This window comes from Nipponia nippon, unplaced genomic scaffold (assembly GCF_047370975.1).
Source record: "Nipponia nippon isolate SJK-2023a ecotype South Korea unplaced genomic scaffold, ASM4737097v1 scaffold_19, whole genome shotgun sequence".
Lineage (NCBI taxonomy): Eukaryota > Metazoa > Chordata > Aves > Pelecaniformes > Threskiornithidae > Nipponia > Nipponia nippon.
Window position 1 is genome coordinate 1926541 of NW_028262335.1, and position 70180 is coordinate 1996720.

Below are 70180 nucleotides of genomic sequence, written 5' to 3' on the forward strand. Positions count from 1 at the left end.
GAAAAGCTTCCTCCAGCCCCCTAAGCTCTTCGCTGGCCGCGGCTGTCTGCCAGCCCCAGGCCATCCCGCTCCCTGCCCGGGCTCTTCATAAATAATACTCGCCTCTTCCCCTGCGTCCAGGCGCTACTTAAATCTGGGGAGCTGGAGGAAAGCAAGGCCGCCTGCGGAGCAGGGCCGTGGAGGGGTGTGCGCCCCGCCGGTGTGTGGTTCGGGGGGACCGGGCAGCTCCGGGGCCGCATCCTGCTGCTGGGGGCTGCAGGGAGAGGGGGATTGCTGAAGGAAGGGGGGAGATGGAAACTGCTGCCCCGGGGCTCCCCTGGCTGCCTGCACCCCACATCCCTGCCTGCATCCCTCCCCCTGCCTGCACCCCACATCCCTGCCTGCACCCAGCACCCTTCCTACGCCCCCCCTCGGACCGCGCCCCCTCCCCAAATCGCCCTTCCCCTCCTGCACCCTCCAACACCCCTCGCATCCCTTTCTGCACCCCCCCGCGCCCCCCATACAACGCCCCCAATACACCGCGCACCCCCTCCATATACCGCTTCGCCCCCCCATACACCGCACAACGCCTCCTGCCCCCCCCATCCCCTTCTCCCCCCTGCCCCCCCCCCATACCGCGCCCTCCCTCCCGCCCCCCCATACAGCGCTCCCGCCCCTCCCAGCGCCTCCCGGGGGCCGGGCCGGGGCGGGCTCAGCCGCGGGGAGGGGGGGACCGGGGGCGGGCGGCCGCCAGCTTCGCTTCGCTCCCGCTGCAATAAATCGGCTTAGGGCGGCAGCGCGGAGGGATCAGCGGTGGGTGAGGGCTGAGGGGCTGCGGGGGGCGGGGGGGGACAGGGAGCCGGGTTGAGCCCCCCCACCGCCATGCCCGCCTGCCCCCCGGGCAGGGGGCTGGGGCACCGGTGAGCCCCATGGGGCTGCCCCCCCCGCGGGCATCATGCGGACGATGAGCCCCCTGCTCCTCTGCCTGCTGCTCTGGGACCTCCTCGACCTGGCGCTGGGTGAGTGGCATCCCCCCCCGGGGACAAGGGACCCCCCTTAGGGACAAGGGACCCCCCCCCCACGGCCGCTAAAATAACGGGGTGCCCACCTGCACCCCGCTAAGCATGCGGAGGCTCTGGCTTCCGCACCCCCCCAATGCTCAGGGGGTGATGGGGGGTGCTCCGGAGGGTGCAGGCACCCAGTTTGGACCCGGTAATAGGGCACCCGTTAAGAGGATACTGGTTTTGGAGTCGGTAATAGGGTACTTGCTAATGGAGCACCTGGTTTGGACCCGTTAATGGAGCACCCCCTAACAGGGGGCTGGTTTTGAACCCGTTAAGAGGGTGCTGGTGTTAATGGGGCAGCCGTTAACGGGGAACCCGTTAATATGGCAGCCATAATAGGACCCGGTAATTGGGTACTGGTGTTGGGGGACAGAGCGAGAAGCGGGGGGATGCTCATCCGTCGCCCCTGAGCCAGCATCACTGGGGGGGCACCCGTGTCCCCCTTCCCTGCTGCTCCGTACCGGGGCTCCGGCTGCGAGTCCCAGCCCTGCTCACTCCCTACAGCTCGCTCCATGAGCTACAGCTTTTTTGGGGGGGGTCACAGCACCCAAGGGGCACCTTGGGCATGCAGGGGGTGCCCCAAACCCCCTAGGTGGAGGGAGGGGTACCCAGTAGAGAGAAGCAGCCCCCCAAATCCCTGCCGTCCCAGGGGTTTGCAGCTGGCTGAGCTCCTAAACGAACATCTTGACTCCCTGCTTCGCTCTGCAGCCGTTTTAATAATAGCCCCCCCAACCCTGTCCCCAAAAGCGGGGCTCTCGGGGGTGCAAATTAACGGGGCAGGAAACTTTCCGCTCCTCGCATCGTGGAGGCTGAGGGGTAGCCGTGCAATTTAATTTCTCGTGCATTTGAAGGCAATCTCCCTCTTCTTTCCTCCTTTTCCCTGCGCGTCCCCCTCCCCACGCCCCCCCAAATCATCCGCTGCGGGGTCTCAGGTGGCCGCTCTTTAATGAGCACAGCCAGACCCAGCTGCTCTCCGGGGGCCGAGAGGCTTTGCCGAGCGCTGGGTGACAGAGGAACGAGCAGAGCTTGCTCGAGATCTCCTTTTTTTTTTAATTTATTTATAATGTACTTTTTCCTCGCCGGAAAGCCGCCGTCAGCTGCTGCAGGGTGCGGGGAGGGGGAGCGGCGGCCGCGCTCTGCGGGGTTGAGACAGGAGAGGTTGACACAAAGGAGTCGATTCTTCCCCGGCATCGTGAGCAGCTCCAAAATCATCCCTTGGGGAGCGGGGACCGCTGAGGTTAGCCAGAGCCCGGCTTGGATTTCCTGAACCAGGGGTGGGAAGGCATCGTGCATCTCCTGCATCCCTCTTTGCTGGCCCCCGATGGGTTTTATGTGCTGCCAGGCTGCGGCTCCTGCTCTTTTCCCCCTTCCCTGGTTTGCTCCGTGCATCCCGAGCATCCCGCCGGCATCGTGCCGCCGAACAGCACGCCGTCAATAACAAAATCTGTGGTGCTCAGGGCAGGGGGGAACTTGTGCCAAATCCAGTCCTGCCTCCCACCTGGATCTCCTCTCCACCTCTACTGTGGTTCTAAGGTCACGGGTAGATAATTTTCAAGGAACAATGCATCCCCCCGGCTTTTCCCCAGCGGCAAGCTGTCCATCACCGGCCAATGAATCATTTTTCCTTCCTTTCTCTTATTTTTTATCGCTGCAAATTGGACGATTGCTCTTCTGCTGCTGATTTGTGAGAGTGGGCGAGCAGTATGGAGAAATCTGTGTCTAACGTGTATTTTAGAAGGGAAAAAAAAAGAAGTAAAAGTTGTTTTGCGGTGGGTCTAGAGGGAGCCGGCAGCGCCAGAGGGGTTGCGGGTTATAAAGCGATGGCGGGAGGAGGATCCCGGCGTTCGGCAGGGTCTCGCGGGCAGGTTCGATGGGCAGCGCTTGGGTTTGGACATCCACAAGCTGGGTTTTGGCTCTTAAAACCACGCTGGGACTTTGCTGCTTTCCTATATCCTGAGGATCAGCTGTGTTAAGTATCTCCTAGCCCTCGGTGGAGAAATGCTGTCCCAAAAAAGCCAGTTTGCGCTCTGCTTTTTCAGCAAACGGCTAAAAATGGTTGCAAAAAGCCTGGGTTTGGGATGGGTGCGCCCAGCCTGACGCCTCCCTTTGCTCCGAGCAGCGGGAAGCTGCGGAGGCCAGGTGCTGCTCCCGAAATTCGGCGGGCAGATGGCTTTGCCGTGGCTGACGGCATCCTTGGCTGGAGCTGCCGGCGTTGTGGCGGCGAGGGAGGACGTGCCCGCAGAGGTCTGTCCCCTCCCCATCCCGGCGCTTCGCTTGCAAGGGATCGAGCAGGATCCGGCCCCGTCACCTGGGAAGATGCAGGGGGGCACGTGCCCAAGACACGAACCCCCACTGCTCTTCCCTACAAGCATATTTGCCCTCGGCGTCTGCCATATGCCGCCGAAGCCATTTTTTTGGGAATCTCACCTATTTTTATTGTCACTTTATATATCACATGGTGCTGGCTTGGCGGGCAGCTGCCCCCATCGCTGCCGCATCCAGGAGGAGCAACAAGGTCCCACTGCCGGCACGGAGGAGAGCACCGGGGATCCATCAGAAGCGCTTCCCATCCTGCAAAACATCTGTGCCTTTGTGGGAGCATTTTGGGGGTTTCCATCCATCACCTCGTAATGAAAAGCCCTTTTATTCACCCGAACGAAGCTGCTTGCTTGCTTCCCCGCTGCGTGGTAGGTCGGCTGGATCCTTCCCGATGCATTATACATCCCTCCGGGGAGCATCACCCCTTGTAATACGGCTTTTTTCCTTATAACAAGCTCAATCTCTCCCCTTGGCCAGAAAAAGCTGCCTAGGGCCGGGCTAAGTGGGTTAAGGAGCCGTCAAGATGAAAAAACGAGGGCACGCGGAGGAGGCGAGCGGCTGGACCACGGATAATGATGGAGCTGTAGCCCCAGGGCCCCTCCGGTTTTGGAAAGCCCCATCTGCAAGCAGGGCGATGGCTTCTTGGCATCGCCAAAATCCGAGCTGGCTGATTAGCCGGCACTCAGCTTGTCGCCTGAAATATGTTCCCGTAAAATGTTCATCGGGGTTTGTTTTACAGCCGTGTAAAATCAGAGCTGTGTTTTGCAAACATGAAAGGGAGGGCTAAATATGTCGAGTTTTGTTCTCAGTGAGATATTTATATAGTCCTTATCTGAGTGGTTTGCTTTAGCTTCTGTATTCTCTCTCGTGGCACCTCCTGCGATGGGAAAAAGGGGGAAAATTCAAGTGTAGCTCCTTATTTGAATCTGCTTATGGGTTTTCTGGGCTTTGCCCCAAAAGGGGTTTGCTGGGGCTGGGGTTTGCAGGGACCTGTCCTTAGGGATATGCCTATGCTGCTTCTGAAGCCAAAAAACAGCTTGGAAAAATCTCTTTACAGTTATCATTTTTATCAGCAAGCTGAATTTCTCCCCCCTCTCCTTTCCCAGGGACCCCCCGAGGCTTTTCCTCGCAGGGATTTTCCCAGCTTGCATGCAACCTCTGGGGCAGCTCCTCCTTGCAAGACTGGAAAAGCTCATTTTGCTCCTTTCCGTAGGAAAATAACAGCGTGCGGCTTTTGCCGGGGCGATGGGAGCCACCTGCTCGCGTCTCTGCTGAGCTTATTTAAAGAAAAGAAGTGTTGGGTGGGAGTTTGCGTGCTGGGGGGGCGCGGGGAAAGGAGGAGCATCCTCTGCGCCACGTGGGACCAAAACCTGCTCTAATTCACCTGCAAATGCACGGCACTGACCTGGAAAGCCATCCCACTCTCCCTCCGTCCTTTTCTACTCATGCTTTTCCCCAGCAAATCTTGCATTCAGCTCAGGGTCATCTCTTTTTAAATCCTTTCCTGCTATTTCTATGAAGTCTGCGTTTCCACGAAGCCTGTGCTTTGCTCTCTGGGTAAATCCAGGCCACGCAGGCGGCTGAAGCCCCTTCTGAAAATCCTCCTAACCATGCTAATTGCCCTTCCCCAATTAGCCCAATTTTTCTCTTCCCACCAGCTGCGTTTTGTAGCAGTTTAGAGCTGCCAGTTTGAATCCAGAGCTCTTTCAAAAGCTTTAACACAGGCAAGGATCTTCCCTTCGCCTTGTACCTTTCCTGGCTAATAAGCATCTTCGGGGTGCGGAGATATTCCAGGCTTCATTTGTCTTGCAGAAACCCTCATGCATTAAATCGTGGCTGGTCCCTGCCTGCCCCTGAGCATTTCTGAAACTCCTCCATATGTCAGAGCTCAGTTTTGGGGGTATTTACCTCCCAAATTCCTTTGGTATTAGTAGCACCCCTTAAAAAAGCCTAGGGATGCTGTAGGGTTTGCGTTGGGGATGTTGGTCCCTTCTCTGCTGAAATAAGGACTTGGGTTACAGGTCCTGGTTTGGCTTCTAAGAGCCTGGAGCTAAGCAGCCCCCACTAAACGCAAGGTGCTATATGCTGCGTCCTAAATGCAAGGTGCTATGTGCTAAATGCGATGTGCTAAACGCAAGATGCTCCGTACTATACGCTAAATGCTATATGCAGCGGGCTAAATGCTGTATGCATCGCAGCCCTCGCGTACGCCCTGTGGCCTCTCTGGTGCCTCCAAGCGCTTCCAGGCAAGGTCTGCCCTGCCGTTGGTTGCATCCAGGCTTGAGCAACGTGGAAACGCAGCTCAGCTCCTGCATCGATGGGTTTTAACGGAGCGTCCAGACGTGGCCTTAACCACGCTCTCGCAAGCCTCCCCTTCCCGTGGAGGCGTTTCAGGGCTTCACGTGCCCCACCTGCCTTTGATTTTTTTCCAGTTGTCACTGCAGAAATAGTCTTTTCTGTCAGAAAATCCTTGACTGGCAATGCTTGACCGGTGCTCGCCTGGCTCCTTTTGCCAAGTGCTTTAAGATCTGTCGATGAAAAGCTCTCCACGGCATCGGGACAAGAGCAGGTTTTATTTAATCCAGATGCGCTAATGGCTTGGGAATTAGGCTGAGGCAGGGGCAAGGATCATGCTAAGGCTCCTGCAGCACTTGCTAAGGAAAAAGCCTTCCAGGGAGGTGGGGATGGAGCCGAAACCTCTCCCCAGCAAGGATGGCGGTGCCCGGGACCTGCCTGGGACCACGTACAGGGAGGACGAAGCATCACCCCCTTGGTACCTGCCGGTGATGGGATATCCTCAGTGCTTTGGGTTTTTTTCCCTTATTTTCAAAGAGAAAACCTTGATTTCAGGTTGTGGAGTCAGTCAGACATTGGCGGAGAGGAAAATCAAGGGGAGGAGCCCTCAAATCCCTATTTTTTGGAGGCAGGAGGTGCAGCTCTCACCTTCCAAACTTCCCGGCTCGTAAATCCCGCTGCAAAGAGCCGAGCGGGAGGATGCAGCTGATGTGGTTGGGTTTGTTCCCTTGCCAAGCTGCTCTCTTTGCCCTTTTGTTTGCTTTCTGCTGAGGCACTTGGAGTACTGATGGGCTTGTTTTTAACTAATGACTGGCGCTCACATTATCTCTCCCCCGCATTATCTCCTTCCCACTTTTCCGTCTCCTTCCTAAAATAAACCGTCAATCACGGGCTTGTTTTCAGCGCTGTTGGGGATGGGATTTGCCGTGTGAGGGCCAAGGGCAGGAGGGCTCATAGCAAAGTGCAGGGACGATAACCCACCGCTGTGGTTCCCTCTATGGATTTATTATATAAAATTAGGTTTTTAGGGTCTGCAGAGCCATTTGGACCGGGGAAACGCGCGTGCTCTGCTTGTTTTCACTCTCGGCTGGCTGAGAAATGGGGTTCATCCCCCTAAACACTGCATCAGAGCCCTCTCCGATGTTCTCATCTAGTGGGGTGACCCCGAGCCCTTTTGGGGTGACCCGCCTTGCTGCGTCCCTGTGATCTCGCAGGGTTAACACCTGGGGTACGCGTGTGTTAGCAGCAGAAACCAGTGCTGGAGCTGGTCCTTTGAAATGCAATTAGTGCTTGTATTAGCTAGAGGCAAAACTATCATTAATAGGGTCCTGACAGCCCCAGCGAGGGAGGTTTGTAGCAGGGAAGGAGGTTTTTCCAGCACTGGGCTGAATCCACAGCAAAGCCCTGATTGCTGGAGCCTGCCCGGAGGGGAGTTTGGCTGCTGGCTTCGCAGGGCTTTTAGCCTTTGACTCCAAGGAGGTTTGGGGAACATCAGGAAGAACCACATTTCCCAGCAGAGGGGTGTTGCAACCCAATGGAAAGGCGATGTGGTGGTGGAAACGTAGCATTGCCAAGCCCTTCCCCACCTCCAGACCACACATTTCATCTCTTCTGGTGCCAGGAGCGCATCTCCATCTGTAAAACCCTTCTTGGCTGAAAGACTGGGTGTCTTGGATGGCATTGCAATGTAGGGGAGGCAGGGATTTAATTCCTCTCCTGCCCAAACCTCTGTATAATTCCCCATTTATATAATGCCTTCAACAATGTTCTTCGGAGGGGAGGGCGAAGGGGATTAGCAGCGGTTATTCCAGCCCTGCTCCTCCTCCCTGTGCTTGTAGATAAATCCTGATGCTGCATCCTATCTACGCAGGACAGGGAAAACGGGAGCTGGAGACCCCTCTGCCGGGATGCGCCTGCTTTGCACGTGTATTTCTACCTATTTGTTTCCTTGCAACGGGATCTGCAGCGACGGGGATGGGCTGGAGCGATGCAGAGATGCTCCGTGATGGGGGTTTGGTTCTCCCCAAGGGAGCAAAGTGATGGGTGGGAGGCAGGGTGATGGGGGGGACATGGTGAGTGGCACACGGGTTCGCTCCTAGGTGGTCTGCTATCCATGGAAATGCTTTTTTCGGGGATGGGTTTCATGGATAACCCTGGATTTGCTGGTAGCAATGCTGCTTTTGATGGTGCTCGTGCTGGGGAGGATGCCTGGCTGGTGTGTTTTGCTCCTGGTGCTGGTAATACTTGAAAAGAGGAAGATGATGAAAGGGGTGCTTTTGGCTGGCAGTTGTCATCATCACGGGTGCTAAGCGATGGCTTTGGCAGCCGCTGGCTCCTCGCAGCAGGGCTGAGATGGACCATAACAGCAGGAGGGGAGGAAAAAGGCTCCAGCTGAGCAGGTATCACCAAAAGCACCAGGATCACCCCAATTTTGAGGTGGGGGGGATATGGGTGAGCTGAGCTCCCTGTGCTCTGGTGAGCCCTCTTGTAGAGATGAGCACCTTCTTCATCACAAGTTGTCTGTTGGCTGCATCTTTCCTTCTGAAAAAAAAAAAAAAAAAAAAAAATCCTTGGTTTGGTTGGAAATGGTCTGGAAGGGGATTTTAATGGCCAAGTGATTTAGGTTTCCATCCCAGCTTTGCATCTCCAGAGAGCAGGGTTCAAAGCTTGGCTCTAAGGCGCATTTAGGAAGATTTCCAGCCTGAATTCAGGCAGTCCCTTGATGTACCATGATCTAAGATACTTTTTCTGCTCCATCAAGCATCTTTCTCGTATTGTAATTCCATAAAAGCCTCATTCCCTGCAAATTTAGCTTCTTCACAAGCTGTTAGAAGAAGGGGACCACACGTACAGGCTTTGCCATCCTACCCCCATGCCCCGCTTGCAGCACCGAGAGCATCCCAAGAGCCGGTGGTTGAATTTGGCTGGTTTTCTTGCTTTTCTCCTAAAGATATACCTTGCATTGCAGAAAGATGTGGTGACTCAGAGTGGGGTGGGAGGATTTGGGCAACTTTGCCTTGCCCGGCACCCCAAAATATATACAGCAAGCTGCTGGGGAGCGGGGTTTTTTCCTTGTAGGATGAATAACAGGCTAGATGTGCTGATGGAGAAGCACCATATAATGGGTAGATATTGCTCCAGATGGGATGCAAAAGATGTATCACCACCAGGAATAAGCTGGGTGATAACGCTGCTGGTTCGGCTTCCAGACAGACCATCACTCATGGAGAAAATCCTCCAGCGCTTCGTCTCTGCTCGGACCATCTTCCCCTTGCAATTTGATAATGAGATATTTTCCATAAGTGCTGGCCGAGGTGGCTCTTTTTAAGCTATATTTGCATCTTGTTGCGTTATTCTGGCTTTTTTTTTTTTTTTTGCTTCTCTAAGGAAGTTCTTTGCAAGCAGTTGATGTATGCAAACTGGCTGGAGATAGTTGGGTTTCCTCCTGACGGAGAGTGAATTTACGCCGCTGTAATTATAGCAGCGGCGTGGGAGCGCAGGCGAGCCTAGTTTCCAAATTAAACCCTTCTAGTCCTAGAACTGTGTCTTTAATATTTCATTTTAGAGCGGGAAACCACATCTGGGTGACTTCACGGTGGGAAATGATTTGGAGGGGAGAGGATTTGGGCACTTGGATGTGAGGGATGCTTGTGCCTCTGGGTTTGTTTGCATGGACCACCCTCCTCTGCCTCCTGATCTGCTAAAAGCTCGCTGCCACGAGAAAACAACCCGACTCTTTAAAATTGAAAGGGCTTATTTAAACAATGTTATCTCTCTGGCGAAGGGAGAGAGCATATTGAATGGTTATATTTAGTGCCGGGTGTAGGACAAAGCAGATGCAGAGAGATTTTTAACGCGAGAATGTTAATCACTTATGCCACACCGCCTCGGAGGCGTATATACATATATATATTTTTATATATACGCAACACACGTGCTCAGACACCTGTGTACTCACTGAGGATGAGGATGGGAGTTGAACATCCCTCGATTTGCTTTTTGACCTTTCTCCACCCCGGAAAGCCCGTGCTGGTGGGGCGAAGCAATGCGGCTCTGGGAGCTGGGGATCCCCCAAAATACACGGCAGGAGGGATGTGCTTTGGCTGTATGGGGGTGTGTACAGCCCCTCACCTTTCTGTCCCCCAAAATGGGATAAGGATGGAAAGGAGAACACTTACAGGTTTGCAAATGGGCTGTTTAACCACCCCAGCAGTGCTCTCCACCCCGGCAAGCTGCGAGGAAAGCCTACCGCATTATCCAGCCTCTATTACCCACCCTCGCGGGAGCACTGAATTAAAGGAAATATTTTATGATCCTACGCTTCGTTATGTTTTATTAAAAGCAGAGCATCAGCCTCCCCTGCCACATTCATCAGATCAGAGGCTCTGCTGGTTTTTTTTTTCCCTCCCTGCCAAGCTCTTGCTGCTGTTGCTGTTGTTCCCAAAGCATCCGACTGCTTGGGTTGGCTGTAGGGCCAGGCCAGGGTCTCCTGGCAGAGGAGGAAAATATGCAACGGGGTGAAAAATGGAGCTGTTTGGTTTATCTGAGGATGCTTCATACCCAAACAGGCTTCGGGATGTGAAGTCACGATGCAGGAACAGGGTTGGATGCAGGAAAGGAGTCACAGGCAGATGTCACCCCATGGAGGGATTTGAGTCATGGATGGAGATGAGCACATCTGTATGAAAACATGCTTGGAAAAGCCTTCCCTCGTTTTTCATCTTTGCTCCATCTCAGGGCGATCAAGCCCAGGATGGGAGGACCTCCGGGATGTCACCATTTTGGGGGAAAAGACCCCAAAAAATGCCAGCATCCCCTCTGCAGAGGTAAAGTAGTGAGCAGGGCTGGGAGTTTGCTATGTCAACCTTTGAGATCAGCAGCAAAAAGCCAGACAAATATTGATAGCTGGGCATATCTGGAAGCATTTGGGAGACAGAAAGGTATTAATTAGCAGTTATTTCTCAATGGTGTGGAGATGGATAGGGATTAAGGTAACAGCCATGTGCATCCTCTCTGTGAGAGCGGAGAAGTAACGGTAAATCAGCGTTATGAATCGGTGCTGTAAGAGGGAGATATGTTTTAATCTTATTAGCGGCGCAGCATTACTGAGAGAGCAAAGGGATTATTAATCACGGAGCGTAAATCGGGGAGAAGAGGGTAGATTCAAATTAGCAATCTTGCTTTGTAGAGCAAGTGCTGAGGGGGATAGTGGAGATGGAGGAGAAAAGGCAGTGGCTGGAGGCTGAGTCTGAGGGGAGGTACCGAGGGAAAGGGCAAAAAGCCCGTGCCAGGGGGTGAGGGTGAGGTTGGAATGCGGCCGCCCCTCGCCTTGGCCAAATTGGTGCCTGGGAGAGGTGTCTCTGGGCCAGTGCCAAAGCCGGTAGCTGGAAATCCCTGTAGGTTGTGTCTGTTATAATGTAGGGTATGCAGGTGTCTGTCCCATCAACCCAACCGTCTGTCTCTCCCTCCCTCCATCCCTCTGTTGCTCCCTCCCTCCATCCTTGTATTCTTCCCTCCATCCCTTCCATCATCCCTCCATCCATCCCTTCCCTCATCCCTCTATCCCTCTATTCTTCGGTCTATCCCTTCCTTCATCCCTCCCTCTATCCCTCTAATCCTCCCTCCCTCCCTCCCTCCCTCCCTCCATCTCTCCCTCCATCTCTCCATCCCCTTCCCCCACATACAACCAGTAGAAGACACCGGCTGCCTCTGGAGCGCTCCCCGTGCAAGCACAGAGGGTTTTGCAGCAGTGGAGGAAAGGAGCAGGGTGGCTTTGACTGCTTTTTAGCACCCAACTCAGCTAACGGCGGTGCTGATCTGGCTGCCCCAGGCTCCCCCAAGGTCGTTTTGGGGGTAAAAAGCTACACATCATTCCCTAAGTTGCAAAAAAAAAAGTGGATTTTGTAGCACTTGGGACTTCTGTCTAGCACCAGGCTTTATTTTCCCCCTTCCTCTGCCTGAGGTTGTGCCTTTGGAGAAGTTGTTCAGAAGGAAAATGGCAAAAAAAAAAATTAATAATAATAATAATCCCTTTCCAGTTACTTGGTGCAGGAATCGATGGCACAGGCAGAGATTGCTCACGGCAGACACCCAGGGAGGGAGGGGGAGAATTGATGGCTGCCTGTTTGTCACCAATCAGAAATATGGACTAATCGGATTTCCTGCAAATAGAGAAATAAATAAGCAAATTCATCATCTGGGTCATGGTCACCTACTTCTCCTGGGCTACCTTGGCCACCTTGGCACAGCAAAATCCCACCGGCGCCTTGCTGGGACTCTTAACTTGGTGGGCAACTCGATGGCAGCATCTAAACCTAAATCCTTATACTTGTTCTTTGGTGAGATTAATTATTTTTCCCCCTTCTGCCCACCCCAAGCCTATGTATCTCCCACTAAAGCTGGAAGAAGAGAAGGTTTAGGGGACGATTGTGGAATTTCAGATGGGAAAATTCAAAACTGCGCTTATTTTTCTGAGGAGTAGCATCTCTAATAACCCCTCACTGCTACTCCGTAATGGGAATTTTGCTGGATCTCAGATGGGTTTGTAAAGGGTCTTGCTTTCCCCCTTGCAAGTGGGGAAACTGAGGCACAGAGCGGGACTCGCTCCAAAAGGCATCCTTCAAGCAGCCTCCTGCTGCTTCCAGCTCTGCTCATTAGCTCTGGCTGGGATTATGCTCCAGCCTAGATTAACGCCACGAGCCGTGGTTTCAAATAATTAATTCCCGGTGTCGTAATCCTCACCCCGATGGAGCAGCGGCAAAGCCATCGGCTGCTGCCGGCAGGTCCCTCCCCAGTTTGCCCAAGAATTGGATCGGGCTCTGCCAGGACCACAGCATCTTTTTTCCCAGGTTTCAACATCTGTATCTAATCCATCAGCTTTGGTTTGGGGCTCTAACAAACAAGGCTGGGTACAAATAATTTGCTTTCTTACCCCTGAATTGCATGTCCGGGATGGTTTTTGCTCCGCGGCGCTTTCGGCGCTGGGTGGAAACGAGACCCTTGATCCCAGGTGAGGTTTTCCATAATCCTTTATGCTTGGGGGCAGCATCCAGATGTTGTATCTTCCTGATGCCAACACAGGGAGAGATGCCAGAAGGGATCTGGCTGATGGGGAACAGGACACACAGAGAAAACTTCCTACCCTGGTACGGCCCTCGGATTACTATCCTTTATTGATTTTTCAGGTAGACAGCAATGAAGTTGCAACGAGGAGTCCGAGGGCAATCAAGAGGCACTTCGGGGCCTTGGGACGACCGGTTAAGGGATCGGGAGCACAAGTAGTGTTCTCTTCTGTCCTTCTAATCGCAGGGAACGATGAGGGAAGGCAGAGGGAGAGCCAGCAGATCAATACCTGGCTCCGAGCCTGGTGTCACCAGCAGAATTTTGGGTTTTTTGATCATGGGTCGGTCTACACGACACCAGGCCGGCTGGTGACAGACTGGGTATACCTATCTCAAAGTGGGAAAAGGAGCTTTGCACAGGAGTTAGCAGGGCTCATTGAAAGAGCTTTAAACTAGATTTGAAGGGGGAAAGGGATAACACCAGGCTTACTAGACATAAGCCTGTGGACAGCATGCTGATGTTTGAGGGATGGTGTGCTAGCAAGGTCCTTCGGTCTGCCGTCTCAGTGGAGGTAGGGGATGGAGATCCACGCGGCAGCAAAGACACAAGGGTTATGGATGTGTTAGAAACCACAGAAGCACCTGAGAATGGTCATGTAGGAATCAAGGTTTCTCCCTCCAAAAAGGCGGCAGGATTAACAGCCCAACTGAAGTGCATCTACACCAATGCACACAGCGTGGGCAACAAACAGGAGGAGCTGGAAGCCATTGTGCAGCTGGAAAACTATGATATAGTTGCCATCATGGTGGTAGTCTGTTATAGACCACCCAACCAGGATGAAGAGGCAGAAGAAATATTCTGTAAGCAGCTGGGAGAACTCACGATCACTAACCCTTGTTCTCGTGGGGGACTTCAACTTACCAGATGTCTGCTGGAAATACAATACAGTGGAGAGGAAGCAGTCCAGGAGGTCCCTGGAGCATGTGGACGAGACCTTCTTGACACAGCTGGTGAGGAAGCCAACTAGGGAAGGCGCCCGCTGGACCTGTTTGCGAACAGAGAAGGCCTGGTGGGTGATGTGATGGTTGGAGGCTGTCTCGGGCATAGCGATCGTGAAATGATAGAGTTTTTGATTCTTGGAGAAGTAAGGAGCAGGGTCAGCAGAACTGCTACCCTGGACTTCTGGAGGGCAGACTTTGGCCTGTTCAGGACCCTGGTTGACAGAGTCCCTTGGGAGGCAGTCCTGAAGGGCAGAGGAGTCCAAGAAGGCTGGACGTCCCTCAAGAAGGAAATCTTGCAGGCGCAGGAGCAGGCCATCCCCATGTGCCGAAAGACAAGCCAGTGGGGGAGAAGACCGGCCTAGCTGAACAGAGAGTTTTGGCTGGAACTCAGGAAAAAAAGGAGAGTTTATGATCTTTGGAAGAAAGGGCAGGCAACTCAGGCAGGAGCAAGTGATAGGACGAGAGGAAACGGCCTCAAGCTGCACCAGGAGAGGTTTAGCTTGGATATTAGGAAAAACTTCTTCATTAAAAGGGTTGTCAGGCCCTGGCACAGGCTGCCCAGGGCAGGGGCTGAGTCCCCATCCCTGGAGGGATTTAAAAGACGGGTAGATGGTTTAGTGGTGGACTTGGCAGTGCTGGGTTAACGGTTGGACTTGATGGTCTTAAAGGTCTTTTCCAGCCTAAGCGATTCTATGAATCTCTTCTGTGTCAGGATGGAAAGCTGAGCCTGTTGATGGAAAAGAGGGTCTGGGCATTTGCTGATGGGGGGAAAAAACCCCGTTTCCAATCCTTTGCAGCACAGGATTACAGTATGGTATCTCCTTCTCCTGCCACACTTAATTCCAGATTAAACCCCACATCTGCACTGGAGGGGGGGGGGTTGCTGGAGATTAGCAGATCCCGCCGCCCTCACCATGATGCTGCTTGATTAAAAATAATGAAAAAGCAGAGTAGGTGTGAATTTTTAGCATCCACAAGCCCTGGGGTGGCTGCTAAGGTTGCAGGGTACCTGGGCAACCTGGCTCCAAGCATTAACCCACATCGTGCCCAGGCGCTGGGGACGTATCATGCTCTATTGCAAGGTTTTTGGGGGGATGCTGCACCGTCCGTTGAATTGAATTCGATGGCTGGCGATCACTCCTGCTCTGCAACGGTGGGATTGTAGGAAAATTTCTCATCCAGCGAGCTTGGGATTTGCTGGGGAAAGACAAGACCCCGCTGCAACTCTCCATGGAAATACCTGCAATTACTGTGCTTGGAGGAGTGGTCCATAGTGCAGCATGGGGGAGAGCTGGTAAAGTGATAACAGGGTAAAATAAGAAAGAATTGGGGGGTTTTAGCAGGTCTCAAGGTTAATTAGGATCTGCAATGAGGAGCTATTAGAAAAAGGAGAAAGCAAATCTCTCCTGGGAGTTATTAGCAGAAGTGGTGTGCAGGAGGGAATTATTCCTCTGCAGTTGAGGCTGGAGGGTGGCAGCAGTTTTGGGTGGAAAGCTTTAAGGAAAATCCAGCTGCCATGGAGGAAATCTGCAGGAGAGCGAGAAATCCTGCGGGAACTGGGTTTGCTTAATTGGGGAAGGGAAAATTTGAGGCAAGAGGGGAGGGCTGAGTACTTAGAGCCGGTGCAACGCCACGTGCATGGGGATGGGTGGCATCTCCCACCCGTTGCACCTTGGTTTTGCCAAAATCTGTTGGCTTTAGCTCGTGGGATGGGAATAAAATTGGGGTGCAAGCAAGCCTGGGTTTAGAGGAATCTGCCTTAAATAGGTGGTGCGGGGGTTTTCAAGCAGCACGAATGGCAGGTTGTGCTGCAGGCAATCAGCCCCTATTTGCATATATGCATACATGCAAATGAAGAGCACGATCTCCATTTAAAAAACAGAGCATCTCAGGTTGACCTGGTTGACCCAGGTGTGTTCTGGGCTTCATTTTGGCACCAGCAGCTGCTTGCACAGCTGGGGAGAGGCCAAGAGGTGCTGGCAAAGCCATTGCTCCAAATCAGTGATGCCACTGGGTTTTTGGGGGAATTTGGCTCTGACGGACTCAGTTCCCTACTCCTCTGGCACAAGCCATCATTTAGGTCTCTGAAAACCCCCAAAATACCCACTCAGAATGGCCAAATCCTTAAATAACCCCTAAATGGGGATAAAGGAACAAGACTGATGAGCAACGTAATGATGACAAACATCCTTCCCTTCCAAAAAACCAAACCCAACGACCCATCACAGGTCATGGCCACCAATTTTAGCAGCTATAAACTGCAGCTGGGTGCTTCAGCACTGCGCTAAAGCATTATATTTTAATGGCAATATCAGTACTGTGAAGATGCAGTAGTAAAATATACTCCTTCCTCCCCCCCAGCATCGTTAGGAGATGGAGGCATGCGTCGTAAGCTGTTGGCTTTACGGTGATGCGCTGAGCATGCCGGCAGTCTAGGGGGGAGAAATTATAAATAAAGCTTTACTGCGCTAGAGTAAATGCTGCTAAACATACTTCACATCTGCGCGGCAGCGGGAGATAAATATTCAATCTATAATTTATGTACGTGGCTCCCCAGCCTGTGCAGGGGGGTCTGGTAGCAGCTAATGAAATACGATATATCAAGAAGACTTATCAATGCAGCAAGCACAGCCCTACTGATAATCTGCGTGAGGTGCTGAGACCCATCTTCTTCATGTTGACTGCTCTTTTTGGGGGTTGATTTATGGGGTTTTGGGGTTGGGTGGGTGTTTCTCAAGTGGCTGTTGGTTTTGGTTGGATCTCTGGTCTTTCTCCATGTGTGTGCATGTAGAGAAATGCTCATCTAGAGGTAACGTCAGTCTTCAGCCGTGGGGGTGTTGAAATATTACCCAAATGGAAGATAATTCCCATTCATCCCAGTAAGGTATCCCCAAAATCCTACTGCTCCCAGTTGTCCAGTGACTGTTGCTTCCCTCCAAACCTCCTTTTTCTTGCATTCACCCTCAAACGGGCACTTCTCCACCATCTGGAGCATCTCTTGTTTTGTAGTTGGTGGCTTTGGCTTCCCAGTGGCTCACATCTCTCGGGGTGGGTAGGATGCGGACCTTGGCTTCGTGACTTCGGGATTTATGCCGCCAGTGTTGTGTCTCTGAGTTTCTCTCTGGGAAATTGCTTGATTTTTAGGTTGAGGGATCCATTGAGCAACCAAATGATGCATCCAAGGTCATCCTGGGTGTTTGTAGCAGAGCATGAGCTTGCTCCAGCCGAATACTCTGGCCGTTTTGCCTCTAAACTTCCATCTTTTTACTGGAACGACCGATTTCCTGAGGATTTCAGGCAAACGCCTTGACGGAGATGTAGTACAAGCACTAACTTGGCGCCGTGAGTAAAAGGAGCTGAGCTAGAAATGGGCTTTCTCATCTTGTGCTCCGATGAGCTGGAACAGCCTTGCCGATGAGCCTTCGCTTAGAAAAGGCGTGATGAAGACGTTAAAGCGGGTTTTGTTTCGGTCCGTGCCCAAGCCGCGTAGCTGATATGGATGGCTCTATCTGCCACGGATTTGTTTGTCGGGAGACACGCACCAAAGGTGGCAACAGGCTTGTATAAAGCTGGTGTTTACATCTATTTTATTAGCTGGCGCTTGGTGATGGATAGAGCTGGTGCTTGAATAGTTGATAGAAGGAAATGGGAGAGGGAAGGGTGAAAATGCTGGAAGGAAGAGATGGAGAAGGGGCAGGAGATGGATGTTGGAGAGGGAGAAGGAGACGCCGCAGCATCACAAGGCTCCCATGACCCAAATCACCCATTGCATTTGCATGCCCAAAGTGGCCCAAACTCTCCCATTCTGTGGCCGAGGTTGTTTACTGTGCCAAGGTTGTGCTGTTGTGCATGAAAACCCCACTGAGCCAAAGTATTTGTAACATGTTTTTAGCCCAGCGTGATCCATTTTGAGCCTCACTTTTCGTTTCTCTGCAGCCTGTGGTGGTGCTGCACCATACCAAGGCTTAGCCATAGGCGCTGCTATATAAGATGCAATCTCTGCCCTTAACAATGTAAAAATGGCTGTAGTGTTCATAATGAGGACAAAACCAGTCTAAAAATTGATTTTTCTTAAGATATATTGACATAACTCTTTGGGAAGCCCTTACATGATTGCACAGTGTTGAAGATGCTCTCCGTGATGCTAAGATGGCTGCAAACAAGTGATATTGGGTACCATGGCATGGCACAAAATTAGGCTTTATTTCTTTTTGGCTAGGGTATTTTTTTCCAGGAGAAATCCAGGATTTAAGGAAAAAAGGAAAGCTGTGAACAGTGTTCAAAAGTCCCATCGCAACTGGATTTTGTCACCAGCATTGAAATTGTTGGAAGTTGGTTCTGGTTTTCTCATTATACACCCTGAAACAAAGCAGAGAGCTTTGGATTGGGACATGGTGATAAATTTTGACCAGTAAAGCTTAAAAACCTCATCATTTTGTAGAGTTTTGACAGATTTTGATCGTTAAATCCTAACTGCAGCAGACCCTTTAGGGTCTCTCTGTTCCCAGCAGACCCAATGAAGTGGTTTTCTCAGTTAATCTTGATTTAAAAGGGGTCAAAAGGCCAAACCGGCCGTGCTCAATCAATGTATTGATTAAAATTATTGATTTACATTACAAAGAGCTAACAAGACACAAGACACGTCCACAGGAACTCTCAGGTTCAACATCCCCATTGCATCCTATTTAGTTAGAGAAAAGCGTACCAAAGCATATTCTATACATATCCCATGTGTATTCTGTACGTCTGCTCCCTGGCTTTGCAATACCTAAGGATTTAGGGGCCGGTGTGGTCCAGCAACCCCCATAAAGAATAATCAGAGGTACAGCTGCAAAGTGTTTCCTCCCACTTATGCAAATGGGTGAGGTAAGAGGCATCTAATTAAATGTTTGTACTTTAATACACTGCGATGTGAAGGAAGATGAATTTTAATTACCAGCTCTTAATTGTTTGGTCGGCCTGTTAATATCCTATTTACACAGTATTAATACAATTTGCTCTCTGCCAGCAGGGCTTTTCCTCACGGCGGGTGGTGCTGGGTTTCGTGTCTTTATTTCACAAAACAGCCCCGTTTTGCAAAAGCCAGTCCAATTTTTGGGTGGGCAGTGGTGGATTTGGGGATGCCTAGCCCTGCTGGAGCTCAGCTTTTGGTTTTCTGGAAGGAAAGGCTGGAAATTCAAGCAAAACTCAAGCAGTTCATGCCTTTAGAAACACAAATGGGCTCCCCCCAACCCATTTTTTCCCTTGCAAAAGGACTGTCTCCTTTGGAAGTGCGATGCTGACTCCATCTGTCACATCCCATTCCACTCGCTGTTAAACCTGTGTTAAAACACTTATTCCTCCAGTTAAAAAAAAAAAAAACAAAACAGTGCAGCACTTTTCCAGGAGGAAAAGCTCAAGATTCAGCAAAATTTGGCCACTCCGAATTGGGACAGATGCGAATCCTTTGCCAGTTCTTGCCCCTTGCAGCCCTCCCGGGTTAGCAAGGAGAGGCAGCAACACATTATAATTGTAAATCGTCCTGCAATATCATAAATAAGGCATCGACGGAGCTGGGGAGGGAGGGAGGGAGAAGGTATTTGCTGTGCTTACAGGAATGGGAGCAACTGCTGGCGTTTAATCTTTAATGAACAAGATGTTGCAAAGTGCTGCAAGTCAAAGCGTGTTTGCTTAATGCTCCTCAGCCCTAGTGCACGGCGGGTGACATCCATGTCCCCGGGGCTTCACGCATGGCCGTGAACCCTTGTACACCGGTGATCTCCCCTTGTGCCAACCATTATCTTCCTCCAGTGGAGAACAGGGAGCAGGACGAGTCCCCATTTTTTGGGGGGGTGATTTGCAATCCTTTAGCATCCCAGCTGGCTCTTCTGCAAGGGGCAAAGTGCCTCCTCAAGCAGCAAATACCTTAAATCCTGGAAAATTATCAAAATCAGCTTTGTGCTGATTAGAGGGGGGGGGGGCTGGTCCCTTTCCCCCCCTCCTCCTTGTATTTGCACCCCAAAATACCATCCTGGCCCCTGCTTGGAAAAGTGAGTGCCGGAAGGCGGTGGAGGAATTGGTGTGAATTATGTATGAGCCCCGCTAATCATGGGCTGATTAAAATGATGATGTGTTAATATTATCTCTCCCTGTCACCTCTGCCGAGAGGGACGTGTCGGCACCTGAAGGATGGGGAGGATGTGGCGGGAGCAGATGGGGCAGCTGCGTCCCCACGTGTCCTCTCCTCTGGCTCAATCCCAAGGCATCGCTCGGCTCTGATCCCTGGAAACGCCACTTGATCGTCCCCTAATGCAAGGGTGGGGACAGGTTGAACCTTGGGGATGTATGCCGAAGGGGCAAAGCCCAGCCTCAGTTTGAGGTTAGCTTTTTGAAAAGCGCTGGGAGGTGAGAAATCGGGGAACAGCAGCACCGGTCGATATTAATAGATTAATATTTAATTTAGATTTAGCTTAAAAAATATCAGGCATGCAGGGAAGACATGGAGGGGTTGCTTTGCAGTGCTGGGACATGCTGAAAGGCTCCATCACCCCGAGGTTTTCAAGGGCACCCGGGTGCTGCAGTGGGTTGCCTTTGGGTGTCTGCCAGCTGCCCACCCAGCTGCTCTCTCGCTTCCTCTCCTCAACAGGACAGGGGGGACCTCAGCCTTTCTGGAGGGTTCAGTCACACATGCTGCATCCCGAGAGATTTCCATGGAGTGATTCGCTGCTCTCACGTGCAAAAATCCCCGATGGGATGCTCAAACGGGGCAGAAACGGGGCTTTCTGCCAGCACCTCGGTGGAAGCATCCGGCCGCATCCTCCGCTTGCACCGCCGGGGTGAAACCTGCCTCCTCCCTCGCAGCTATTTTGTAATTGAAAGCACTGAGCATGTTACAATGTGCTCCTTTTATTAATGTGTCACTCCTGATTTAAAAGGACATTTCATTTCTCTCTCCCTTCCCCCTCCTTTTTTTTTTTTTTCTTCTTCCTTAAACTGGATGTCACAAGAATTCCCACCGCTCGCTAGCAAAAATACTCTTTTCTCTCCAGGGATGCAATCTAATCAGAGGGCTGAATTTCCATAGGTCAGAATCTAATCAGAGGGTGGCCCGGCACAGCTTTCGCTATGAAATATGTCTTATTTAAAAAGAGCAAAGGGGAAGGAGAGGAGCCGTGGGATTCAGAGCTGCCTTTGGGATACTGCTAACATGGAGGATGATGGAGATGTTGGGTTGGGCTCCTCCTCTGGAGATGCAAATCTGATGCTCAGCCCTGTTTAAATAGTCCTTAAAATTCAGCAATACCTGTCACCGCTGGTTTCTTCTCCTCAGTAAATCCAAAAAAGGGACCAAACTGGGGATTTTGAGGACTGGTGACACTTCGCCATCCTCCACTGTCGGAAAGCAAAGGGAAGGGGGGGATGAGGGAGGAGAGTTGCATGTCAGCCACAGCAAAACAGCAGGTTTTGGATGGCTCCATCTGGATTCCTGCTTTATTTTCAGTGCCTGGCTATATTTTCCTTGCTTTTCCCCCTCCCCTACACACATCCTTAGCATTTTGGGGGCTGGCTCCTCCAGGAACCATGCATCTGCTTCTCTCTGCTCTTCATCTCACTCATGCTCTTTCCCTCCTCCTCTTCCCCATCTTCTGGGGTGATTTTGCTCTGAATTTGGGCAGCTGATGCTCTTCGAGCGAGTGGGGTTTTGCTTTCCCTCCCCTTCCAGGCATCACTGGGGCTCCGGCATCAGCCCTCTGCCGGGTCCCCATTCCCCCCGGCACCGGTGCAATAAATCACGGAGCTCCAGAGTTTTGACTTTGCTGTGCAGGAACTGCTCTGGAGGAGAAGAGCAGAAGCATCCCGTGGTTCTACTCCACTGTTTCTAAGGACCAGATGTCCTCCCAGCACAGCCGAGCCCGAATTACTGGGTGTAGAGGTGGGAGCTGGTGGGCTGCAGCCCCGTTGCCATCTCAAAGTGGTTTTGCAGCACGTGGAGGGAGCAGAGCAAAAATAAAACCCCTAATTTGGCTTTTTTGAGCTGTCTGGAAGAGGCAGGTTGGGGATGTGTTTGCAGGGGGATTTGCTCAGGTAAATGCTTGTGCCAATGCATTTGCTGCACGTGAGCGGAGGTGGGTGGCTGGGGCCAGCCCAAGCTTGGCTGTTTTTGACTTTAAAAAGCCACCAACCATCCGGAGATGGTCTAAGCACCACCAGAATGCCTAGCTGGACTGGGATGGGGATGCTCCGGCTTCCCATTGCCATGCACAGGGTCTGAAATGCAACGTTACAGGCAGAGGGATGGAAAACCATCCGGAGATGCTGCGGTTACAAGCCGGGAACTCCTGTATCTCAATAATTCACGGGCGCGAGGGAAAATGCAATCTTAGCTCTGTCTTTGTCACCCGTTGGTTCTGCCGCCGGCTTTATTTAATCGCCCTGTTGATCTGCGCCGGGGGCAGGAGGGAGATGTAATCTCGCCCGGCGGCTCCCAACGCTGGTTGATGAAGAGGCAGAGCTTTTCCACACATATGGAGCCTCCGTCCCCGGCGCGGATCCATCCCCAATTTCCTCTGGGCAGATGACACTGTGCTGCAAAATGTTCGCTCATCCCCCTCCCTTTGCTTTCGTGCCTGTTGCTCATCTTGCTTTTGGAAATGTCAAAAGCAAAGCAAGGGGAATCGGGGCACCCGCTGCGAGACCTCGCCTGACCTTCCTCGCATCCCTCCTCCTCCCTCTCCCATCGCCTCTTTACATCTGCAAAGCCCTGAATTCGAGGGGACCGCGTGCTGCGTTGGCAGCCGCAAGGAATTAATCCCCGCTTTAGCGTGCTAAAATAAACCTCGTCCAGGCGAGGAGAGAGGCTGGAAAGAAGCCGGCCCCGAATGAGCGTGGCTGCTGGCCGGGATTTGGGTCGCTGGACCCCAGCAAGGAGGGAGGCGTCGCACTGGGGTTGCAAAGGTGCAATATTAAACCCCATCTGGCTGTGCACCATTTCAGGGCTGAAAACAGCCTTTAATTTAGCCCCCATCCCTGCTCGGCGTTGCTGGCTCCCATGCACCCGCTGTGCAATGCTGCAAAGCACTCTCCAGCACTCACCGCCACCAAAAAAAATCCACTTTTTTCCAAATTTCCTTGCATCCAGTTGATTGCAGCAGCAAACCTGCTTTTGCAGCCCCTCCAAAAAAGCAGCGCAAAGTGGGTTTCTTGAATTTTACAGCCCTGTGCTCAATATGCCGGGCCACGCTGCCTTGCTCTTGCAGCAGGCACGTGTGCGTGCAGCGTGCTCTCCCACAGGTTGTGGTTGAGATTTATTGCAAAAACACCGGCAACTTGTTTTACAAGTGATGCGAGCCTCGAATCGCTGGCTGCGGGACACAGAAAATCACCTTTCCCTCTTTTGGGGGATCTTCTGCAAAGGAGCCTCAGTTTCTGTAGCCCCATTTCCAAACCTGCTCCCATTTTCCAGGTGCTCTGGGGTTTTTCAGCATTGCTTTTCCACCTGATGCAAGCAGTAATTAAAAAAAAAAGGATTTTTGCAGTGGGTTAAGGGCTGTTTTGGGGTGCCCTGGTTGCAGACGGTGTCAAACAGTGTGGTCAGGGCAAGGATGCTAAAGAAAGGCTTGCATCTTCTGGGCTGTCAATCTGGTATCTTCCAGCAGCAGGAGGAAATAGAGGAAAATAAAATAGAAATGCAATTGCTTGCCCTCCTGACCCTGGCTGCTCCATGCTCCTGCAATAGTTTTGCAGCAAATCGAGGGGAAACAGGGAGAAAACGGCCAGATGGAGCCGCCCGTGCTCTGCTTTTCCCTCTGCTACGAGGACAAATCCTGCATCCAGCTATGGGGGAGATGGGGAAGAAGCAGGCTGTCGGCCAAGGCTGGGCTGTAAAACCTCAGGCTGGGCATTGCGCGTCCTCTGATTAATCTGTTGGACCCGTTCCTGTGAGAAATGAGTAATTCAGAGGGTTTTAAAGCAAGCCTGAGTGGAGGAACTTCGTCTGCAATGGGGAGAGAACGCGTGTGGGGCAAATAATGGTGGAGAAAAAGTCAAAACCAGTATCTCGGTGGAAAGGATGGGCTTGAGTTTGCAGGTGGGAAAGGTGGCCGGTGGGATCAGGGCTTTGTGCGGGGATCAAGGCGAGCCTCAAAATCGGGGCACCCAGGGTTTATTTGGGCAAACGTGGGCAGTTTTGCAAAGCTGGAGAGAGAAGCAGCAAAATGGTCGGTCCCTGCATTTTGGTGCCGTAAGCTGGTGAATAAGGTCAGGATTTTCCCCAGCCGGTGCCTTTTTGGTGCGTTGGGAGCAGCCAAAATTCATTGCTGCAAGGGGGCAAGATGCCACGCTGATGGGCTTGCCCATGGGTTATCCCTATGTGGGATGGAGCCGGTGTTTGCTCCCCATAGCAGAGCTATGAATACCATAAAACCATTTGAGAACAGTATTTTAACCTCCTGCCCCATCCTTCTTCAGCAGCTCACATCTCATTTTCTCCTTTTTTTAACTTTTCCAGCCTACCTGACGGTCAGCATCGAGCCGCTGCCGCCCGTGGTGGTGGGAGATGCCGTCACCCTGAAATGCAACTTCAAGACAGATGGGAAGATGCGGGAGATTGTCTGGTACCGGGTAAGCGGCGCCGGTGCCTCCTCCCTGCCCTTGGGGACGGGGATACGAAGCCACTTGGCTACTTTGCTCCTGTACAACAGAAGATCAAGGCTGGATGGCGGAGAGAGGCAGACGGTGCTCTCGCTGATGGGAATATCGATTCAGCCAAGCAGGCAGGCAGGCTGGCCTTTGAAAACCTGGAGGGGGGAGAGGTGTAAAATAGCTTTGCAATCATCCTGAGGGCTCCATAAGGCTTTCTCCAGGTGTTTTGTTATGTTTTCCGGGTGGATTTGGGGTTGGCAGGCTCGGTGCGGTGCTGGGGGTTTTGCACCGGGGGTTGGTGCTGGTCGGGGTTTAGGAGGCGGGGGCTTGGGTCAGCACCGCTGTGCAAAGAGGATTTGCATGTTGGGTGTGAAATGATGCAAAAAAGAGGGTGGTTTTCGTGCTGTGGGGGAAATTATGCAAAATTGCGGGTGTTGGGGGCTTGGGGAGAAGGGCTGGGCTCGTCACGGGAGAGCTCAGCACTGAGCCTCCCCCAAAAACCTTTCTCCTTCCCATCCCTGTCCCCAAAACATCCAGGGGTGTGGGATGCTGACCTGGAGCAAAGCAAGATTTATAGCATCTGGGTCAATTTGGGGAGGGGGGATTTGGAGGCTGTAGCTTTCCCCCCTACCAGCATCACTCCCACCTGCACCGAGCCTGGATCTAGCCTCAGGTATAACGGTCCAGAGCAGTATTTTTGGCTTTCTCCAGGGAATTTCAGGATAAGCTGCCAAACACAAATAAAACCCTCACGGTGGTTTGATCAGAGAAAACTTGAAGTTTTCCAGAATGGGAAAAACTCAGCTCTTTGCTTGCACGTTTCCTCGGGAGGAGGCAAAGAAAGAGCTCATTGGGCTGGTGGCATCAGCCCTTTGCCAGAGGATATTTTTTTCTTGGTTTTAGTGTCTTGTTTCTGCTCCCTGAACAAGGAGCATCTCTGCCTTAAAGCTCTTCTTCGCATCCAGGCGGGTTTATAAATAGGAAAAGGTGCTCTCTGGACTGATATGTATTCAGTTGCCGGAGCGTGGTGCATGCACAGGAGTATTTCCATCAAGTCCTGGCTGTTGTTTGCTATAAATATGTGTATTTAGGTGTGTAGGGGATGCAAGCAGAGAAATATCAAAATATAAACCAAAAACTTGCCCGAAACCTAAACTGCAGGTTGCAATTGGCTTTGTCTCCCCTTTATTTTGGGGAGGAGGCTCTTTGCACGGTGCTCCTTCCACCGGTGCTGCCATCTCCACCGGGTTTTTCCTTCCCTTTTCCACTCGGTAATATTGGATTAACCCACTTTCTCGCGAGCTGGGGCTGGATTTGCATAATCCCCCCCTGCGCGGAGGGATGCTGGAGCCCTTGGCGAGAGGATGACGCGCCAGGGCGGCCGAGCAAATTACGCTCCGAGAAACCACGGAGAGAGCAGGAGGGGAAAAAATAACCCAGCTTTTATTTTTATCACTGCAAATCCCCCTTTCTTCCAGTTTTTTTACCCCCCCTTCCCTTTTTCTTCTTGCCCAGGGAGCTTCCCACATTCAGAAAGCTGGGATTTTCATAGAGCATCTCGGGATTTCCCAAATTCCCTCCTGTTTTTAGGGGTTTTTCCCCTTTTTTCCCCCCCATCTTGTCTCACTCACAGACTTTTGCGGCTCCCCCGGTGCAGGAGGTGATGGATTGTCTTGGGCGAGCCAGGGTGGAGATGCTGGGGCCGCGGAGTTATATTTATACCATTTGTAAATCAGCCTGACAGCACTTTTGTGTGCGGCACCGGAGCAGTGGAGCGGGGTGGTTGCTGGGACTCACTGGGGCTCCCGTTTTCCTTGGTTTATTTTATAGCGAGCAGAATGAGCTCGTTGAGTTTCAGGATGCAGAGCTACACCAGGGACGCGCATCGAGTTGCAGGGGGGGAAGGCAAAAGAAGGGGAGTGCAGCAGCAAACTCAGCAGCAGTTTGCTGTAGGGCATGGGGTGGGTGCATAACCCATCAGGGTGCATGCATAACCCGTAGGGTAGGTACATAACCCATAGGGTGGGTGCATAACCCTTCAGGAGCGTGCAAAACCCATCGGGGTGCGTGCATAACCCACGGGGTGGGTGCATAACCCTTCAGGAGCATGCATAACCCATGGGGTGCGTGCATAATCCATCAGGGTGCACCCATAGCCCATAGGGTGCATGCATGACTCATCGGGAGCATGCATAACCCATCACGGTGTGTGCATAACCTGTCGGGGTGCAGGGTGGGTGCATAACCTATGGGGCGCATGTGTAATTCATTGGGAGCATGCATAACCCATCAAGGTGCATGCATAACCTGTCAGGAGCGTGCATAACCCATTGAGGTGCATGCGTGATTCATGGGGTAGGTGGATAACGCATGGGATACATGCATAACCTGCCGAGGTGGATGCATGACCCATCGGTGTGCATGCATAACTTGTCAAGAGAGTGCATATAACCCATGGAGTGGGTGCATAACTCATCGGGTGCGTTCATAACCCATGGGGTGCATGCATAACCCATCAAGTTGCATGCATAATGCATCAGTGCACGTGCATAACTTGTCGAGAGTACGCACAACCCATGGGGTGGGTGCATAACCCGTTGGGGTGCATGCACACCGAGGCTGAAGGCTGTGAGGCGTAAAGGAACTTCTTACCACGGGTAAGGCAGGTAAAACCCCACCGAGAAGCGCCGCGCTGCAAACGGGCACCCCCCAGACCCCTTCTCTGGCAACTCCCGTGGGAGCCCTGTGGCCGAGGGACGGCGAGCAGGGGTGGCAGCAAGGAACAATGCTTTTCTCGGGTCAGAAAATCCCTCAGCATGAGCCACTGCTCCAGGTCACTTGAAATGTAGAAGACTCGAGGAGATCTGGGATGAGTAAAGGGGCTTTTTCACAGCATAAACAGCAACATGCACCATCTGCAGAGGTGTTAATTAACATCCAACCGCCCCCCTCCGCGATAAATTCATCTCCAGAAGGTGCGATTTGCCTGAGAACATGTGCAAGCATCGGTCTGAACCCCTTGCATGTTAGGCGAGTGCCCAAAAACCCTTGCAGGGGACGAGGGTGGTGGTATCCTTGCAAACGAGGTTGTAATGAGTCCGGGAAGACGCGGAGCTGTCAGGCTGTTAGCTGCCTCCGTCGCAGGCGTCTCGGGGGTCGCACTCGAGACCTGATTAGTATGGTCACTGCCACGCCGCGGCAAGGGATGGGGAGGGAGAAAATTACTTTTTGCAGCAGTGCAGAGCTCTAAAAAAAAATAATACAGAAGCAGGCGAGGGAGGGAAAATCCTCTGAGTCTCTGTTCTGGCTCTGTACAGACATCTGGCAGCAGCAGGGGAAGCAGGCAGCCGGCAGCAGCCAGCCTGTACACACAGCCGGGGGCTCGGATGAGATGATGGTAATTGCAAAAAAGTGGTTTGCAGATTTTTGGTGGCAGGCGAGGGCCGGGCATGATTCCCCGGCAGAGAGCAGCGCTCCCACGCTCACCGTCCCTCTGCCCGGCGGGGACCGGGGGCTTGGCCTGGGGAGGTACCGCAGCGAGCGCTGGGGACGGAGGGGAGCCCTCGGCTCCGGGGGGAGTCGCTCTGCCTCAATTAATTAGAGTTTGGTGCTTGGTCTAATTAGCAAGAAGGAGAATAACTCAGAGCCGGGGCTGGTGTTGCTGTCTCCAGCGCCCGTGCATGGGCATTGCTTTCTGTAGCACCTATGGTGCACAGGCATTGCTTTCCATAGCACCCGTGGTGCGCAGGTATTGCTCTCCGTAGCACCCACGTTGCACAGGCATTGCTCTCTGTAGCACCCATGGTGCACAGACATTGCTCTCCGTAGCACCCAGGGTGCATGGGCATTGCTCCCCCTAGCACCCATGGTGCACAGGTATTGCTTATTGTAGCACCCGTGCATGAGTGTTTCTCTCCGTTGCACCCATTAACATGGCCTTTGCAGGTGGGGGGACGTACACCGTGACCCCATGGGTCCCCCTCATCCCATCTGCCGTTCTCCCCATCCTTTGTGCAACAGCTCTTGTTTTTAAGCTTCCCGGCTCGGTGCATGGGAATTCCAGAGCGTTTTGCTCCGTCGAGGGGATCGTCGGGCTGGTCCCTGCCCGGCAAATGCCCTGGGGCTCCAAAACCCGCAGCCATAGCAAGCAGGGGCCGATGCATTACAGATGTTGGCGGCGCCGCTCGGAGCTGCCTGATCGATGGTGACAAAGCGCGGTCCCCGTGGGGGCTTCCTCTGCCATTGCCCATTAGGAGAAATGAGACGTTACAGCCCCGGCCGGCAGCTCCCGCGGTGGCTCCAAGCGGGAAATGTTGCTGGTGACAGTGATAAAGTCACTGCTTGCAGCAGCACTGGCTCCAGGGGAGGGGGAAGACGGGGTGAAGGAGCCAAGCAAAAGGCACCCAACGTGCTGAAGCTGTTGCAAGCCCTTCCTACGCCGTATGATGCTGCTGGGAAGGCCCAGAGCCTTGGCAAATTTGGGGATGCTCAGGCTGGAGGCACTGGGATGCTACTTTTTACCTCTCACTCCTGGAAAGTATCTCCAAGAAATTTGCAGCCCTCTCCAAATTTTCAAGCTAACCCAATTCACAGCAGGTTGTGCCTCTGATTTATAAACCCGCTCCCCTTTAGGGAAAAGCTCTGGAGTTTTACACCTGTGGAGAAATTCTCTAAAATCTGAGCAAAGCTGCTGATGGAGAGATCTCGGGCCGGTAACTGCAAGAGGTCTGGCTCGTGCCATTCATCTACACGCCGGCTGGGTCGTCTCTGTGCCTCTGAGATGATAATTTAAATGTCAGCAAGGGGAAGTCTTTTAATTCCTCATGCTCAGGCAGGGAGAGAAGGTCACAAGCCTCAGCACAGTTTATTGAGCTCTCTATTACCACTGGGCGAGGGCAGCGCTCCGGCTCCGGGGAGGCAGCGGGGAGCTCAGGCTGCGCCTTCCAAAATTGCATGGCCCTCTTGCAGGATCGATTCGATCGTGCATGTGGTTTAGCGATGCTGGAGAGTGGGTACCAGCATGGGTGCTGCCCTTTGGGGCTGGAGATGGGTCGTGGTGCTCATTCTGGGATCAAACCATTCGGATTTAGGCAAATAAATCGACTACTTTGTATTTTTGGAAGCCAAATTTAATGCCGGTAGTGTTTTGGGTGGCTCTGAGCAAGGTAGGACCGAGTGGTCCAGCAAGCTTAGGGCAGGAGGAGGGATTTCAGCCAGCTGAGCTAAATGCAGATGCTCGAATGAGCTGGGGTGGGAGGCAGAAAAAAAGCTAAAAAGGGTTTTCCAGCATGACGCGTTTCTCCCCGCGGCTGCGACATGGGATGCTGCAAACCCCGGTGCTACCCCATGAGCACGCTAAGCATTGCAGCCACCCCTCGCAGCCCCTTTAGGGTATTTTCCCTCTTGCCACAGCAAGTGCTTGTTGCATTTGCTTGGGGAAAGGGTGGAAATTCAGCCCCAGGATGAGGATGGTTGAAAGACTCCGGACCAGAGCCCAGCGATGCCCCATGCCCCCGGGTGCTACGGAGACCTCCTGTCCTTTTACAACCCACTTTGTCCTCCAAAATCCCTCCCTCCCCATCCCCTTGGGCCCTCATCCATCACTCCCAGGTGCTTATCTAACCCACCGAGCATCCTAGCGAGAAGCTCCGGCAATATTAATGGTGCCAGCGTATTTTGGGGACAGCAAACTGCCGGGTCGCTGGCGAGGTGAGAGCAACGGGGGGAGAGGCAGGAGGGGGCTGCCTCCGCGACGGCGGGAAGGAGCAGGAGGTTAATGTCTCCCTGCGCAGTGGCAATCGCAGGGTTTTTGTCAGGAATAAGATTTTTACTGGAGTTTATAAATAATGCAGCAGGCAGCCTCAGGCTGCCCGAGCTCGACTCCGATGCCTTAAATGTGCCTTTTCCTCTCCCCGTGCCCTTTTTCCTCCCACCCTTTGGTGTGGGCACATAATTAAGGGCAATTGCCCTCGGATGCTGCTGAATTATCATCCTTTTTTTCTCCAACACTGAGCTTGGCCGTTCCTGCACCCCCATGGGGTTCACCAACAACTTAATATGTAGCTCCTCTCCAAAAAAATTGACCCCAGGGTGCAGATAAAAGGTTGAAAGTAGGTCTAATCCCTGGAGAGAGACTATTTTCTATGCGGCTTTTCATAGGAGCCTATTAACTGCCTGTAATCCCCCAAGGATGTGACCGGGCTGCAGCATCTTCCCTTGCCGTGCATCCTTGGGGGGATGCAAGGGGTCCCGGGGGGGGCGAGTGGCAATGTGAGCAATGCTTTGAGCTGCATTTTTCCCATTCCCATCTTCGGATCTAGCTTGAAGCTTTGCCCACATCTGTCCAGATATGCTGGGCAACCCGTGGCTGCAAAACTCCCGGTCCATGGGCATCACCTCCACCGCTCCCCATCCCCTTCCCCTGAGCATCCCGCCCTGCAGCAACCGCTCTGCTGTGTCCCCAACATAATCCCTAGAAAACCCTTCGAGATGATACACGAAGAGCTTCTCGATCCGGGAGCAGCTCCAAGGTTTCTCCCTAAACCCACCCCAGGGCGTAAATAAAAGTCGGGAAAAATCAGATGCGTCCTTGAAAACTTCCCCTCGTTCCCAAGGCCGGAGATTTACAACTCCGATAATTCTTCTTGCAGTTCTTTATCCCGCGTCCGTGCCAGCGTGTATTTTCTTTGCAATAAAAGCCTCAGCCTCAGCGAATAAATTTGAAGAGGTGGTTTTAGTGACAGCTTTTTTTTTTTTCCCTTTCTTTTTGTGATAAAAAAGGGGGGAAAAGAGAAAATTTGGAGTCAAAGTTGAGTTTTACCCAAGGGGGGAGAGAAGTGCTGGGTGGGGAGAGTGCGGTCTCCTCCTGAGAGATGCTGGTTTTGGGGGGTTAATCCCCAAAATCCCCTTCTCCCGTGCCTGGCCTTTTAAAAAAAGACTATTCGAACCCTCTGATGGATCCATCTGAGCTGTTGTAGCCCCAAAACGCCCATCGGCATTGCTTTCCTCTGCCTTTTCCTCCTTCATTTTGTACTAAACCTTGCTCCTCGCAAGAGGGGGAGATAAATCTAAAGGCATTGGGGGACGCAGGGAAGAACCGAGTCCTCCCCGGTCCTAAAAAGAGCCTTTTTCCACTTAAAAATTACAACCCCAGCGAGCGGCTGGAGGTGGGAGTTGGCGACGTGATAACCAGACAGAAACGTGCGGGGTTTGCTTTTAATCTCAGCAGGCTCATAATAAATAAATAATATTTATTGAATCTTAATAAAACTATTAAAAATAAGAATAGTAAAGATAAATATCTTAAAAATAAAAATATTTACATTAAAAATGTTAAAAACATTAAAAATCTTCTAAAAAAACCTAAAAAGCGGGTGCAAAGCTGCTCGTGCATTTGCAAAAGTGGCCGCGGGCGTCTCATAGAGGTTTATTTTTTTTGCAGGTCACCGACGGTGGCACCATCAAGCAGAAGATCTTCACCTTCGATGCCATGTTCTCCACCAATTTCTCGCACATGGAGAATTATCGGAAGAGGGAGGATCTGGTCTACCAGTCCACCGTGCGGTAAGTCACCCCGATATCACCTCCTTTGACATGTTGGCTGCTTTTTAATGCCTGTTTTTAGGATTTGGTCCCCATTTTGGGGCGGTTGAGGGTATTATGGCAATACTCTGTGTGTCCTCTTTGGCTGTCGGTGGGGTTGCATTGCGTTGCAAAGAAATTATCGTCTCTTAATGCGCTGTCACCAAATATCCCAGGTCTGTCCCTATGGTCCTGCTTGTCCCTAGGGAAAAGGTGACATCGATGGAGATTTCCAGGGGTTAAAACGGGCAGAGAAAAACAAGGCTTGGGGAGAAAAAAAAAAAAAAAGGTGTATATATATATATATATATATATATATATAAAAACCAGGCGGTGTGGAAGCTTGTCTTTGCTTTTCTTCCAAGTGCGAAATCACTTGCAGGAGTGTCAGCTTTATTACTAATTACACACTTGCTTTATTGCTGGTGTTATAAAAACAAAACTGGAGCCTGAAAAAAATGTCAGGGGGAGACTTAATTCAAGGCAAAAAGGCTGGGGTGATGTAATTATTTTTCACTTTTTTTTTTTCTTTGTTTCCTTTTTAAATTAGAATTTGTTAATGGGATTTCGAAGCTCGTTTTTGCCAGCGTGGGGTAATAAAAATTCTGTGCATGGTGGGGAGAACACAGTTGTTTCCTCAAGGTGATGCGATGCTTTGCACCTGCGAATGTCCGTGTACGGGTTGGAAAGGGCTCGGCATGGCTCATCCCGTCAGATGAGCGTGTGTGCAAGTGTGAAATTCTTTCTAATTCTTTGGAATTTGAATTTTTGGGGTGTTTTTGCAGGTTTTTCTGCTACACTCAGAGCTATTTTTTTTTTAATAAGCAAGAGCAAGGGTGTTGGATGGCTGCATGGGAATAAATCTGAATACGGGGTGGAGATGAAGGAGGAAAGCAGGGCTGGAGAGGAGATGCTCAGGGGATGCTCAAGGGTTTCTCAGGAGGATGCGCAGAGCTTGCTCAGGGGAGGCGCAGGAGATGCTCAGGGGTTGCTCGGGAGATGCTCAGGGGTTGCTCAGGGGAGGGTCAGGAGATGCTCAGGGGTTGCTCAAAGGATGCTCAGATGATGCTCAGGAAGATCAGGAGCTGCTCAGGTTGCTCAGGCAATGATCAGAGGCTGCTCAGGAGGATGCTCAGGGGTTGTTCGGAGGATGCTCAGGAGGGTCAGAGGCTGCTCAGAGGATGCTCAGGAGGGTTGGAGGATGCTCGGAGGATGCTCAGGAGGGTCGGAGGATGCTCGGAGGATGCTCAGGAGGGTCGGAGGATGCTCGGAGGATGCTCAGGTGATGATCAGAGGTGGCTCAGGGGGGTGGATGTTCAGGAGATGCTCAGGGACTGCTCCGCTTCTGGAGTTCTGTTTTCCCATGTAGCACAAGCTCCGCTCAGCCGCTCCCTCGGATGTTGTACAAATTTCTGACACGACTAATTATTGTTTAGAAGACGTTTTGGCGGCTTCACAAACGGATTACACATTCCCTAACTCAGCAACCTTGCTTTCCTGCCATAAACCCAGCAGTTTTGCTCGGCGCTGGATTTAGCCATTGCTCTCCTCTAGCACAGAGCGCCGGGAAAGTTGGGGAATTAAACCAGAATGAAATATCCCCCCATGCATGGAACGAGACATCCCGACCACGAGCATCCCTTGAGCAAGGGGCAAGGACATGGCACCATCCTGGCGAGGCAAAGCAGATGCTTTTTTTTGGCTCAGAAACCTCCTTTTTTCTCCCTTTCACCACGTATTGTAGAACTAATAGAATTTGCGAGCAGAAAATTTCACCGCCCTAGGACCAAGCACTTAAAAGCATCGGTAATCGTCAGCACGGCGCCGGCAAATCATCCATGGAGCTGGGGATGTTGGCGGTAAAAGTCTTTTCACGCGGTTGTTTTCAGAGGAAAACAACAACACGCCTGGGGAGAAAGGAGATGTTTCTAAGAGGGTATGAAAAGAGCTTGTTTTCTGAATCATTGGCTTGATGCTTTTTGGGGGGGGCAATGGGGGGTCCTGCCTTATTTTGGGCTCTGGTGAAGAAGAGGAGCAATATTGGGAAGGGTTTGGTGATGGGTCAGTCGCTTTCTGGCCGTTTCCATTCAGGTTTTCTCTCCCTTTCATTTTACCCTTCTGGCTTTTCAGCTTTTTTGTAATCTTTGTAATGGCACGGTCACGTCAGGGCCGTCCCACAGAGCGTTATCCCGGGCAGCGCGGCTCTTATCTGCGCGGCGCAGAGGGCTGCCGGGGCTGCCTCTTTTCATACCGGCTTTGAACGCTGCCCGTTCAGATGTGAAGAGCAAAGCCGGGAGATATCCAACCCTGGCTTTTTTTTCCCCTCCTCTGATTAAAAACCCACCCTCGTCGAGTAAGGCACTGCTTTATGAATATCTATATAATTTTTTCTTTATTTCCAGCATGCTTAGAGGACGCAAAGGACACGACAGGCAGCGTTTTGGCTTTGCAGGGCTGGGGGTCCCCTCTTTCTAGTCCCTACTGATCGCAGAAACCTCAAAGTGCCGCAATTAGGATGATTTTACACCCAAATCCATGCACAAACCCAAAGGGCTTGTCCCCCACAGCGAGGGGCAGTGATGGAGAGGGTCCCCAGCTTGATGGGGACCGAAACCACCAGCACCGCTCCTGCGTGCCGCTAACGAAGGGCGTGGATGATTTCCTGCTCCGTGCGTGGGTAATTAGAGGCTGGAACAGATGGCGGAGGCTTAGTTGAAAGCGTCGCGACCATTAAAAGGAGCTGCCAAGCAACTGTTCACTTCGACGGGGGCTCGTTTGTGCTGGCAGGGGGCTCGCACGGCGAGGAGGAGGCACGGGAAGGCAGCCAGGGGCTTTCGGAAAGGATCCAGCAAGCCAGCGCCATGGTCCCCCCCGCTGGGGATGCCCCGCGAGGCACACGCCTGGGTTTGCCTGGAAAAGTGAGGGAGTTTTTAAGCTGGAGGTGCCTTGCCGGGAGCTCCGTGTGGGAGTTGCCCCCATCCTTCTTGCTGTGATGGGATGTTGCCAGCTGGGGAGGCAGGATGAGGCTGCCGGTGAGGCGGGATGATGCTGCCAGCCGGCAAGGTGGGATGATGTTGCCTGTGAGGTTGGATGATGCTGCCAGGCGGAGAGGTGGGATGCTGCCAGCCGGCAAGGTGGAATGATGCTGGCCGGCAAGGCGGGATGATGTTGCTGGTGAGATTGGATGATGCTGCCAACCGGCAAGGTGGGATGATGCCGGCTGGCAAGGTGGGATGATGCTGCCAGCCGGCGAGGTGGGATGATGCCGGCTGGCAAGGTGGGATGATGCTGCCAGCCGGCGAGGTGGGATGATGCTGCCACCTGGCAAAGCGGCTCCTTTGCAGCCGGTGTAAGCGTTTCCACCTCCAGTGGCACCAATCCTTTTGCACATCAATTCCTCTCCTGGTTTTTTTGTATATATATATATATATTTAAGGAATCTAGATAATATATCAATCGAAGCGTGCTCTGGGTTTGCTTGGAGTTTGGGCTTTTGATGTTTTCTATCTGCCACACTTTGCTACAGCCGTTACATTGCCCAGCGGTCTGTAACGTCCAGTGCTGAGCCTTTAACAGCAGCATTTTGCAGGCGTTTAATGTCCACGCTTCGCGGGTTTTTGCTCTCGGTGGTGCCTTTACCTCCCGTACGCTTCTCCTTTCAATAATGCAATTACTTACCCTCCCGAGGAACTGTCAGTGCCAGTAAACTCCAGCTGCTAAACCGCATTACACAGCTCTCTCCTGCAGCCTTTGCAGTTATTAATAGTTTATTGATCCCCGTCGCTGGCGAAAAGCAACCCCATCCAATGCCTTGATATCCAGATGCTGACTGCTGCATCCCCCAGGAAAATGGGGTCAGGCTGGAGCGGGGAGCAAGTGGTGAGCCCTGTTTCTCCTCCCCAGCCTCCCCGAGGTTCGCATTTCAGACAACGGTCCCTACGAGTGTCACGTGGGGATTTATGACCGAGCCACGCGGGAGAAAGTGGTCCTGGCCTCCGGGAACATATTCCTCAATGTGATGGGTGAGTACAGCCCCCGGCTGGGTGGGACTGGAGGGGAAAGGGCTGCAGGGTCTCAGGTCAGCAGGGATTGGGCTCATTTTCCCATCCCCGGGGATGGGGATAAGGAGGGGGATGGAGATGGCGATGGGGACGAGGACAGGGATGAGAATGAGGACAGGGATGGGGACGGGGACAGGGATGGGGATGGAGATGAGGATGGAGACGAGGACAGGGATAGGGATGGGGACGGGAACAAAGATGGGTATAAGGATGGGGATGGAGATGGTTAGGTGTCGAGGACACCGTGCTAACGCCCCGGCTCTGCTCCCCGGCAGCTCCTCCGACGTCCATCTCGGTGCTCGCTGCCGACACACCAGCACCCTTCAGCCGCTACCAGGCGCAGAACTTCACCCTGGTGTGTGTGGTCTCCGGTGGCAAGCCCGCCCCACTGGTGAGCCCCTGGAGGGATTTATCTTTCATATATATGAGGCAAACATTAAAAAAATATATATATTAAAATATATTATATATATGTGCCGCTTTTGGAGGCAAAATAAGGCAAATAAATAGCTGCCTGCTACCCAGATCTTGCCCTGCAGCATCTTTCCATAGGGACCTTGGGAAGGAGCTCCATCCAGTGCTACCCAAGGGGATGGGATGCTGGGGATGGCCGGGGTGGTGGCTGTCCCCACCAAGCTCACTCTCCCTTTTGTCCCCACGCAGGTGTACTTCAAGCGGGACGGGGAACCCATTGAGGCCACCCCGCTGCCAGAGCTGCCGGCCAGTGCCGGGAGCTGGGCACCCCGTAACCTCCTTCACCGCGACCTGGATGACACCAAGGTGCCGAAATCGCTGGCGGCCGACGGGGAGATGGGAGGCGGGCGACCCCTGGCCACGGCGGACCCCCCCCGGGGGCTGGCAGCCGAGCGGGGTCCTGTCACCGAAACTATCCCCGAAACAGTGGTGAGCCGGGAGTTCCCGCGATGGGTGCACGTGGCGGAGCCCATCTACTATTTCCGCCACACGCACGCGCCCGTCAGCGATGGGACGGTGGAGGCGCGGGCCACCCTCACCTGGACCCTGAACCCGCAAATCGACAACGAGGCGCTCTTCAGCTGCGAGGTGAAGCACCCGGCGCTCTCCATGCCCATGCAGTCCGAGGTGACGCTCGGTAAGCGCAGCCACCGCGGCTGGGTTGGGGGGGAGGGCGGTTTCCTGGGGTTTTTTTTTTTGCACTTCTTGCCTTTCTTTTTGCAATTTCTTTTGCATTTTTTGGTAATTTTTTTTTGCCTTTTTTTTTGCAAATTTTTTTGCAATTTTTTTTTTTGCCTTTTTTTCAAATTTTTTGCGCTTTTTTTCCCTTTTCTTTTTTGGCACTTGTTGCATTTTTGCCCTTTTGCCTGCCTTTCTTTTGGGGGTTTTCAGGCACCCACGAGCCAAAGCAGGGTGCCACATAGGGCTGCACGATAATAGGAGGTGGCGATGCCGGGTCTCCACAAAAGTAGAGGTGAGGGCAGCGGGTTTTGGGGGGGATCCATCAGGCAAGAGAAGGGGTTTGCTGTGTGTTATAGGGGAGACAGAGCATGGCGGGGCTGTGGGGAGCAGGAGGGCAAGGGCAGTTTCGGGGAAGGCGAGCTGGGGTTAGGTGCTAGCAATAGGGGTGCTTGGGAGGGGAGTCCTGGGGTCTATGGGGTGCAGAGTCCCTTGTGCATGGGGGAGGTAAGGAAAGAGGCTGTGGGGCTACTGTGCCCCAAGTCCTCATAGCCTCAGGGTGCCCCGTGAAGGGGAGCAAGGCCTGGCCCTGCAGAGGGGGGTGCTGGGGGCCCCCCCCCCCATGGCATTTGCTGGGTTGATAGAGGGCTGGGAGGGGGCTGTTGAATCTGGCAGTGGGGGTTTGGGGTGATGTGGGGGGCTGGTAAGGGGGAATTGAGGTTACTGGGGTATCAGAGCAAGGCAGCGGTGTCAGTGGCAGGGGGTAATGCAGACACAGCCCTAGATTTTGGGGGGGGGCTGTGCTGGGAGAAGCCCTCTCGGTGAGAAGGGGATGGGTGTTGGCATATAGGGGGGAGGCATAGGACCGGGGGGACAATGAGGAGCTGGTCGGGGGGGGGAGCCAGGGCTGTGCTGGGTGCAAGGATGAGCAGGGAGGGGGTGTTAAAGCCGGGGGTGGGGCTCTGTTGGGGGACCTGGTGTTTAGTGGGTCTTTGCCTTGGTTGCCTGCAGGGCAGGTGAGGAATTTGGTAGCCCCTTAATGTTACCTCCTATGGGGTGTAACTCTGGGAGGGGATGGGATGGAGGAGCTCCTCTGGACTGGGGTCATGTTGGGGCAGGGGAGGACATCTTCATCCCATAGTGACATTGCTTCCATCCATCTATACCCAGTCCCAAGAGACCTGAGGACATGCCATGACCCTTGTTGGCTGTCACCACCCAACTCAGCCCAGTGGGGCTTGCTGCTTAGGGGCAGCCTGTGGGGCTGATGAGGCCCCAGCTGTGATAGGGTGGTGAGATTGAGGCCAGGGCCACCCCATTGGCTCCCAGCATGCCCAGGACCCTAGAAGAGCAAAAGCTCCCCAAGTGACCATGGGAGCTGGTGAACAGAGTTAGTGGGGCCCCTCACTTCTCCCCCACCTTGGCGGGTCAGCTAGCCCCCAGGTGAGGCTGGAGCTCCCCTCCGTTCTCCTGGTTCCCCGTCAGAAGAGGCTGAGCTCTCCACCAGCTCAGCTGGTGGGCACCCTCCCAGCTTCGGGGCATCCTCCTGGGGTAGGCTGCTTCAGCCTTCCTCCCCTCGAGCCTGGTGGAGAAGACTGGGCTTTGCTCCTGGCCAAGTAGGGCACTTGGCTCACTGCATCGGCAATGACGCTCCATCTCCTGGAGAGCTTCACCTCATTGGCTTTCCACCCGTCTTTGGCGCAGGCTTCAGTGTGCACAAGCTTCTCAGTGCTGGTGCTCAGTCTCTTTTCCTTCAGCTCATCAACCACCTCAATTAGTGGGAGGTTGGTGGCAATGAGGAGGTCAGTGGGAGGTTGGCAGTCAACAAGGAGGGCAGCAGCTCTCTTGCTAATAGATGGCCCTCCATTATCTGTTCCTTCCCACCAAGCATTAAAGCTCTCTCCCAGCATACAACCAGCCAAAAAATAACCTAAGTAAGTCCTGCATTTTTCACACCTTAGGTGTCCACTCTCTGGGTCTGCCCATGAGGCCAAGACTTTGATAGGTGCCCAGTGGCTCCAACATATGTAAAAGCAAAGCTCACCCCCCACACTGCTCCCCCAAATCCACAGCCCTCCTCATCCCTTAAGATGCCTCCAGCCTATGCACCTCACTGGGTGCTCCTCCGCCACTGTCCACATGCAGGCTTTTGGCACCATCACAGCAGCTCCCCCATTAACCTCCTCCCTATATATAAATAGTATATATATGTACTATACATACTCTCAATAAAAGCTGCATTGAAACCAAGACAAACCACTTGCTTCGGTACAGAAAGCTGTCTTTCGGTACAGACCATAGCATGGTGTAATCATCTGCAGCCCATCACCCCACTTTAACACCAGAGGGCTGGGTCTTGCATGGATATTGCAGTCCAGGCGCACAATCGTGGTCTCTGGGCCATGTCTGTGCAGAGCATCCTGGGGCGCGGATGCCCCTTCCGAGGGCCAGTGTCCACCACCGCAGACTGATGTGCTTTCTGGTGGCTGTTTGTCCCTTTGTGTCGTGCTAGGGTGATGTCAAGGCTCATCCTGTCCCATCCACGGCAGCGCTTGAATATATGAAGGGTGACACCCCCACTTTTGGCAAAGCACAGCCTCCCTCCTGCCCATTTTCCCCTTCAAGCCTGCAAAAGCCTCCTTCCATGCAAAGCCCAGGCAGCTCCTGCGGCTGTCCCATCCCACCCATGGCCCACAAAGGACATCCACGCAACCCTGACCCAGTTGGGAGCAAAGAGCAGACCCAGCGTGGTGTCACCCCACCATGGCTGGCTGCATCACTGCTTCCCCCTCAATGCACCAGGCAAAGGCACCCCAAGTCTGGTGTGGGAAAAGGGATCCCCTCCTCTTTACAGGCCTCCTTGGCGTTTTGTGCCAGCAAGGCTTTGTGGCTGTCTCCCATGCTAACAGCACTTGTGCATGACTCACCGAGGACACCTTGTCCTGGGGATGCTTTTTCTGAGGTGCCCATCTCCATGGCTTCAAACCAGCCTGACCCCTCTTGACCCCTGTTTCTGAGCAGAGCGAGGCTTGATGAGGAAATATGTCCTTCACCATCAATGCATCCCATTCCAGTCATCTATCAATCTCGCAGTCTTCCCGTTCATTCGCCTGTGGGGTCCTTGCCTACCTGTCTGTCAATCATTTGGTCGTCCATCAGCCTGTCCATCAATCACCCAGCCATCAACTCCCCTCCGGCTGGCACACACCGTGCCACCCCCTCACCATAATCATTCCTCAAACCATTATTAACCCCAGCCAAGGGCACCCACCAGCACTGGGAACCCCTCGCTCGGCTGATGTCCCTTCTTGTCCCCTTCCCTTGCAGTTGCTCCCAAGGGCCCGAAGATCACGATGACACCGACAAGAGCCCGTGTTGGAGATACCGTGCGGATCTTGGTGCAGGGCTTCCAGGTCAGCATCCCCATCCATCCCCATTGCCGTGGGGCGATGCCGTGCCAACAGACAACCTTGCATCCACACCAGCACTTTGTGGGCTTGGCCTGGTGGCCTTGGGTTGCATCATGGTCCCTACATTGGTGCACCCCTGGGCGTTTCAGCTGTACCCCGTCCTTGCTCCAGGCATGAGGCAGGGCTTACTCACCCCCGTACACCCCTCTCACAGCTCCCCATCTCCCCACAGAATGAAGTCTTCCCCGAGCCCCTCTTCACCTGGACCCGGGTGGGGAGCCGGCTCCTCGACGGCAGCGCTGAACATGACGGAAAGGAGCTGGTGCTGGAGAGGGTGCCAGCCGAGCTCAACGGCTCCATGTACCGCTGCACCGCCCAGAACCCCCTGGGCTCCACCGACACCCACACCCGGCTCATCGTTTTCGGTATGGCAGTCGCTGGGGTCACCCCTCCCTCCACAAATCCTCACTCACCTTCCCCTAATAAAACTGTCTCTCTACAATTTCTTTCCCATTAGAAAACCCAAATATTCCCAGAGGAACAGAGGACTCCAACGGTGAGTGGTGGGAGTGGTATTTTGACCTGAACCCCCCCCAGGGAGGGCAGGACCGTGCAGAGAGCATCCCCCCTTGCATCACCCCAAGCCCTTGCCCTCAGCAGCAGGGATGTCTTTGCACCAAAAGGGGCCCCATGGATGCTCCCCGCAGCATCCCTGACCTGCTGCCTGCCCCGCACATGCTCCATAGCAAGTTTAGGAGGGGGAATCCCCCCCAAAAAAGGTGGTGACCCCATCCTGCTCCGAAGCCAAGCAGCGAGACACGGCTCCCTAAACTCCCCATCCCTTTTCTCCTCCCGCCTAGGTTCACTTACTGGCCGCTGTGGCTTCAGACTAGTTTTGGCACTCACCCTAACAGTGATCCTGGAGCTAACGTGAAGCTTCGCCTGCCTCTTCCTCCTCCTCTTCCTCTGTACGGCTCCACCTGGCATTTACACCTCTGTCAATCGGTTCTCTCGCTCTCTCTTTTTTTTTTTTTTTCTATACTATTTACAGTCTCGGTCTCTTTCTGTCTGTGTCTTGGCTTCCTCAGACAATTTAATTAAAAGGAAAAAGAAAAATCTCCCCGGTAGAAGGCTGTGCTTAATGTTTTGCCTTGTGCTAGGGTACCCAGAACCATTTTGGGGTACCCAAAGGCTTTGCAAGGTCTTGCGGGGGGGTCGTCTATTATGCAAGGGTCAGATTTCCCCTGGAAAAATCCATTTACACCATTCCCACTGCACCGAGCTGCTCCAGGTCTCAGCTCCCCGGGGTAGAGACTGCACGTGTCCCCAGCATGCGGGACGTTGGGGATGAGTCCTACACGCGGACGGTGGTGCTAGGAGCCCGAAAGCCGCGGATCACTGGCCTTACACCCCGGGACCTTGGTTGGGGCAAATCGGCTTTGCTGGAAGACGGGAGCCGTGTACAACACTTGTCCCGGGCTGGACGGTCAATCTCTAGTGACAGACGGCTCCCAACCCAAAATGTCAGCGCTCACACATGAGCAGGCAGCACGCATCCCGTCAGGCAGCGCTGGCGCGGAGGCACCAGCCGAGTTTTAAGCGCTGTGCCCACGTTTGGTCCATCCCATCCTCCCCATCCCTCTTGGCTAATTGTTGCCGTGGAAACAGATAACGGTGAAGCACGGCCAGATCCTGGTCATTCCTACGGTACCCCATGCCGCTGGGCACATCCCAGTCCAGCGTTAATCCTGCTGTGGGATGGCTCTCTGCAAAAACCAGGTGGTTTTTGCCCCAATCCTGCCCAGTGCTGGAGGATGCCGGTGGTTTGCCCGGCTACTTTCCCTCCCCAAAGTGCCCCAAGGGCATCCAGCCCCAGGCCAGGATCCCTGGGGAGCGGACACAGTGGTGGGGGAGAGGAGCCCAAGGACGGGGTGCTCCCCTGCCTTTTCCTCCAGGAGCTCTTAATCCTAGAGGATTAGCCAGCAGCCATGCAGTGCTTCGTCTTTCCAAAGCCCTGTACGAGTGCTAAGCATTATTATTGCTATTATGATTAATTATTATTAAGCAGATTCAGTCCCTACCATGCGCCATTGCCAGCCTCGCTGCAAGCGATTTCCCAGCCTCAAAGGAGCCGAACAAACACACGGCAGCTCAGGAGTTTCTTCCCGCACTCAATAATTTGGACTGGCAGCAATGCAGGGACAGACTGGGGCTGGCTGGGATGTAGGAGGATCAGCGGCTCCGCTTTCATCCCAAAGCAACAGCATCCGAGCACCCGAATCCCTTCGGACCAGCTGCCTGAATCCCCCCCTTGCTCTCTTCCCCCCAACCACTTTCACTGCTCCAGCCCATTGCATCTCCCTGGGTGCAAAGAGAACCTTCATTTTTTAGGGGAACTGTCATTTTTTAGGGAAATCTGCGTGACTCAGTTTACCCCCATGCTACCGAGCAGGCAGGAGAGCCCCCCCACCACGGCATGGATGTTTCTTACCCTCCTCGCTGGATTGGAGATGCTCCAGGGGCCTCGTCCCAACATGATTAAACAACCATTAGGCCTTCTCGCTTCAAAAATAGGGATTTATAGACGCCCAAACCTCCATTTAAATGCAAATGTGGTGATTTTAGCCCGGAACCATGGAAATGAGGAGCATTAGAGAGGCAGTGCCACCATCAACTGGCTCTGCTTGGCGGCATCTCAAGAGTGACATGACCTCCCCATCCAGCAGCTGGGAGAGGACCAGTGGGCTCAGAGGTCCTGCATCCCAAATCCACCCCTCTGTGTGCATTTGGGATGCTTAGCTCTTTCCCATGGTGACGGATCAGGGTATAGGATGGGATCCTCTCAGCACCAGCACAGCCAAAGCGATGACCGCAGGGGACATGGGCATCGCTCCTCATTTTGGGCAGAGATGCTACCTGCTTTCCCAAAGTGACCCCAAGGCGAGGGACATGGAGAGATGCCACCCCACCAAAGCAGCGATCCAAAGAAAACCTCCCATACCGTGCTGGACCCTGCCTTCACCTCCTGCCCCTCTCATCCTCCACTTACGAGCCCTGCCTCCCCGTCCCCATCCACCTTCCTACAGGTAATTAAAAAGGACATCAATTGAATCCCTGGCTCCCCCTACCACACACCCCGTTGTTTGAGGACCTGGCGGTGAATAATGCAGGAGGCTGGAGGGGGAAAGAGCTGCTCAGGTTGTTTCATTATTGATGAGAGATGACAGATCCACGGCTGACAACCTGCCTAAGAGATATGATTAGCTTGTAAAAAATTAATCGTGCTTCTTAGGGATGACGCGAGCTGAAAACCCCAAGGAGCGGCGTTATCGATGTTCCCTAATTTCAGGGGACTTTGAAAAGGTTTTAGCAAAATTTGGAAGAGGCAATTACATTCAATTAGAGTCACAAGTGCCGAGACGTCACGACTGCTCGCAGACACCACGGCCGCATCCCCTGCTCCCTTACACTGCCGCTCATCCTCCTTACCGCAAGGCATAGATAAATATACATTTACACGTTGGACCTGCATTTTTACCGCGAGGATCCGCCCTCCTGACTTCATTCCCCGTAGCTCGAGCTCGGCTGTCAGGCTCTGGTCCCCCCCATCCTGCCGTTTGTGAAGGCAACAGCACCCAGAGCACGCTGCCTGCCGAAAATGCCCTCGCCTCCCCCTGCACTCCGTGTTTCACCATCCCAAGGTCCATAAAAACCCACCGACGACAAGGATAACCACGCTCAGAGTCAGGGTTTTGGCAGCCCAGCCCTGCATCTTTCAAGGATGCAGCACATCCAGGCCCCCAGCCCTTTAGGATATTAGAGTGGGGGGCACAAAACCAGGGATGTTCCCGCTCGACGGGGCTGGGAATGCCAGTGGGAGCGATGGCAGGCTTTGCTTGGTGCTTCCCCTGCCTCCCCTACCTCATTACTGGGCACAGTTACTGCCGTGGCCGGGTTCACGAGGCCACCAAGGGCATGCATAATTCATATTTCCCAGCTCACGAACGCAAGGATCTTTGCAGCTCTACCTGCACATTAAAAACCGCGGCAGTGAGAGATGAAGAAACCCAAGGTCGTGGCCATGCATGGGTGGCCAGACCCTTTGCCAATTAGCCGAGCCCCAAAACACCTGCCCAGCCTCAATGCACATCCCCATTACCCCGACTCCAGCTCAGCTTTGGGACCCTCCAGGTTTGCAGGCAGGAGGCATACGCCGTCCCCGAGGTTTTGGCCGGACCAAGCGCCTCAATGATGGATTTTGGGTCCCCGTGCCAAATAGGATGGAGGGGAGTGGCTGGGTGGGTTTTGCCTGGTGTTTTGGCCCCTGGACCAAGACACAACCGTGCAGGATGCATCAGTCCAGCTCAATCTAAATAACCTTATTCCCCCAGCCTCTTCATTGCTGTATTTCCCCACGCTGCACCCATACAAGGTGACAACTTCCCGAACATCCCCCTAAAAGCTGCTGGTGGGCTCTCCCCACATCACAGCAGGGATGTGCACAGGGGTCCCCAACTGCCAAGCCAGCACAGGGAATTTACCCCTCTTCTTCCATATATATAAATATTACACTATTTAGCACGTGGTCCCCCACCTAACGAGCATCCCTGGCAAGTCTAGTGGCAGATATACAACCACCCATCGGCACCACCGCGGTCCCCGTGTGAAGCCATCCAGCAAAAAGCAGCATCTCAGCATTGACAGGGAGGGCATCTCAGTGCTTGCAGATGATGGTGAAGGTGGGGAACGTGGCCCAAGGAGGTTCAGATGCTCCTCCCTGTCGCAAAAGGCAGTGCCCGAGATCATGCAACGGCTGGTGAAGATCAGCTTCTGCACGGGAGGTGGTTTGGGAGGCTGCGGACGCTGGGCGTGAGCTCACAAGCACTCACCACCCATTAAAGACCCATAGCAAGACCTCATCCCACCACACTGACCCATGCAGTCAGGCCCCATCGCACCCACACCTCATACAAGGAGCTGTTTTAGCATTCCCTGGGCTCATTTCTCCAGCAAATCCCACCGGATCAGGACCAAGGTAGCGGGGAATGAGTCCCTGCATACAAACAGGAGCAGCCACCCACCCCCACCTACATTTTGGCTGTTTCTTTGCTGCCTTGCAGGGCCTCATTTCTTTATGCATCTCTCAGCATGTGAGACATTCCCCTTGGGGAAAAGGAAATTAATTTTATCCCTTTGAATTCAGCTCACTTAGCGTCGGTTGCAGAGGGCTGCCATTCCCCAGGCCCCCTCCTCTCCCCCCTGCTGCGGTCCAGGCATGGGGACCCGGCTGCCTCGGGGACGACGGGGACAACAGTTCCCCTAAATCTTTGAAATTCAGATCAGAATCAGACACAACCCCAACATCTTCCCAGGGGAAGAAAGAAGCAAGCGTGACACTGTCTGGCATCCTCCGTGCCTCAGTTTCCCCACAGTGACTCCAATCCCTGTGGACATCCCACAGACAGCAGCACATCACTTCGAAACAACGACTCACATCTCTCCCATCCCAAATTTCTTCCTGGTCCTGATACTTTTGTTCATTTCCCTTAGTTCATCCCTCTCGCTGTGCATGTGGATGCAGGTCTCTGAACGTGGCTGCCACCAGCTGCAGTTTCACTCCTGCCTTTAATTGCTCTTTGGTGTCCAGTTTTCGCCCTCCCAAAGCCCCCAGCTCCTTTTCCGCCGGCTCTTAATTCCCTTGCCACTTCCAAGCTGGCCTCAAAGAGGCCCCAGCAGCTTTCGGGCTATTTCCCGTCACCCTTCGTTAGCCAGCATGCCGCAAATGAAGGCCACCAAATTAATCACCCGCCTCTGCCACAGAGCAGCTGCTCGGCGTCGGACCGAAGGTCTGCCCGGCACCAGGCTGCTTCTCCCTCCCTTCCCCATGCCTGCGCTCAGGGATGAGGGACCTTTCCTGGATGAAACAACTTATTTTCCCCTTCCATTGCACGATCCCTTTTAAATAGCAAAAGAAACAGGGAGGCAGCACCATCGGGTTCTCAGAGGAGATACTTTTCCTCCCTTTGTGCTTCCTTTTGCTTTTCTCTGAGCCTCTCTGTTTACCAGGCTAATAAAGCTGGCTCTGTGCCGCCAGCTCTGGGCTGCACCTTTTCCCCGGAGCCCAGCCCAGCCCAAACATGCAAAGCTCGTCCGGAAACCTCCTGCCAGCTTTGCCCGCTCAAAGTCACCTTGCCCCAAACCTTCAGCTCCACGCTCCGGGCTTGCTCGACAATCATTAATCGGCTTCTCCGTGTTCCTGGCATGGAAAAATGCCCCAGCAGGTAACCCTGCCCTGGCAGTCCGACATGCAGCTGGCCGGCAAGCTGGTCCTCTCCGCCGCCGCTCTGCTCTTCCTGACTTTGGCGTACAGGTTTTATAAGTCCCGCTCGCTCGCCGGGGGCAAAATCCCGCTGGCTGACGCGGGAGGAGAGCAGAGGGAAAACGCTGCCCGGGATGGGGATGGTGCAGTGGGTCTGCGACGGAGAAGGGTGTTTGGTGAGGAGGTGAGGAAGGATGGCGGGGAGGCACAAGCGAGCGGTCAAGCGAGCGTCCCTGCGATGCAGCACACGCTTCCCCGGGGGGATCGAAGTCTGCCAAGGGGTGAGGAGGAGGAGGAGGAGGAAGGAGAGGAGATGGTTTCTGAACTTGGGCTGACTTGCAGGAGAGCGGGGATGGCCGGGAGGGGAAGTGAGCTGGGAAGCAAGCCGGGAAGCGAGCTGGGAAGTAAGTTGGGAAACAAGTCAGGAATCGAGCCGGGAAGTGATCCGGGAAGCGAGACAGGAAGCAAGCCGGGAAGTGATCCGGGAAGCGAGACAGGAAGCAAGCCAGGACACAAGCCAGGAAGCAAGTTGGGAAGCAAGCCAGGAAGCGAGCCGGGAAGTGAGCCGGGAAGCAAGCTGGGAAGTGAGCTAGGAGGTGATCTGGCAAGCAAGCCAGGAAGCGAGCCAGGAAGCGAGCCGAGCTCTTATGGCCCTGGGGACACAGCCGGAACACTGAGAAGCTGCGGGGAGGAGGGCACACTTGCCCCAACCACCGGGCTTTCCCCCAGGATTGCTAATGCCCAGATGGCACGGGACGGACACACCCAAAGCACAGAACAGAATTTGGCCGGTGGAGGAACGATCTGGGAGTCCAAGGGGTGCAGGGGGACAATCCAGACCCTCAGTGTCACCTCAGACCTGGGGCTAACGATGACGGCGAGCAACACAGGGTCAGACACCTCCTACTCTTTCTCCTCAGTCGCAAAGATCCAGGTGGAGGAGAACTACATCGCCGAGCGGCAGGCGAAGGACGGGGCTGGGCAGCCAGTCCCTGGCCTCAAAGGCAAAGTCTACGACTACTATGTCCAGTCCATCTCCCAGTCAGTATCAAAGAAGAGGTCTCTCTCCTACATCCCTCTGGGAACATCCCGGCGCCGCAGCTCAGAGCGGGTCAATGAAGAGCTGCAGAGCTTTGCAACCCAGGAACCGGACCCAACTTCAGCAACGCAGGATCCCACCACCTCCTCCATAGCTCCATCAACTACAGGGAGCTTGGAAATCTCCCTTGAGCCACCATCTCCTGGCCGCAAGGACAGCATCCTCCAGATCGCCGACAGCCCCCATCTCCAACTGCCCATGGAGGGTTTTGGGGTCACAGCACCAGCCGGCATGCCGCCTGCAAGCCCCCGGCCAGGGCTGGTGGCCAGTGCTGACCTCTTCCAAATGCCACCACCCACCCACCTGGACCTGGGGAACTGCTATGAGGTCCTCTGCACAGCCAAGGCGCAGAAGCTCAGACACCTCCAGGAGGCTGCCTACAAGGTGATGAGCAACAACTACCTACAGGTGTTGAGGACACCTTCCATCTATGGCCGCCTCAACGCCAGTGAGCGGGAGCTTGTCCTGCAGCGGAGGATGAAGGGGAAGATGTACGTGGCTGTGGCAGACATCAACGTGCAGGAGCCTGGCCTTCACACCAGCCGCCTCTGCTACTATGATGACAGAGGGGACTGCTGGCATCACCTCTGCCACGTGCCACCAGAGGTGGTCTCCCGGGGGTGCGCCATGTGCAGCATGTTCAACTACCTCTTCGTGGTGGCTGGCTGTGAGGGCACAGGCCGGATGCAGAGACCCTCCAACCGTGTCTTCTGCTACGATCCCCTGACTAACATCTGGAGGGAGATCTGCCCCCTGAACCAAGCACGGCCGCACTGCAAGCTCGTGGCCTTGGACGGCCACCTCTATGCCATCGGTGGCGAGTGCCTCTACACAGTGGAGCGCTATGACCCCCGGAAGGACTGCTGGACCTTCACCGCACCCCTGCCCCATGACACCTTTGCCGTGGCCCACATGGCCACAGTGTGTGACGGGGAGATCTACGTGACAGGAGGCACCTTGCGCTACGTTCTGCTGCGTTATGCCGCCCGCTCAAACAGCTGGAGCGTCAGCCCAGTCGGCGGTGGCAAGGATAAGACGGCCGAGATGGTGAGCGCCAATGGCTTCATCTACCGCTTCGACCTCCACCGCAGCATGGCCATCAGTGTCTACCGCTGCGGAGCCAAGGCCAAACTATGGTATCAGTGTGCCACCTACGCCATGCCCAATCTGTCCACGTTCCAGTGCGCCGTGGTGGGCAGCCTGGTACACTGTGTTGGCCGGCACTTCCACATACGCTTCTTGGCCGACCACATCTCACCACGCTTTGGGACCAAGGAGCTGCAGCCCTTCCCATCGCCCCGTGGCAACCTCCTCCCAGCTGTCCTGGTGCTGCCAGAGGGAGGGATGACGCAAACGCAGGTTTGAGGGATCCATGCCAGGGTCTCGTGCAACAGTGATGGTGGCTCAGACATGACATGATGATGAAACTGGTAGAAGAAGCCGCCAGCCCACATTGGACCACATAGCATGGGACCAACGCTAGCAGGACAACGTTACCCATACCTATCATCAAGCAGGCACCACACCAGTCCCCATAAGTAAGGAAGGAGAGAAATTGCCCTTGGATACTGCCAGTAAACCCAGCTTTGAAGACACAAGGAAGAAGAAAGCAGGAGCTGGGTGGACTCGTTTGCTTAGAGGTATTTAAACATAGGCGTGCTTGCTCGGATGCAAATAAACCGCGGCTCACTGCAGGCTCCCAGCTGTGCACTGCCCAATAAGTAGCTGCTTTACACACCGGGTGTTTAATATTGACCTGGACACGCAAGACACGGGGGATTTTAGGGTGGAGGAACACAGCAGGGAGGTTTGAGCCCTAAGGAGGTAGCACTCAAAGGTCAGCCCCTTCGGCATCAAGCCAACATTCAGCCTTCAGGCTTGACCGCACACATCACCCCAGGGCTGGAGGGTGGGGGCCAGAGGGTGCGCTGCTCCTACCAGTGCCTTGTTATCTGTCACCTTATTCTCAGCACAGAATAATATATATATATTTATATGCACGTGATGTAAATAGGCACTATAGATTTATAGACAGCTGGTCTTAAATGAAATTAAAGTGAACATTTGGTAAAATTAACCACGGGCTACTGTTGCGCATCATTTCAAGCCGTAGCCAAGCCTAATGGGAACAAAGAGACCGGTGCATGTTTTACATCGCTAATTACTGCACAGACATCATCTCTGAGGAGGCAACCAAAAGCAAAGCAGGGCCCTGGATGTGAGCAGCCAGTCTTTCATCCCCTCTTCCCCAGGTTTCACCGACCTCACTCCGCTGCCTCCATGTCCTGCCAAAAGCCTACTTTGGGTAATTGCGTTTTCTTCCCCTCTAGCCATTAGAGAAACGGCTCGTCATCCGTCAGACCCAGACGGACAAAACCAGCTCCCAGATGGACAAAACCCTCCTCTACCTGCCTGCTTGGTGGCAGCAGGTCATGAGCACCAAGTCAGGGATGCACCTGAAGTGCTTGGAGATAAGAGATGGTGCTGGAGCAGCCCATGGTATCACCATTTGCGCCTTGCTGCTCATGGTGGTTTAGGAGAGCTTAGGTTAATGTTCTCTCAAGGTGCTCCCAAAAGTATTTATTACTTCTCTCAGTCACCGCCTGGAGGCCTCGCGTTTCTGCCTTCAAGGGCTTTCTACAAAGGTCAGTGGCACCCATCCATGTTGGAGACCTTGGGAAGCTGCATTAATTAACCCTGCCTCTGAGGTTTGCTCGTTAGCTGTAGCACATTGCTTCTGCTGATGGAGGATGGTGACGCATCCTCTCCTCGTGCTAAAAGCTGCGATGGTCCAGCCTCTTTCACCACCCTTGGGGCCACCTCTTCCTACGCCAGGAGGACCACCCCACCAACGATGTGCGGGGGCTGCAGCCTCCTGCATCCCAGCATCCCTGTCTGATGGGATGCCTGGGCTGGTGAATCTTGTCAATCAAAAAAGCTCCTTATTATTAACACTATTATTTAACTCTGCTATTTAGCTACCTCCATAGCTGGTGCTCAGAGCAGCAAGCTCAACAAGATGGGTTCACGCATGCTGCAACACATTTCTACGTCTCCCCTGGCAAAACCCAGGTCCTGGCTGCTTCACGGGAACAGCCCAGGCCCTTTGCAACCTGCGAAAGCCTCTTGTCCCCATCAGCATCCCAGTTTCATGCCCTTCGGCATCCCTGCCGCAGCAGGCTGGGCGCTGGGGAGCAGAGGACGCACTGCCTGGGTGGGAGCTGGGCAGCTGGAGCCCTTCCAGGTGACAACCTATTTTTTCATCCCCAGAAAAGCTTCCCTGGGATCCTGTCCTTCTCACGGTGCCTCTTTGCTTCTGTTTAATATTTCACCTTCCCTTTAACTCCTTGCTGCCAGGTTGCAACCTCAAAACCCAGCAGCTTTTCCTCCTTCCCCAGCCTGACGGTGAGCGATGAATAACAACAGCCGCGGGTGGGCAGCTCTCCCCCCTCTCCTGCACTCTCCAATATTAACATGACTCGCCTGGGGAGGCATTTTGGAGATTAAAAGTGCTGGGGACACCCCGTGCTGGAGCACTGCTTGTTCTGCAGGGAAGGACAACCAGGTTGGGAGCAAAAAGCATGCAGCGATCCTGTGGCTGATGGCGAAATGCCTTTTGGCTGCGGTTGAGGGAAAACAAAGGGGAAAGGACAAATGCAAACCGATACTCAGACCTGAACGATTTTTTTTTTTTTGCTCCCAAATACCGGCGCAGGGAGGAGCCTTTGGAGGGCTGGTAGGCACAGCGGCAATGGCGGTGTCACCGGCTGACTCCTGCCACCACCACCAGATCCCAGTCATTGATTTCCAACAGTGCCGGCCACCCACCTCTGTGTTTCTGCTGATGGGCCGCGTCTTCAAACCGCAGGTTTGCAGCCTTCGGGATAACCCTAAGACCATCGAGTAGTTTCAGTGCAGCTTGTGGCATCAAGATATTATCTACTTTTGCTGCTCAGGTTGGTAAAGCTGCCACAATTTACAGGGAAAAAGGGTAGGGAAGCAGGCAGTGCATCCTAATAAAACTCCGCAGCACGCACCGTGGAGCTACAAACCACCCTGAGCAGGTTCAAGCAATGATAAATACTTAGAGGTCGCAATAAACCCGTCCAGGCTGGGGGTTTACCTGGAAGGTCCTGCTCTTGGGAGCCTCTTCCCTTGCTGCAAGACCAGTCGCTGCAAACCGGGACCCTCGCTGGATTGGAGACCACCAGGGCTGGGTGCTGGAAGAGAAAACACAACCACCACCAGGCTCATGAGATCTGGGAAAACCAGTTTCCACCATCCACTAACAATTCTTCCATCCCTATAATTCCTTCAAGGGTGACACCAAGGATGCTCTCCAGCCAAGAGCTCCTTCATCACCAGTGCCTGGACCCATCGCTGCCCTCTGAGCCCCCCTTTATCTCCCAAAAGAAGGGTGCAACCACTAAACCGCGCTGCTTTGCAACCAAATACAACCTTTGCACTAAATTCGGTATTTTTTCCTAATCAGGAAGACCCATTATCTACCCCCGCCACGTTTATTTAGGCAATTACGTAGTTTAATGTACATTGATTCAGATTCTTAATTTTTACATTTTTGATTATGATAAAAAACCAGGGAGTGACGCATTTCTTATTTGCTCGGCGCTCTTTTTTCCTTTGCAACGTGCCAAGCTGCATGCGAATGGAAATTGGAAGTCAATTAAAGAAGTGCAAAACCAGCATTTTAAAATCTTTTTTATTAGTTAAACACGGCTACCTTCAATGTGTCGACTACAGCAGGGTGGAAAAAAAACCTCAAAAAGCAAAAAAGTGAGCTTATCCAGACATGTTTTGCATTTAAAACCGACGCTGTGCATGAAAGAAATATTAAGCGTAGCGAACTGACAAATTAAGTATCTCGTTCCTGACAAGCGGGAGCAAACTCGTGTCGCTGGTTGAGGAGCCGGGTGGGAATTTAAAGCCAGGGGAAGGGAAAGATTCATCGCAGCATCTCTACGTGCCAGTAAGGGAGGTGGCACCTCTCAGCCCCTGGCCGTGGTTTCTCCTAGACCCTCTGCAGACTTGCCTACGGCAACATCTACGCTGCTATGGGTTGCGTTGCCATCAGGAGAGCCTCCGTGAGATGTTTAAAGCCAAGGAGAGATGTCCTGTCCTCTCCCACTCATTTCTTCACCCCTCCTGCACCTAATCCAAGCTGACCACCCACGCATGGCCACCAGCAACCCCTTGGTAGAGCAGATCCTGGAGGCACCAACCTCAGCCTTTCTCTGCTCTGGTTTGCAACCAAGAACAACCCAGTTGTGTAGACAGGGAGCTGCACCCAAGCCGCAGAACCTCGTTTACAGGCAGATGCTAACGAACCAGGGCTCAACACGACCCCACCGCTTGCAAGACCCAGACCTGCTTGCCCAGTGCCAAAGGGACGTTTCTTGGCGGCATCCACAAGCCACCGCTCCGGGAACGTCAGCCAGCTCCTTGCGAACACAGAGAGATCAGTGCTAATGAAAGATGCTATCGCAGAGCCGGCGTCCGGCCAGACAAACGTAATTAGCAGTATTTGCAGAAGACAAACCTTGGCGAGGACGGGGGGGATGGGAGTACATCCCCTTGTGATCATTTTGGGGAAAAAACACGGCCATTTGGAGGCCTTCCAAGCTAGAATAACAGCCTCACCAATGACTATTTAATTAAAACCCGTGCGGCGTTCGAAGAGAGAAGGGCTGTGAGTGAATAAGCGCGGTGATAAAATATGCATGGGCTCCGGCATAAGTTCTCCCTCCCCGGCACAAGCCTTTGCTTAAACCGTTGATGGTTTTTGATTCACAAGCTCCAGTGAGGAGGGAACATTTGGCAGCCACTATTTCAATCCCACCGGGAGTTTTTCCGGGGGTTATAGCCACGCTGTAGTTTAGGATGTGTCAGCGCTGGCATCATAAACACAGATCAGAAATGCTATAAAAGGAGGAAAAAAAAAACCAAAACCACACTCATGGCTGGAGTTTAGCATCCTGCAAGCTCGGGCCAAAGGCAAATTATTTCTCTGTTACTGAAATAAAATCAATAAAGTTCATTTTTATTTACAGAAGAGCCAAAGAGGGGGAGAAGGGAAGACTCCTCGAGCTGCAGAAGGGTGATAGGGGTATTTATGGTTTTCAGCTGCTTTTCAACCAAAACCACAAGGCACTGGGCAGTGATTTCAAGGCGAAAAGCAGAGGCTGGGCTCTTCTCAGCTGCCTTTCGTGCACCTTGTTAAAAATATCCCCAGGTCCCTTAGAGGTGCGAACCCTGGGGTGAAACCCCTCACCCCGAGGCAGCCTGGGGAGATGCTATCTCTCAAGAAGCTACCATCCAGCTAAATCAAATCAGGTTTATTTGGTTCACCGCTCTCCTACAACACACCCTGGGCACGTAAAGAGGGTGAGCATATGGTTTGGGGACAATGAACTTCGTGCTGGGTCACTGCCCCCAAAATACCTCGATTCCCATCAGGGCAAATAACCTTTTAGTTTGTCACTGTTTTCTGAACGGGAGGATTTTGGGCGATGCTCAAGTTGCTTTGAATCAACATCATTTGTTCAATTCGCACCTCCCGAATGCCAGGCTCGGCTTTTGACAGAAATTGCCTTTTTGCCCCAAAACAAGCAGCCTGGCGAGGCAGCGCAGGGTTTGTGCTGGTGCCAGGTCTGCCTGCCTTCCCCAGAAATAGTGACGCTTAAATTTAGTATTTAGTTCAGTCCCAGCTTGCAGCCCCCGATCGGGGGGGCAAGGAGCAAAGCATCGCCTAAACCCTGCTCTCAAGAGCACCTCTCCCTCCCTGGAAGCTCCTTAACCCATCATGGGGGAACAAGGCACCCCACCAAGCCCCTCCTGGTGCACAGCAGGACACAAGCCATCCTGGATGCGACCCTAGGGAGACAGCGGGCACCAGAGGCGTATGGGATGCTTGATTTGTCTGTGGCCAAAGGATCACCCAACGCAATGCCCCATCTCAAGCCAAGGTGAAGTCTATACCTTCCATCCTTCTACTTCAGGATCTGAGAGTCCTCACAGCTTGTTGTTGTTTCATTAAATCTCTGCTTAATTTACGGTGTCTCTAACCAAAGGACAGCGTCACGCTGGAAGCATCCTCGCCAGGCTAAGAGGAGATGGATCAGACTGCGCCACACGTGTGGGCAGCCGGGAAGACCATCCAGCCTCAGCCGCTATCGCCCATCAGAGCCAAGCACGAGGATCATCCATCCTGTGAGCAGTCCAGGACAGATGCAAGCAGTGAAGCATATCAGCCATGCAGGGATGGGGTGACCAAGAGGAGTCTGAGCAAGGGGCCTCCCCCCAAAACAGCTCAGAAAAGGCAGCTTGGTTAATGCTGCGGTCCCCGGTTAATGCTGCAGGGCTGCTGCAGTCCCTGGTTAATGCTGCGGTCCCCAGTTGATCTGCGGGGATGCTGTGGTCCCTGGTTAACGCTGCAGGGATGCTGCGGTCCCTTCCCTTCCTCCCTTTGTTTGCAAAGGTCATTGGGGCTGCCCAGGACCGTGCAGAGCACCAGCTCCAGGACAAAGCAGCCCAGACACAATACCGGAGAGGTCTCAGGGACTCAATGCACCTGCAGTGAACTGCATCCTCCACCTTCGGGGCTGGTCTGGAGCCACCAACCCCACCAGCCAGCCCATGGGAGCCACCCTGAGCAGATCCCCGACAGGGCTGCCATTGCCACAAGTGCCGTTTTAGTCCAGCTTAATTTCAGTGAGGGATTTTGAAGACGTCATTACTTGTTAGGAGGCACCAGCAGCAAGAAACCCTCCCTCTAAGCTGCACCGGCAGCCCCTATATACAGCTCACAGCACAAATACGGTGTGAGAAAATTTGCTGGCAAGCCACGCGAGGTCAACGTGATGCTTGTAGCAGAAAAGCTCCCGGCCCTGCGCTTCTGGCTGCTGCTCAGACCCAGCTCATAGCCCAGGGATCACACCCCGCACGAAAACCCCTTAGCTCCATCCCCTCCAACTCCTCCAGCTCCCGCAGGCATTTTGCATCCCCATCGTGGACCTTTTCATGCCACCTCCCCATACCTGCTGCTTAAACCCCTCAGCTCCGAGCACAGGAGGATTTTTCACCCCCTCGATCCCACTCCCCTGCCTTATCTGCGGGTGGGAAGCGAGATGCCAGCCTCAGCATCAGTCGGCGACGCAGCCAAGCTTGAAGGCGCTCAGACTGGCCACGGCTGATAAAGGGCTTAGGGCCGGTGCCAAGAGCCAGCGAGGCTCCGGGAAGGGTCCTGGGAGGGGGAACACTGGCTCCATCCCAGCCATCCCATGGAAAACCCACGCCTGCAGCAGCTCAGCCGCATCCTGGGTTTCCCTTCCCAACAGCAAGGAGCGTGCACTTCGGGAGCTCTTCTCCTCTTCCTCTCCCGGGGGGAGGAAGAAGATGCTGGAGGACGTGGCGGGGGCATTGCATTTATTGCAAGAGCATCGGTCCCCACATTGTCCCTATGGATACCCGACAGCTGCTAAGAAAGCAGCTGGAAAGCCAAAAAAAAAAGAGAAAATTAATATAATTATGAATCAATAGAGATGCCTTCCACATCGGGAAGGAGCTGGACGACTGGATGCTGCCGGGAATTTGCATCCCGGTATGGCTTGAGAGCTGAAAGCCACCAGAGGCAGGAGCGCTTCGGCTCGGCCGCGTGGCGGCGGCGAGGGGGTTAATTTGCCGCGGCGATGGATTTTTGGTGCCCGCTGTCGATAAACAGGGCAGCAATTATGTTGCATTTCTCTGATGGCTGCGGATCTTTAGAAAAAGCAACACAATAGCAGTTCACTGAATCTCGGTGACACGCAAATTCGATCCGTCGTGTTGCTCACAGCTGAGGCTTCCCAACTCTGCTGCTGGGTTTGGGTTTGTTTGTTGGTTTTGGGTTTTTTTTGTTTAAACCTTCAATAAAAAGGTTTCCATCGGTTTCATGCCGCCGCCACCCCCTCGGTTTCAGTGGGAGGCATCCAGGTTTACGCCTCCCTCTCTAAGAGCAGGAGGAAATGCCGGCAAAGTGGCTTTTTTACAGCAGGCGGTAGAGAAACCATCAAAATAGTCACAGGCAGAATTAAAAACCTCAGGCTGGAAACAGGTTTGCACTTGGTTTGGTGAAAATAGAGCCTCTTTTCTTTTTTTTCCCCTCCCAAAAAAAGAAGAAACTTTACCAAAATATCATTTCCATCACAAAGCAGCGCTGCTTTCACTCCCAAAGGGCACTGCTGCCATTGCAAACAGTCCGAACACATCCAAGTCTGTCTTACCACAGGTCTAATTTTGCATCAAACCAGGTGAAAAAAAAGTGGATTCTCCCTTTTTCCTGTTTTCCAATTCCCAGCCAGCAAACCAACATGAAATTCAGAAGTCAGCAAGGTTAAAGGGAAGCCCTCCTGATTTTCCATCGGTTGAATTTGTGGTAGATTCATCCCATTTCATTTGCGGCTGAAACTTTCCGCAAGCCCCAGTATGTGCTATCGATTCGCAGCTGCAAAGCCTCTGGCCCGGCCTTTCCAGCCATTCCTCTTGGATGCAGAACATCCCGGAGGATTTATTATACATGGATCTCACCCCAGACATCCCACCACCAAGGACAGAGGATGCTTCGGGTGACCAGCACCTACATGGCCACCTCCATCCCTGCCGTTGTGGTACCCTGCTCCATCTTTGCACTGGATGCGGATGCAAGATGCTGGCATCCCCAGCAGCAATCACGTACGATGCTTCGCTCCCCTCCAGCCTGGAAATGTCACCCCGCTAACTGGCACCTCCTTGGTAAAAATAATTTCACAGACATAGGCAAGAAACACACATGGAGAAAGTCCCGGACACCCAAAACACCAAATCAGCGCTGCCAGCCCAATATAGAAACCAGATTCCTGCAAATAACAGTTAAATTTAAGGGGGTTTGACTCCACGCTGCTGTAGGTTGTAATAATTTTTTGTGGGCTCCAAAACACGGGCTTGCCTGGATTGGGAAGGGCACGTTTGCATGCTCTGCCTTGTGAAAACGATGCCCTGCAGATACAAGCACCAGCCCCGGGGGAGCATCCCGCCTGTTGCTCCCCATTTTGGTACCTACTGCCAGGAGGATGCGGCTTTCCCAGCACGGCAGCATCTCTCTGGTACCCAGAGCCTAATTTTCATTCCTACCCTCCTCACCCATGCAGGATGAAGCCCACTGCTCTGCCAGGGGCTTGGCCCCAGGAGCAGGGGAGATGCATCTGGGCGGTCGGATGGCCAAGCTGCTGCTCCCCACATCAGCTTTAACCCCCTTGATTTGCACCCCCAGAGCCCCCAGCCTGACACCCAGCCGAGGATACGGCCACGCCAGCACCAGATGTGCTGCGGGGAGATCTCCCGGGTTGCTATGCAGCTGCTCTCCCCCCTTTTCTTTGCAACCAAATAAACAGAGATGAAGCCGTAACAGCCATTTGTGCAAAGAAAAGCATCTGCACCAAGCCAAGCATCCAAAATTTTTTATTTCTGCATGATAGGCCTATTCGGAGAGCTTTTTATTTGTAATTAAAATGCAGCCATTACAAGTATTTTGTTTCCAGCTAATTGTTTTCTTTTTTTCTCCCTTCCTCGTTTGGGATGATAGACGAGGGCTGAAATAGCAGGTCGGTACGGCTGGGAAAAGCACCCATAATAAAACCAGCCCTTAATAAAAAAGAATCATGTCTTGATGATGCATGGCTGTACTTTCTGACTTTTTTTTTTTTTCTTTCTTTCTGCAGCCTGTAAACACAAGCTCGTTAGGGCAGGGTGGCTCATTAGCAGGGGCCTGTCTGCCTTGATGTTTCCATCAGCAACACGAGGGCACCAGGCTGTTTAAGCCAGTCTATCATCACCAGGCGCTGCAAATACCTTAATCCGCATCAGGCAAAAAATGTAGCTCTCCGGAGCGTTGGCTTTAAAGATAATAAACAGGAGTAACATGGAACTGGCTGCCCAACAGCCCAGCTCCCCACGAGCTGCGATGTTTGCAGCCATCCCGAGTCCTTCCAGCCACCTGATTCCCCATGGAGCAGGGGAAGTTTTCCATTTTCCCCACCTTTTTCCCAGAGCATCCAGCTCGGAAAAAGGGTCAGCGAGCTAAAAAAATGACACATCGCAGCATTCAGCTGCTTGCAAGGGTTATTTGGATGGGTAAAGCACAGCAGCAGACGGGCAATTCCCCACCAGGACAGACAGGGAGAAGCCTGCAGCCAGCAGCTGCTTCCATAAACACAAATTTTGGGCCAAGATTTGGGGCAAGCATATGCAGGGAGATGAAACACAGGATGATTCAGGGTGAGCCAGGCAGACGGCAGAGAGCAACAGGCCCCCTGTGCTTCCAGCATCCTCAGTAAGTCACAGCACCTCGCTGTGATTTAGCTGCCGGGTGGGGAGCAAAGCCCAGACTGGGATCAGAAGAGCGGAGCCGCAAGGTCGCTGCCCTTTTAGCTTAAGTATGTCACCCTAGGCTACTGCTGCAGACTTCTGTCGCCAACCCCAGCACTGACCGGATTAACTAACTGTGTAAATGCATCAGCTGGGGATATATTCCTTGTTTTTTGGGACCCAACAGCACCAGAATAAGTCTGCTGCAGGGGACGGAAAAAAAGGGACTTGGCACTTTTGAGGTCTGCTCCTGCCCCAGAGAAAACCCATCCAAATTCAGGCCACTGAATCCCAAAGGAAAACACCAGAAACAGCCACCAAGGTGCAGGAGAGTGATGGGTACAAGGCTTGGCACCTCAGGAGCCCTGAAAGGTGGAGAGTCTTCAACTTGATGTGGTAAATGGGACCTGGAAAGCTCATCCCTTGGGGGCTCATGTGCTGCTCCCTAACCCCTCGCCTGCTGGGCTGGGGGGCTGCTAGGACTTCCAAAAGCTGGGAACCAGGGAGCCCAGGCAGCTCCCAGTGTAAAGTTACTGCTGGACCAAGAGAAGTTAATTTTGGCCCCCGCCAGCAGCACGAGCATCACCAGCCCTGTCTGAATGCATTAGGCACTTCTGCCCCTTAAATGGCAGCAAGACGTGCTCAGAGCCACCTCAGCACTCCAGTCACTTCTGCTTTACAGCCTTTTTTTTCATTTTGCTTTCTCGGCACCAACCTTTCCACTTTATTTTTCCTTGCTCTGCTGCAGGGAAGGTGCAGAGTTGCCTCTTGGGGGATGTCAGCAGAACCGAAACCCGAGGAGCGGAAGAAAAGCTGAGCTGGCTCCAGGTTAGCCTCAAAAGTTTTGCAGGGGAAGGATGCAGCTCTGCATCCCCGCTGCTTGTGAAAAGGGTCTGGGTGGATGCTGAGGGGGTGTTGGGGTACTCCGGTCACCACTGCATCCCCATCTCATCCATTGCAGGCTCCATCCCCGAGTTCCCAAACCAGCAGCTTGCAGCAAGAGCCAGCCTTGGAGGGCCATTACCCTTCTTTGCAAACGAGCCACTGGAATCAGAGGGGAAAATGGATGGGTGAGGTATTTCCAAAGGCATTACGCCAGGATACAGGGAAGGAAGAAATTTCCATCTCCATCCTGACAGGCTAACACGTATCTCAGAGAGATCTACCAAGCACTGAAAGAGCTCTGCAGGGGAATCTGAACATGGGCGAAACCTCCTCCAACACTTTCTTCCACCACCAAGGCACTGTGCAATGTCCGTGACTCTAACTGAAAGGCCAAGTCTGGAGATATTTACTCATTTCCTATTCCAAGATGTGGCCTTCAGGGTTTTGCTTCACCAGAAAGAAGGAAAACTCCTTCTGTGCTGCTGACATCCCTTGCACGCAACCCCAGAGCAAGGATGGATGCCATAGCAGGAGGATGCTTGCTCCAAACCAGCTCCCAGATCTTGTGCCCAAGCCCCATGCAAGGCGCCCAGCCCGAGCTCCTAAAAATCAGTAAACGCCCAGCGAGGACAGGGGGAGGATGCAGAGCAGCAAATCCCAGGTCTGGTTTATCAGCAGAGGCTGCAAACACCTGATCTGCACCTTCCCGGCGGCACCATCCATTTGTCCACCTCTCCCATCCCCATCATCTGCTGCAGCCTCCTGCTTTCAGCACGGTTCACTGATTAATTACTAATTAGCAACTGGTTTGTGTCCCTTCCCTGCCCTCGCCAGCCAGCGCCGGTGCGAAGGTCTGGCACGGTCCAAGCCATCTGCTCAGGCCCCAAACCCGGCACCACCGCATCCCATTCCTGCAGGAGGGGAGAAAAAAAAAAAAAGAAAAAAAAAAAGAAAAAAAAAAAAAAGAAGAGAGCTACCCTTGTGCTCAACCCCTCCACCCTGCAGAAGGACAGACAGGCTATAGACAGATGGGAGACGTATCTCTCCCAGTCCTCTCCCTCTCCAGCTGCTGGATGCTTCGACGATGGAGATTTGCATCCTAAAGCCTTTGAAGCCTTGCTGGAGCTTGGCAGAGGGAAGCACACGTCTGGGACAGGCAGCGCCACAAGAAGATTCATTTAGGGCAGCTGAGGACTCCCCGGTAATCAGTAATTAACAGTGCCAGTGTCACAGCCATGATGCTAGAAGGCAGTGGCATTTTGAAACCCATACGCCAGCTAGTTTGGCAGTAATATCAGCCAAGCATCCCTCTCAGCAACCTACCGCACACTACCTCTGCTGTTAATTAACATCTTTGGCCATCATTAATTATTTCATCACGTGGCCAAAGGGATGCGGGAGCTCCCCAGGGAAAGCTGATAGCCCTCATCTTAACCGTCCGAACAGGTACACCCAGGGCACCGATGTGGTCCCCAGGTCTGCACCAGCGCTGAGGTTGGTAGGAGCGATGCCCTGGGTGATGGGGTGCGGAGCAGTGAGCGGTCTGTGGTCCCCACCTCCCCTGGCCCCTTGCCCGAGCATCCCCTGCCTGCTCCCCTCCCAATCCTTGGGCTGTGCTGACCCCTCCTGGGCTGCAGCCTGCACAGGCAGCCGCCTCTCCTTCCTTCCCACTATCAGAAACCAGAGAATGAGTCCCAGCCCGCTCCCAAAAGTGCTTCCCCTCTCTCTAAAGAGCATCCAGGGGCTGCCTTCAGGCCAAAGCATCCATGCGCTGCTCAGCCTCCGTGCTCCCAGCTTGCTGGCCGCATCCCAGGCATGGCTGGAGAGCCGCTTGCCCACCAAAAGACATCGGGAAGACCACAGGGCAGGTGCAATGCTCATCAGGGAAAGGGTTGAGTCCCCATCCCTGGAGGTATTTAAAAGACGGGTAGATGTGGTGCTTAGGGACATGGCTTAGTGGTGGACTTGATGGTCTTAAGGGTATTTTCCAGCCTAAATGATTCTATGATTCTACCAGGTTTTCTAGCTCCCCCTTCCCAAAGCAATAATAAAAGGAAGAATAGGAGAACAGCATCCACTGGTAACAGCCCTAGACCATGTCCTGCAGAAACCACCGCCAGGCGCTGGGCAGTCCTGGATGAGCGTCAATTCAGGGGGGACCACGGCCCCTACAGCGTGAAGCAGACGGATGCCAGGAGGATGTAGAAGTTAACAGGCACACGCAGTTTCCATCTCCCAAGACCCCCCACCGCTGACTCCCTCGTCTCAGTCATTGCCCTCAAGCGAGATAATGAACTCCCGAGCGCAGCACTGAGAGAAGCAGGCACTTGAACGAGATCTCTAACAGTGGCTGCCGGAGAAATCATTAGAAGTGAGTACCAGACTTCAGAGATCAGTTGCAGAAGTAGTCTAAATCCATACCTGCAGCCTTTCCGCACTCGCCACTGAACTGCTGCTTCCAGAGGTAATTTAGGATCAGCTGGATGCTCAGCAGCTAAGCAGCCACATGGAGACTCCCTGCCACTCAAGGGCAGACCTCAGGGAAGCCCAAACCCCCAGACCGCTCCCCATGGGTACCACATCCCCCTCTCAGCCCTGGAGCCCCCCAAAACACAGCTGCTTTCCTTCCTCCCTCCCAGCCCTGGTGCCCCATGAGTTCTGCAGTGCCCTCGTCTCCTTCTCCCGCAGCCGACACGAAGGATGGCAAAGCAGTTCAGCAACGCAGATGTTTGTCCCCTCCGTGTAAAGCAACTCATTTCCTTCTCCACGCACCCCCAACTCAAGTCCAAGCCCCTCAGATGTGACTCCTGGTTGCCACTTATCAGCATTTGGCCAAAGTCGCTTTAAGCCAACACTTGCATTTCCATTCCTTGGAGACGTGTAAAAGGAAGAAGATCAAGAGCTGGTGAGAAATGTGGTGTTTTAGGGGTTTTAAAAGGGGCAGCCACCTGTCTGCTTATGGTGCAATAAAGTGTTGCAGTAGTGGGAATTTATGGCCAATAAAAAGCACAGAGCGCTGATCGGAGATGTCTTCAGTAGTTTATAAACACATAAACCCACAGCATCCCCTTCCACACATCAGCGCTTGCCCTCGGTGGAAAATGAATGTGCCTTGAAGAGGAGATGCCTGAAAATTCAATTGCTCTCACCAGTCCCAGAAAGGAAGAACAAACTTGGAGGATGCCTGCGTTTCCCCGGGGACATCGGGCAGCGCAGGAGAGGGACCCAGCACGGGGCGTACCCTCAGGGCAGGCTGCACGGCACCTTCTTGCAAGGGGCATTGCTAAAATGAAGCCACAAATCTCCCTTCCAAAGAGAAGCAGGTACCAGCTGTGGTTCACTACGTGCAGAAACACTTCAGATCCTGTCCCCAGAGCAACACAGGTCCTGGATTAAAAAATGCCAAGGTCAAGGTATTTTTTTAACCAAGCTCCAGGTACTATTGTACCACTCAGCCCTGGGAGTGGGGAACCACTCGAACGCTTTGCCATGGAGCTTTTGGAGCCAGCAGACAAGGCCGCAAGACCTGGGCTGGTGCTCTTTTCCACCACAGGGGCACTAAACTTTATTTACAGGGTATATAATTGGATAAAGGCAGCCCAGCTCTGTCAGGAGGTCTCCTGCAGATGGCCAGGACCCTAAAGCAGAGCTGGGGACCTCCTTGACCTGCATCTTGCCCCAGATGCTCCCAAAGCCTTTACCAGGGCCAGATTCATTAGCAGCATGGTATGTGTGATTTAAATGGAGGATCTTCCCTAAGACAGAAGCAATAGTGGGAGGAGGAAAGGAGAAATAATCAGGCAACCCAAGAATAAGCATGAGAAGAGGGTCTAAGGTTTGCTGAGACCACTGACCAAGTCACAGACCATCCCTCCATCACCGCAGCTTCCTCCAAAGAGCTTTTTTGTCAGCTACTGTGACAAAGTGCAACATCAGATGAAGATTTCTCCCTGCCCAGCTAAGTATGTGAGTGGGCAGAGAGGTTAAAACACCGCTTTTAGAGATGCTAAAAATGCAACCACCCTAAGCTAAATGTCACAGCAATGGGTTGGATGCACTCAGAGATGGTGCTGGAGGGCAAGACGCATCCTGACATCAACTGTGGCTCAGGATCACCAAAAATGGCCCCAAAATCACCATTCTGAGCATCCTGACAGTGCAGGCCAGCTGCTGGCAGGGTGTTCTTGCCATCTAGTGGCTCCTCGCTTGAGTGCAAACACTAAAAAGGGGATTTCCCCCCACACTATTTCCATCTTTAAGCAGCATGAGACCAGAGGACAGATGACAACTTTTTTTACTCTCCCATCCGTATTTTCTCCGACTTCATTTGCAGCTTGGGTCCTTCAGAAGTTTTCTTCTTTCAATCTCACTACAGTCAGTGTTTTTCTAAGGTTTATTACTGCCACAAAGGATTGCATGTTTCCACAGGAAAAACTTGAGGGTACAAAAGGACACCCCTGAGGCTGGGCAATAAAACTATCATGCCAAAAAAAAATCTTTTAAGCCACACAGTAATTTGTGTCCCACCATGATGTGACCAAGGGCTTGGGAGCTGAGGCCCTTATTCCCTCTTCCACTCTGCAATGGGGAAGGACACTCATTTCTTAATGCTGTTCACCCCATATACAAAGGAAAGGGCAGAGTACAGCTGTAAAAAAACCCTATAGTTTCAGTGGATTTTGGCCAATTTATGATCTGACCCTTGGTTCTAGCAGGGTAAGGCTGATTTAGAGGACCATGAGACCCCACGCATGGTGCATTATGTCATTTCATCCCTCCCAAGAGCCCCCTTCAGCCCAGAAGTTATCAGAAAAAGCACTTCACAGCATACTAATAAGCTTTTTCACAGGCAATAGCTTGCCTCAGTCTGCCATCATGTAGCTTGTATTGGAAATCACTATTTGACAAGGCTCAGTGCTTACTCAGTGACATATTCTTTCTAGCAACCCACTTAAAACCATGTTTGGGAACAAGATAATACTCGCTGCTGTTAAGTGAGCATGCAAGAATACTCCTCCTCCTCGGCGTGATGTACCTCACTGCTAATTTCTCTATGTATTTTCATTTTTAAACAGCCAGAAAACCATTAACCCCTTATACTGCTCTTCCAAAGCTGTCAGAGGGGGAAAACAGACACGACTTTGCTGCAGGTATTCTCTAGAAGGAAAACAAGCATTAAAATAAAGTTAATACAAGGCATGGGAAGCATAGAGAAAAAAAGCAGCTTGTCAATTTGATGAGGCACAGCCAGACAGATGAGAATCAAAGGGCATCTCTGTGTGACATGAAAGGAGAGATGGTATCACCTCGGACAGTCGGGGGGGAAAAAAAATCACACAACATACTGGGGAAGGCAAGAGGGGGAAAAACCTCCAGACAGTCTTGTCTGGAAATTTCTAAAGGCCACCTCTCCCCACATCCTTTCTCTTTTTAATCACCAGGGCTAGGAGTTGGCCCAAATATCAAGTTATTGGTCATCTTGAAAACAGTGGTCACATTGGCTCTTCTTTCCTGGCTTGACGTGACTCTCCGGTGGAAATGAAGCCTTGAGGCAGCCTCCGGCAGAGCAGCAGGTCAGGGCAGATACACGGCATTTCATTACATTTCTCTGTGCGCAGAGTCCCCAGTGCGGAGGAGGTCACTGGGGAAGAGAAGCAGAAGACTCTCAAGGGCAACCTAGAGAAGAGACCTCAGATAAGATGCTGCAGGCAGGAGCACCCCTTAGCCAAGGCTATGTAGACTTGTTGACCCCAGCTAGGATGCGCTGATGGAAAAAGCATCTTGGTCTGCTCCAGCAAGCCAGGAGGAACAGTGACTGCAGCCTAAAGAGGACCAGGAGAGAGAAGAGGTGCTCCTATAGGCCCCTTTTGCACTCCCTGAAGTGTCAGCGCAAGAGACTTCATCCCCAGTTTCAGAAGAAACCCTGAAGAAGGCAATGATTCTTCTCAACACTGCAGTGAAGTGGTTTTGAAATCAAGCTCAGGGAGAAGAAGTTTTAGGTCCAGTTGCATTTCCTTGAAGACAAGGATACACAGATGGGGAAGAGAGCAGTGGAGCCAAATATTGTAGCTTCTGTCTTCAGTCCTGACTTGTTTGCAACACAAGAGCTTGAGCAGGACAGCACAGAGTGCTGTTAGCTCCTCCTGAGGGCACACCTGCCTGGTGTAGGGACAAGTGTCCCATTTGCACTGAGCTGGATGAACACAAGCTGTGGGAACCAAGTCAATGTTCTGGGAAGCAAAGAAATCCACATCCCCTCCCTTAGGTCAAAGGGTCCTGCAGGTTATTCAGGGGTACGTGGTCAGGCGACTGTTACGCTGTTTCTTTGCTCTGAGCTCAACGTACAGGATATATTGAGAGCGCCACCTCATCTTGTTAAAACAGTCCTTTCCAGTGGCCCACCTACCCTTTGGCTACCAGGCTCCAAACTGTGCGATGAGCAACTCCAGTGCCAGATCTAAACACCTAGACCTCTAAAACCCTTCCACAATAGGTCTTCAGCCAACACCGATCTTTATTACCAACCCAAAGCTTTTAAGAGGCAAACTTCTACTTCATAGGATTATGGAGACCTGACTTGACATCCATAAGGTGTTGGAGCCAGCAGCTTCTACTGCAGCATTGACTGAGAGCCCCCCATCAGTGATGGGACAGATCTGGAGAATCACTGTTGGATACGGTTCAGCATCATTTGTGTCCATGATGTATTTCAGGAGGATCCAAACCATCTATTTATAGGTTTTAACGCTGGCATCTGAGACAGCACTGAGAATTTCCCATCCTCCTCCAGGGAGGATGTGTGCCTCCTGCTGTGCCTTTAACAGGAGATTGTTTGAAGAGATGAAAAAGCATGTTACAAGCTGGGAAAGCGATGCTAGCAGTACGCTATTTAACTAAGCTACATATTCCAAAGGTTAGAGAGTTTTATGCATATGGAAACCCGCAGCTGCACTGCTTCACCATTCCTGCCTGCAAGGAATAACTCGCTTGGAACACATCTTATCCAGCTAGCTCTTCTCAAGTGATCCATCAGTTAGACATCTACTTCTGCTTTCGTTACCGAAGTCTCCCTCCAAGCACAGAGGTACCCAGTGCTTACACAGGAGCTGCAGCAGCAGAGCACTCATTTTAAAAAAAAAAAAAAAAAAAAAAAATCAGGATTTAAAAATCTGCTTGAATAGATGGCTTTTCCCCACCTTTTTCCCTATAAAGCAATGCAACTCTACTCATAACCAAAGGAAAGCGTCTCCTATACAAGGATGACTACACCCTATATCATCCCGAGCACCATCAGGAAGGATTTTCCCGAGCTGGACAAAGCCTTCCTGCCCATAAGCACAGCTGGCAGCTTCTTCACTTGACATTTATCACTAACCGCCCAAGGGAAAGCGAGACTCAAGCAAGGGTGGCAGCACATGGCTGACCTTGGAAATTTAAAGGCCAGGGAGTTGTTGAATAGCTGTTCTCCTGCGGCTAGGCATGCCTCAGTGGCACCCGAGCACAACAGAGCAAATCTGGCACCCTCAGCCTGTGGCATAAATCTGCCCGGCTCCAGTTCACATATTTGAGCGTGCTGCTTCCCCAACCAGCAAGTTTGCAAGCACAGCTATAATTTACGGCCCCTGAGACTTCAGTTCCTCATCTTCCCTGCAACCACTGATCTCCACCAGCTGTATGCGTAACAGCGTGCTGTGATGAAGAGCCTCACGCAGGTACCCAGGAGGCGGGAGCATCCCAAGCTCTCCAACTGAATGGGAGATATCAAGACATCTTTCTCCCCATTTTTGCTTTTTGTTAAGGGGGAAAATTATTTTATTGCCTGGCTATGAACCTTAAGCAATGCACAGCAAAGTGATCTGGCCCTGGGGAAGTGATCAGAAATAGGATAGAAAGCTGTAATGTGCTGAGAAGTATAGAAACAAGTCTTGGGTGGACTTGAGGTGGACATTACTGACTGGTGCTGGGCTGTGGAGAGGAGCAGACAGAGCTGCCCAGCACAGGAGGAAAAAGCAGAGATTCCAGTGCCCATCTGGAAAATATGGTTGTAAATCATAAAATGAGGTTTCCTGGAGCCACATGAGGCCACGCTTAGAGGCATATTTGAATTTTAGGGGTTTAACCCAGCTGTCCATGCCCAGTGTTTTCTCTCCAAGGGAAGGGCTTTGCCTAAAACCACATGGGCAGAGGGCCTTCACCCCATCTGCCTATGCCCCAAGACACAGCCTCTGTTATCCCTTTACACCCCATCATGTGCATCCCTCTGCACGTGCCAGTCTAATAACCCACTCATCATCTAGCAAAGGCCCCTGTGTTCATGGCTTTTTCTCCTACACTATTTTACTAATGACCAGAAGGCTTTCTAATTTATCTTGCCCATTTAAGGCTTCCCCCCTGCTGACCCAAATTCGTTTCATGTCAGTCCGAAGGACTCCATGCAGACAAGGACTCCCTGTGAAAAGCCAGCTTTGATGGTCTCCCTGACATCTTTCTGTCGTGTGTCAGCAGCATCCACCGTGACCAAGGCACTACAATAACAAGTCTATCCAGTGCAGAGGCTGGATCACATGCAAAGTCATTATAAATATCTTCAGATCGCTAATTATTCCTCTTCCTCACCCTTATGTGTATGCAAGCTCCATTTATCCAAGCCAGACACCAGATCAGAGGCTACACGCAAGGAAAAACATGGGTCTGGGTGACTTTTTATAGCCTTGAGTAATGAGAGGGGGGGACAACCTTTTCCTATGGAGCCATTTCTCCTCATCACATGGCCTCTCCTCATGACATGCATGATCTATATCCAGTCACTGGCACAAAGCTTTTGTCACCAACCGGCCCATGCAAGTCTGTCCCATAGGATCAGCAGCAATGCCAGACTTTCTTCAGAATCTCAAACTGCTGAAACGCTCACACACAACAACGAGTATTTATGCAAAGAGCAGGTCTTCTGGCATTAATAAGACTACCTGAATATAAACGTCTACACCACAGGCTTCAAGTATTGGTTTTGTGTTTGTCCCCATCTAGTGATGAAGTGCCTGAGCGCAAATCAGTGCTGCTACATCACCGCAGCAGGTTTTAGGCAGGTTTTCTACCCCAATCCTGAAAATACTTTGCTAAGCTTACAAGTAGTGCTGCTTACTTAGAGCTAAGCACACGTTCTTAGTTACTGAACCGTGGCTTGAAGAAATTGGAGCCAGACAACGACTCAAATTATTCTCATTGACGTGTATAACAACTTCTAACACACAGATAAATCAGCTTTTTTCCACAGTGCGACCACAGACCAGACACGAACATGGCTACTGCTTCTGTTCTTCGTGCCGCTAGTGTTCACAGGTATGAAATAAATCCACACGCAATCTCAGACATCCTTGTTAACAGCTTCTGATGATGCCACTTGAAATGCTGTTGAGTCTGGAGGAATCAACAGCATTTCAAGTGGCACCCTATCACCTATAATGCTTAACTGTGATGGACTGCTTCATTGCAGTGGCCATGTGCGTGCCAAGCAGCCCTGGCCATGACCTGGGGCCGACCACAGCTACCTCTGAGACTGAAATAGAAACCGTTTCATCTGATAGATGTTTGTCTGCCACATCCCTTAGCCGGAGGCTGCACAACACGAGCCAGTGGAGACCTGCAGGCTCAATGGCTGTTTGTTCACCAGGCAGCATGCTAATTAGGGGCAAACTTCTCGGAGGTTTTCGTGGTCCAGCAAGAGACCAGAGGGAGGAAAAGCCACAAATGTGACTTTGTATACCAGCTAGTCTCAACTAGTTTGACTGCCCTAGCCCAGCTCCAGCTGCTTTCCTACCCAAGATGTTTTGAACTGGCGTTTGATGTTCTCACTGCAGCGCCTCAAGGCTGTTCAAGCCTCTGGCTCCATCAGCTTGATTCCCCAAATTAAGACTCGGACTCCCCCAGGGCAGGACA

The 70180-nt window shown here is 52.8% G+C and overlaps 2 protein-coding genes across 2 annotated transcripts; both read left to right on the top strand.

Annotated features, from left to right (window-relative positions):
• The first annotated feature begins 719 nt into the window (after window positions 1-719).
• IGSF21 (immunoglobin superfamily member 21) lies at window positions 720-41664 on the top strand. The gene is made up of 10 exons (XM_087755333.1): window positions 720-998; window positions 24207-24319; window positions 31782-31903; window positions 35825-35943; window positions 36258-36373; window positions 36646-37093; window positions 40462-40547; window positions 40777-40969; window positions 41062-41100; window positions 41405-41664. Exons 1-10 carry the CDS (start codon window positions 935-937, stop codon window positions 41476-41478), a joined length of 1374 nt encoding a protein of 457 aa, XP_087611459.1. The 5' UTR covers window positions 720-934; the 3' UTR covers window positions 41479-41664.
• Window positions 41665-46813: 5149 nt separating this feature from the next.
• On the top strand, window positions 46814-50130 carry KLHDC7A (kelch domain containing 7A). Its single transcript, XM_009463442.2, has one exon. The coding sequence runs from the start codon at window positions 46814-46816 to the stop codon at window positions 49325-49327; it is 2514 nt and encodes an 837-aa protein (XP_009461717.2). The 3' UTR covers window positions 49328-50130.
• The last annotated feature ends 20050 nt before the right edge of the window (window positions 50131-70180 follow it).

Excerpts from the sequence above, each read along its gene's own strand:
- IGSF21 (XM_087755333.1), top strand. The coding sequence starts at position 935 with ATGCGGACGATGAGCCCCCTGCTCCTCTGCCTGCTGCTCTGGGACCTC. Across the intron at positions 35,944-36,257 it reads CATATTCCTCAATGTGATGG|CTCCTCCGACGTCCATCTCG; the intron begins GTGAGTACAGCC and ends GCTCCCCGGCAG. Across the intron at positions 37,094-40,461 it reads GCAGTCCGAGGTGACGCTCG|TTGCTCCCAAGGGCCCGAAG; the intron begins GTAAGCGCAGCC and ends CTTCCCTTGCAG.
- KLHDC7A (XM_009463442.2), top strand. The coding sequence starts at position 46,814 with ATGCCCCAGCAGGTAACCCTGCCCTGGCAGTCCGACATGCAGCTGGCC.